Source organism: Scomber japonicus, chromosome 10, assembly GCF_027409825.1.
Source record: "Scomber japonicus isolate fScoJap1 chromosome 10, fScoJap1.pri, whole genome shotgun sequence".
NCBI classification, from domain to species: domain Eukaryota; kingdom Metazoa; phylum Chordata; class Actinopteri; order Scombriformes; family Scombridae; genus Scomber; species Scomber japonicus.
In genome coordinates, this window is record NC_070587.1 from 4,617,426 (window position 1) to 4,687,177 (window position 69,752).

The 69,752-nt window shown below is 39.4% G+C and overlaps 2 protein-coding genes across 3 annotated transcripts; one reads left to right on the plus strand and one right to left on the minus strand.

The window, feature by feature from the left end:
- Positions 1-13,907: 13,907 nt before the first annotated feature.
- On the minus strand, positions 13,908-16,115 carry LOC128366415 (free fatty acid receptor 2). Its single transcript, XM_053327124.1, has 2 exons — positions 16,022-16,115; positions 13,908-15,367 (listed from the first exon to the last, which is right to left on the minus strand). Exon 2 carries the CDS (start codon positions 15,116-15,118, stop codon positions 14,087-14,089), a length of 1,032 nt encoding a protein of 343 aa, XP_053183099.1. The 5' UTR covers positions 15,119-15,367; positions 16,022-16,115; the 3' UTR covers positions 13,908-14,086.
- A 29,783-nt stretch (positions 16,116-45,898) lies between these two features.
- Positions 45,899-52,365, plus strand: si:dkeyp-97a10.2 (uncharacterized). Of its 2 annotated transcripts, none has more exons than XM_053327125.1 (6): positions 45,899-46,157; positions 46,650-46,709; positions 47,406-47,771; positions 49,867-50,106; positions 51,628-51,727; positions 52,040-52,365. In XM_053327125.1, the coding sequence occupies exons 1-6, from the start codon at positions 46,151-46,153 to the stop codon at positions 52,098-52,100; spliced, it is 834 nt and encodes a 277-aa protein (XP_053183100.1). In that variant the 5' UTR covers positions 45,899-46,150; the 3' UTR covers positions 52,101-52,365. The 2 variants fall into 2 exon arrangements, with proteins under 2 accessions (XP_053183100.1, XP_053183101.1); XM_053327126.1 differs by having other exon boundaries at positions 46,653-46,709.
- The last annotated feature ends 17,387 nt before the right edge of the window (positions 52,366-69,752 follow it).

Below are 69,752 nucleotides of genomic sequence, written 5' to 3' on the forward strand. Positions count from 1 at the left end.
CTGACTATACTGCAGCCTTAAAGGGGAGTTCCTCAGTATTGAATCAGTTGTCTGAATGTGTTTTGTTTGATTTTGTTTCAAACCAGCAATAACCCCTAACTCGACTGTGCAAGAGGTATCAGATATGGTTAAAGCTGTGGTGTAATATCTGAAATATTGCCATTAACAAGGTATATCAAATAAGTCTGTTGTTGTACTTTTACTGTGTACAGTACTCTGAAATGATTGTGAAGCTCTGTTTAAATGGCCCTTAATCTAAAACACTACATGTTGTACTCAAAAAGTCTTGCCCTCTGCAATGTAGTCGGGTTGTCTGTGTGACAGAACACACACTGTTTGTGCATGCATCTTGTTGCTCCAAAAATAATGACGGATTCCATTTCAAGCACAAGAGCAGGTCGTTTGGTCAGTGCTTATTTTTTCTGTCTCACTTTTTCATCCTCTCACTGTCGCTGTCTGTCATGTTGGGTTTTTTTCTGTTTCACACTCACATACTGTACACTGTTCCATGTCAGCGTCCCACTGGATTTGTCAGTGGCCTATAACATCTGTATGTACATAATCTGTCCTTGATGAAGAAAAAGAACAAAAAACAGAAGAAAAGATCAAAAAAAAAAAAAAACACGGACAAAAAAAACATTCTGTCATGTTTCTCAATGTGGGTTTGAAAAAAGCACGTTAATGTTCGTGTATGGGTGGATTTTGAAAAAAAAAAAAAAAGCTAACATTGTCTGTTGTGTTTAGGTTTATGGGTAAAGGGTCCAGATGGAGGTGAACTCGGGAAATATCACTTTAAATCATGGGGTGTGGGCATTTATACAAACAAGAAGCAAAAGAACATGTTTTCATGGGTCATGATGTATGTAAATGACTCACGTCTGGTGCCAGAGAGGAGGACAGAAGAGGGTGCAGGCAAGGAGGCAGCAGATCCCCTGAGTACACAATATGAGGGTAGATGAGGATGCTTTTGAGAGAGCAACCGGTCCAGTGGGCCTGTGGGAGGATACCATGACAATGCAAATCCAAAAGCTGAGAGCCAGAGGGAGATGGGATGACACTAACCAGACAGTGAACTCTCCATTTAGGGAAAGAAGACAGACAGGCTCTCATATTGCATTTCCAAACTTGAGCACTATGGTCTTTCCTAGGGGAGGGTGTACCACACGCACTATTTATGGTTGCACTATGTAATATGAATAGCATTAACATAGCCTTGATCACAAACACGGTCTGGCCTACTTCAAGTGTATAAATAACACCCCAACTGTGGTTCGATGAGTTTACAGTGATATAAACGTTTCCTCAGCCCCTAATTACATCCGGCGCACCCTGATGAGAAAGTGTTGATTGGCTCCTGAAGGTTATGATCATCTGTTTACAGATTAGTTGTTAATAAGGTGTCATGAAACTGTTGTTTAGATCTCATAGAACTAGCACATTGTGTCAGTTTACAGTGTGTTGCTTTTTGCACTTTGATAGATATGTTTTTGTTTGTTTGCTTGTTCCTGAGGAGATTAATTAATGGGTTTACATGTGTGATAGCTAGAAACTGAGGTGAATTTATACAGGTGTAAATGAATGGCACTTTTTTATTCTTTATTTTTTAATTGTTAACATATCAGCACGATGGTATGAAATGGATTCCAGGAACAGGGTTTGTAAAATACTGAATACAGTTTCAGAGCATTGTGCCTTTGCTGAGAAGAGTCAGGTAATTAAGCTCTTTAGGGTGTGAGGGCAGATACCGCACATCGTCTCTGAACTGTTGTAGTGAAATAGTAAAATAATTAAGGTGCTTTAAAGCCAAGACTGTGCAAGCCCAGTTTGATTGTACTTTCTTACTGTTCTTTCTTTGTTTTATATATGGCACGCTCTCGCTGGAGCCTTTCCTACAACACCTTTGCTATATAGAACAGGTCCTGGACAGACTTTCAATTCAGAATGCAATGGTTAATCAATACATTCGACTGAATGGCTTTGGAATAGAGCAATTTCTCCCCGGCCTGCCTTACCAGGTCGCCAGAAGCTGCATTGATCAAGTGTCTATAGACCAGCCTTAGAACAGAGAGCATAATTCATCAGGCCTGATACAAGACACCCCTAATTGTGCATCGATTTTAAGCCCTTCTCTGAAACTATTTGGGCAAGCTGTAATATCAGCTCAGTAAACTATGTGTTCAGAGCTGTGGTTCAGACCCAGGGAATGAAGAATTAATCATTTGTTTTCTTTTCAAGTCAATCCAGGCTGGTATTTGTTGCTTGTTTCTCTACATAATATAGTGCTAACCATATACTCACTGGGCTTTTGTACTTTATGTGCAATGTGGAGAGTGCTGTGACATTAGCATTATGTGTTGCTGATGTCAGCAGCTATTGATACTGTGTATCTAGAGGCCTATGTTTGTATGTAATATACACAAAGATAAGGTGTGAAACCACAGTGCAATGGTAATAAATTATATGTTACACATTATAATTTAATAAGAGAAACTGCAGATGTTGCAGCACTAGAGTCAGTATACTGAAAGGATGTGCCACACAGAGTTACGTATGTATGATTATCATTCTTCTAAATCCACGGCTCACATCCTTTACAGCAAAGCACGTCTAATTCCCATATATTATCCTAATTATCCATTGTTTACCAACTATCTACAGGCTCATTCAGCTCTCATGGGTAAACTCAATGTTGCAAGTCTATTAAGGCCCAGTACTTTTCCATTACCAGAGCTAATGAGTGCATTAGTAGCCTATACCGCATGCTAGACAGGGCAGTGACAATAAAAGTCTCCATAACAGCGAGCACAAGCATGCTTCAGGTGTTCAAAATGACATCGCTTTGTAGAGTTAGCATTAGTGTCTAGATAGATAGATAGATAGATAGATAGATAGATAGATAGATAGATAGATAGATAGATAGATAGACAGACAGACACACAGACAGACACACAGACAGACAGACAGACACTTTTTAGTGCAGTGTTTAGTGTTAGTTATTATCTGAGAGCAGTGAAGTAGATTCCGTAAGCATCATTATTCATTCAGGTGTTCTGTACATTCAGACAGACAACAAAGGAAAAACCTGAATAAATGGGTAGAGAAACATAATGAGTGCAAATGTATCCACACAGGTGCGCTGCATGGTACAATTAAGCAATTAACATCCCATCATGCTCTGTGGCATGTATAAATATGCTGAGCAGGCCCAGCTGATTCTGATTTTGAATCAAGATGGCAAAAGATCTAAGTGACTTTGAAAGAGGGTTGATTGTTAGGACAAGAGCTTCAGTCACGAAGACTGCTCAACTGGCTAGCGTTTCAATAGGAACAGGGACAAAACTGACTTCTGCATTTATATCTACGGGAAAGACGTTAGTAAATAGGGATGGAAATTGTGGTCGACAATGCACTTCTGATTACCTTGATGCTTGTGCATTAGTACGACATGTAAGAAAAAACAGAAGATTGTCGATGCAGGAAGTGATCAGGCTGTCAGCAAGAACGCCAATAATTACAAAGAGAGGGACGTTATAGTAGGTTGCAGTGCATAAACCCATGTTACAAAGATGAAAGCACATTTGAGAGTTCAGTGGTGCACAAACCATCAGCACTGGTTTACAGAGATGTGGGAAAAAGTGATATTGTCAGATGAGTCATCTTTCACCTTATTCTGGACGAGTGGGCGATGGCATGTGTGGCACACACCAAGAGAATGCTTGAATACTTGACCCTGGTAGTGAGGGGGTTTGTTGGCTCTGTTGTGCTGTGGAGGGCATTTTCTGAGTGATCACCTTCATCCTATGACGAAACATTTCTATCATGATGGGAGTGGACTCTTCCAGGATGACAATGCCCCCATCGATAGAGCACAAGAGGTCACTGAATTGTTTGATAAGTCTTAACATGATGTGAATCATATGCTATGCTAACCTAAATGAACACCTATGGGATATTATGGACCGACATGTTAGACAGCACTCTCCACCACCATCATCAAAACACCAAATGAAGGAATATCTTTTAGAAGAATGGTGTTCATCCCTCCAGTAGAGATCAGAGACGTGTAGAATCAACACTAAGGTTCATTGAAGCTGATCTGGCTGCATGTGGTGGTCCAACACTTCACGTTCTTCCTTTTATTATATAATATAATGGATAATATATTTAAAAACCTCAGCTTGTAGCAAAGATGTTAGGCCACAAAGCTGCCAGCCTTGCCCTTTTCCTCACTGCGACCACAGATGGTGTCTTGTCAATCACTCACCTCTCTAAGAACAGGAGCGTCTGGCTAATTAACAGCGAGCTGCATTCCACCAGTTGAGCAACAGCAATGCTTGCACAGCCCAGGCAACACAATGGAAGCATCTCGCCCACTACGTCTCCCCTAGTCATTAAGTCGCCTACCTCACATCTCCAACATAGAAAGAGTCCCATTACTTGGCCCCTCTGAATCACCAGCCCACGCCTGGCATTTTCCTTGTCAATCAACTAAGGGGTAAATATTGGTTGTGGTGGTGAGAGCTGACAGGGGGAACTTGGATTTCTTTCACAAGTGACAGCACCAACTGGTGTTTTTGTGCTGATTTATATTGCAGTTATGAGGTGGTAGGGATGCTGGGGATGCTGGGGATGCAGTGAAGTCAGCGATGCACTCTACAAGTGTCTTATTACTGTGTAAGGTGCGCTGGAGGCTGCAATACATGACAGGATGTATGATAGGGACTGGCCATGTGCTGTGTGCCTGAAGAGGGCAATAAAAGTGAACTGACTGCAGGATCCCACACTGCAGAGTAATGGAAAATGTCTCATTTGGAAACTAATAACAAATTTTACCAGAAGAGAACCCACCGTGCATAATTGAGGGAATGAGTTGGCTTAGGTTAGTGTCAAATGTGGAACAAATTTCTCTCGCCTTCTTTCCTTCTTGCTCTCACTCCCTTCTTGCTCTTCACACACACATTTAGTTTCCTTCATCCTTCCTCTTCTTGTCCTCCAATTATTTTTTTATTGTGAGTGTGTGTGTGTGTGTGTGGAGATTATCTGTAAAATTTCTGCCCTCCCACCTCTCAGTACTCTAAATTTGCCCACTCTGGTGTTGCTGATATAAATGGCGTGTTTGTGTGTGTGTAAGTGTGCATTTAGCTCCACAATGAACATACTGTAAGTAATTCAAGGGGTCTCACATGTAAGCATCTAACAGTATGTGTGCATCATCTGATCTGTACAGGGCAGAGATGTTTGGTTCATTCATAAAGTCGACCTGGATTACTGGCGTTACATGTTGCATTTTTCATCAATGTAAACACACAGGACAGAGAAAAAAAATCACCAAAAGGAACAAAACATTCGTCTTCCACCCTGACAGATGTTCAGTGCTGTGAAGCGATGATTGTATTTCTTTTTGATTTGTTTAGTTGCTGAACTTGTCGTCTTTGACTTTTATTTCAGAGTGTGTCTCTCTCTTTTTTTTTTTTTCAAAATCCATGAAGTGAAGTTAAAAATGATATCAAGTGGAGGGAGATAAAAAAAAAATAAAAAATAAAAATCAGTTTTGTTTTTAACAGAACTCAGTGTGTGTGGTTTGTTGCTGGAAGCGTGGCTCTTTGTTGGCCCCTGTGGTTAGAAAGGAGGTGAGGTCAGGACAATTGCTTCAGCTTGCTTTTTCCTTCCTGCTGTGTAAAGAGACACTGTTTGCAGAATTGTCTCGGAGATTTTTATTAAAATGCCTGCATGCTCAGTTTGAAGAGACGCTGTCAGAATACTTCCCCACTGCTTTCCAAGTTACAAAAGATATAAATGTTATTACAATAGGTAATCATCCAGGATATAATTGATTAAATTAAGAAATAATTAGTTGTTAAGTAGTTTGTCATGGTCTGTTTTGATTCAAACTGGCTGTCATTATGTTGTCAGCATTTTTTTCTAGTTACAGGGGTCTAGTTAGAAATAAGAGGCGGTACACACTGGAGGCTCTCCACTCCACTTGTTCTCCTCTTGTCTATAACAAACATCTGTGTCTCCTTATCCTCGGCTTCAACACAGTTATTCAGACATTAATTGTCAAACTAGTCGATAATGGTTTTTTGGAGCTAATCTACTTTAATTAATTGTAATGAGATAATTTAAGCAGCATTCCCGTTGTTTAAATTTGTCCAGGGAGGATGACTTTGTTTAGTATCAACAGGAAAAACTATCAACTTGTATTGTATTCTAATTTGTGTGGAATAACATAGAAATAATAGTTTCTGTATGGTTGTTGAAAAATGATTTGTGAAAAGAGATAAAAGTAGAATAAAATAAGAGAGAGTATTTAAAAGTACATACTCACTAAAGACACTTCAGGTGTCCTGCAGCTTCAGACAAGATTTTGCGTGAGCCCAGGTGCTTTAAATGTGCTATTTGATAAGTATAAGGCTGGTATACAGTAGAAAGTGAATTTTCCAGGTATGATTTGAAAAGGTAACACTGCCTTTAACTTATATTTTGACCAAAAATGAAGAAGCGTTGTCATTTTTAGAGACAATTTGAGACTGAAAAGTAAAAGTTTCTTCAGAAATTCCAGTAATGTAACTATGACGTCACAGAGTTTGTACATTTTCAGCTGTCAAGCTCATTTTCTGACTTGTGCTCTCTTATTAATGTTTTAAAATATTAAAAAACGCCACATACTCAGCGGACCCTGGTCCAAATCCTGGCCAGAGGACCTTTGCTGTATGTCACACACCCCTCTCCCGTGATTTCCTGTCTCTCTACTGCTAATAAAGGTATGTATGACAGAGAAAATCTTTAAAAAAAATATGACCTTATTGCTGTACAGTGCCAAGTTCCTTGGCTTCAAAAAATAAGGTCTTATGGAGCCTTTTTTCTTTCAGAGAAATTCTTAAAGGTTTTAAACTGCTTTCTTTCTGTGTCTTGCTTTAATGAAGATGATAACACTTCATTCCACAAGTGTGTGTTTCCTCTCATGACACAGATCTGAATTCATTACACTCGCTCATTAAGCAAGTCAGCAAAATATTTCATACATATTTACGAAAACAAGAGTTGAATATATAAACAGACTGAGTAATATGCTGCGAATCTGATAAACAAGAAGAAGGAATTTGTTATTTGAAAAACTCAAACTGAGTCTTTTTAAAATATTCTAGTTTACTTTTCATTGTCTAAAGGTTTTAACTAGAGATGTGATTATTTTCTAGTAAATATTTCTCAGATAACAGGCTGTAAATACAAATCAGAGGCTTTTTGCTGAAATTTTACCATTGTTTCGTTTCAACAGTAAAATATAATTTTATAAAACTGAATGATCAAAGAGGTTCTGCGGAAACCTGTAGAAAAACCCGTGGAATAATGGCAGCAGCAGTTGTTCGCTGTGGTTTCTGTCAGCATGCAGATAGAGTACCGTCCTAGACAGTCTCCGGTTTCTGTTGAAGCATGACCTATTAATGAACCATCACCTTCAAACATAGAGTACAAACAAACAAAAAAAAGCTGACACCATCACATTTTAAGCACAGTGAGCTTCAAACTTAAGCTTGCATTAGAAATTATTTCATCACTCAAAGTAGGGGTGAGGAACAACAGCAGCATGGCACATCTGGCCAAGCTGTGTTTACTTCTTTTGTTGTCATGCCAAGTACAAGGTCAGTCTGAATACTGTCATTATAATAGTAAAAAAAATACTTTTAAAAATTGGCTTTATAAAAACTAATTTGTTAGTTTTGTACAATCTCTGGTAAAATTGTATTTTCTTCAAAATATTTAAATGCTTGTTATCTAAGTTTGGAGAGAACATGATCAAATTAACAATAGGCCTCAATGATGTTGATGCAATGAATCACAGTTATATTTTATAGATACGTAATCTGCTTTTTTTAAGTTGGCAGGTCGGCTTTGTCGCCTCTGTCGCCTGCACTCCAATTGTGTTTTGCTTATCTTATCTGCAGTATTTCATCACCGCACCTAATCATCACTTCATCACACTTAGGTAGACAAGCAGTCAATGCAATCAAACAGCTATTACAAGGCTGCTAAAAATGTGTTGTACTTAAGTATGTCTGCATTAGTCTTTGTTAAAACATCTTTTTTTTAAATAACATACATTGTTAGGTGAAGTTTATCACATTGTGAGCCATTCAATAAGTGTTCAGTGTAAAATTATACTAAATTGACAGCCAATTTAATTCTTTTTGTTGTTTGAGGTGTCTGTGTGATTGTCTTTGTCTGGTGAGCCTCACAACCAGCTGTTACCCAGGCATACTAAACACACATTTAGAGTATTTGTAGTTGACCCACAGGTCTGGGCTATACTTTTTAAAAGTTCCTTGTATGACATGTTGTATTAATGGCTCTGTCTTTAGCCCTGACAGTGACCCCAGAGGGACTGAGAGTTAGACAGTACCCTCCTTCTCTGAGTGTGATGCGGGGTGAGACGGCAACCCTGTCCTGTCATTTCAAAGTTGAATCCCTCAAGTACGGGGTCCAGTGGTTCAAAATGAAGTCGGAAAAGCAGCTCATCCCAAAGTCATCCAGGCAGAGCTTCGTGCAGAAGTATCAAACCTCGTCCCTGGTGATCAAAGAGGTATCACTGGAGGATTCTGGGTGGTATTACTGTGAGGTCAACGTCCTGCAGAAAGACCCAGAGTGGGGCAACGGCACTAAGCTGGTCGTCTTGGGTGAGAAATAAATAGCTTGTTTCAGAAATGGACATGCTGGTAATTCATTAGGGTTGCTGTGCTTGGGTGATGTTGCCACGTTGGTAATTTTGTCTCATTTGTATCTTTTGTGCACCAGAGTTACAGCGTTTAGAGTGAGGTAGTTCGATACAAGTACCAGCTTGGACCATGCATCACCATAAAAGGAACGGCCAGGCTCAATCTATAAAAATTCAAGTCATGTGTAATTCCCTCAGAGTTCATCTTTTTGCCTGAGCAGTTTCATGACAGATCTAGAAATAATCACCCCGGCACCATGCGCAGTGCCTTGTATCGATCTTGCCCAGGGAATTGAAACTCACCAGAAAACAAGGCAAGGAGGGATAGCCAAATTATTATGTGGAAATCCTTCATGCGGAAGAAAAGCTTCCTTTTGATTTTCTCTGGATGCAATGTTGCCGCCACCAAATAGCAATAGATTTTGCACGTTTTTAGCCATTTTATCCTTGGGTAATTGTTTTAGTCCACCTTTATTATGTTTTATAGCCATTTTACTTTATGTACTTTGAGCTTTTTATATTTTTCATGAACTTTTTATGACTTTTTAAATAAATGGCTGCATGATGACTAACACCACCACATTTGCTCTTATGGTATGTTTGTCCTATTTTCCCTTCCTGTATGTGATTTTCTGCAGCTGCAATGACCCAATTTTACACTGTGAATTATCTCATCTAATGTGTTTTTCTCACCCTTCATTTCCACGGAAAGCACCACCTTCTGCTCCCAAAATATACCTCAAGGTTCCCGCAAACCCGGAGGCTGGTCAGTGGGCTCTCCTTTGTCTCACTGGGGGATTCCACCCCAGTCAGCTCACCCTCACCTGGACCTACCAGAGCACAGAAGCCGATATCGATCACCTGTCATTCACCAATTGCACCCTACCTGCCATCAACCCTCACAGTAACCTATCTGATAGTTCAGCCAACAGATCCCTGCTGTCCTCAGGTTGGTTGGTGAGCTCCACACCTCCACGCCAGCCACAGTGTTTCCAGATGATGAACAACTACAGCGGGGAACTGTATCTCTTTAGTGTGTTTTTCCTCCCGCAGAAACAGTCCCTTGACACAGGGATCACCTTCACCTGTAGGGTGCACGACCATCCTGCCATAAACACTTCTCTGACTGCCTCCTTCACTTGGGGTAAAATAAATCTGGAGGATCACCAGATATTCTGATAACAATAAATTTCATGCATTAATGTATAGAGTTGTACACTGGGAAGATTCCCTAGTTGATTATTATCCTCTCTAAGAATTATATTCTAACATAAAAAATGACGACAGTATGTTTAGAAATTATGTTTTTTCTGTCCGTTTGCCACGACAGATGGTTTTAAATATTCCCACCATTTGATATGCAGACAAGGCCTGTCAGAGGTGTGAATTACTGCAATAGCAAATTTAGAGCACTTGTCATTGCAATTTACAGAGAAAAAAAAACGACACGTAGTTGCTGAAATCATCTAACATTGACCCAGAATCTGAATGTGAACCGATTTAAGCTGCTGAATGTCTTATCTGGTTTTTACAAATCATAACCTTTATCTTCAGCCTGCCCTTCACAGCTCGCGCAACAAAATTAAGCTCTTTGATTTGACATTTCTTACCGATCTCCTTAAACCTGCAGTAACTAATGATTTGGCCTCCTGGGGCAACACAACAAGCTGTTACATTGATGTATTATTACTTTATAAAGTGACTGTGGCAAATGTGTTAGCAAGCAGCTCCCTAGTTATACATCTAGCAGATACAGAGCAACATTACTATTCATTTGGAGTTATGTTTCTATCCAAAATTTAAGTCCAATATTATATATTAACTCCTGCTTTTGGACTCCACCAGCTCCTGAGGGAAATATCTGGCTTTTTAGCTGCCAAATCCTCTATTACAGTATATTCACAAGTTTGTCACTAAACCGTAAGAGTAAAGTTGCAGCCCAGAACACCAAAAAATGAGCTGAAAGACAATAAAATGCTCTGTAGGTCATGCTCTGTTACAGTTTGAATTCAATATCAAAACAAATAAATGTTTTCTGATGCTGTTGCTTCTCATTAATGCTAAAAAAAACAAAACAACCAGAGGAGTTTCATGTTTAACGTTGCCAATTCAGAAAATGAGCAAGACTCTCACACCCAAAACACTTTGCTAGTCTTCAGGCAACTTCCTTCCAAACAACTCAGTCCATACTGACACAGAGTTCAGGGACAACAGGGCTTCATACAGCACAAGACGCTTGCTCAGTGTTTGTCCTACTTGACTGTTAATTTGGGTCAGACATCGATCATTCCAAGGCAACAGATTGCCTGCAATGCTGCATACTTGAACAAATTAATGATTTTTCCAATCAATGTTTAAACACCTCTCTTCCTAGGGAGGGAGGAGGCAAATGTCCATAAACCAAAGCCAGTTCAACCTTCCTGATTTAATTCTGTCGTGCTCAATAACATGATAAGCCCGTGCTAATCAGTCCTGGCCTCTTTACCCCCCCCCCCCACCACCACCACCACCTCTTCTCTCTCTACTTTCCAGATGCCTCCCCTAATGAGTTGATTGTACACTTGAATATTCTCAAGATGTGTTTTCTCTCTGCAATGACTATGCTGTTTTTATTGGAAGGTGAGTGAGTAAACCTCTTAGCAAGAATTACAGGAAGTCGTTAATAACAATATTTAATTTATGTGATCTTGCTCTCAACAGCAGTCAAACATTTCTGCATGCAGAGAAAATGATATCTGCCATGTGAGTGCAATATTCTCCTCTGCCTTTGGCAAACAAATCATGTACACACACACACATGCATACACGCTCTCACACAGGGCTGTTTTTCTTATTGCCTTATCCCTGTGACCTATCACACATTGTTAGGAAAAAGTCAACACTGACGCAGCAACCAATTATTGTCTTTCAGGAAACACAAAATGAAATGGAAGAGAAAACAACAAAAGGACTGCCGGGAGTCCGGTGTGGCTCATCTCACCAGACTAACCATTGACAAACAACATCATATGAATTCAAATCCAAGATACATCACAGAAAAATGAGCATTAATCCTGAATTACCAGATAATTCTGAATGAGTTGCGTATGAATTCATCTCTCTTTCTCTCACAATTGTCATTTGAAAGTTCCTTTTTTGATTCTCTGACGTTTTTTCTTTTTTTATCCTCTAAACATTGATGCAACGTTGATTCCTTCCTGCACATCAAAGCTGTTTATCTCCGTAACTCTTTATCGCTGTGGCATGCTGACTAGCGTGTTTTTTGGATTTGCTCATTGTGTCAGTGGCTGGTAGACTGTGCATTCACTCGGGTCTGTGTGTCAAAATGAATGCTTCATGCATGATCCACCTGTCAAACAGATACAGTGATTAGCTCAACCTCCGCACAGGCCCTAATCCTCACAAAACAGGATCACAGATGATGCCAGAGCTTGCGTGTATGATAGCATTGTTTATGTTTGCTGTGTGTGGGGTGAGATCTTGATTCATGTTGGAGAAAGTTCTTTTTCAATTCTGGCCTGCTTATACCGCCAAGAGTACCAAATAATACCAGTCATTTTAAGGTTCTGCTACTGGCCTACAAATCACAGAATGGTTCAGGTCCAGAATATATTAATGAAATGTTAATAGAATATAAACCCAGCTCTGAGATCTACTGACTCAGGGCAGATAGTTGAGCTTAAAGTTCAAACTAATCATGGTGAAGCAGCATTTAGACGTTACGCTGAACACAACCGGAAGAAGCTACCAACAGAACTGAAATCAGCCCCAAATATGAATACTTTTAAATCCAGATTAAAAACATATGATTGAGCTCATTTAAAGAACTTTAAATTTTAATCTTTCATTAGCACTGTATGTTCTATTAATAATTTTAATGCAAATCTTTCTTTTTTTATGCTGCACTCTCAAATTGTACGCTCTATTTTAGTCCAGCTTTTTGTTTTCTTTCTCTCTTTCTATTTTTCTGTACTTTGTTTTATTTTTTTATTATAATTGGGTTCATTTTTTATTATGAATTACTTTAATTAATTTTTAATGTTTAAAATTTTTTACTATAATTGGGTTTTATTTATTTATTTTGTTAATTGTATGTTAATGCTTCCAATTCTTACTGTTAAATGTTTTTATGTAAAGCACATTGAGCTGCTCCTGTATATGAAATGTGCTGTATAAATAAAGCAGCCTTGCCTAGTAATAATGACCATTACATTTTGAGCATCAGTATAACCACATAATTGATGTTAAAAAATATTCCGTTCAATAAACTTGAAAATATACACACTTTATCCTTTTTTCATATTTTACACTGCTTACATGAATGTTGTCATATATATATATATATATATATATATATATATTTTAAAACGAATCATTATATGTGTCTCCCCACCCATGCAAATACACAGGCACACATGTACACATACACATAATGACCTCTTACAGTACCAACTGCTGCCATGCAAAATAATCCATTAGTCAAATATTAGATAAATATAATATTACATACTTTGTTTATGAATCAGTGATAGTCTAATAGTCTTGTCTTTATCTCTCGTCACTCCGTTTCCCTCATTTCTCATGCATACAGTATATAAACACATAAACAGAACAAACTCTTATCTGACTCCTGAAGGTAAAGTAGCTCATGAGTCATCATTTATGCAAAATATATATTAAAAGAATTTGGGTATGACAAATAATGCTTCTTTGGCTTATCATATGTTATTACAACCTCTTAGATAAGATATATAGGCTATATAAATATAAAAACACACAAAATATTTCTAATCAAAATATAGCATAAATATAATTACAAAATACACAAATACATTTTCTGACAAAAGTAAAACAAACTCAGATGTGCAGATGTTTAACTAAAAGTGTAAAAGTATCTTCTTTCAGACCTCATATTTACAATTACAAAATTAATTACAACATTTTGTTTTGTTTTTGGGGATCATATTACAAACACCATATACGTGTTTGTGGTTAAAGCTATTAGGAAAGCTTTATCTCTTATTGCTAAGTGATGACGTCTGACACTGTTGCTTAGATATTCGCTTTTGCTTGCGTCTCTATCTACCACAACATTTGACTACACTGATGAAGCTCTTGGGAAATCCTGTTATGTAAGAAACAGTCTTTATTTGAATGTGACAGTTCACAGTAGCTCTATGGCTTTACACATCTTATTTCCAGATAGAGAGTTTACAAGAAGACAGTCAAACAGAGACACGCTGCGCTGTATACAGTGTGCCAAGCCCCTTTTTCACGTGTAAAAATATAAACATGGTATTAATTTCCTGCTTCCAGGGATGAGGAAATAACAAATTAGTAAAGGCTGCTGCCTACAGCTCCCCTTCAGTCAGTTCAGATAGCATTGATCTCCTCTTGTTTGTGTTCCTTATCTTTTGCAGTCTTGCTAATTCCCCCCCGCAAGGCCTCGAACATGTGACAGGACATGCACCTGTGTAGGCGACTTTTAACCCCTTCCATCACATTCCCCACATTCCCTCTTACAGCAGAGGAGGAGAAGTAGAAAATAAGAGGGTCTAGACAGGCGTTGAACGTACTGCAAAGCAGGGCTTTGTCTCTCCAGACAGGGCTTTTCCATGTAATAAAACCTATAATGTGTGAGACGTTATAGGGGCCAAAACATACAGCAAACACTACCAGTGTTCCTAGAGCCATGCCAATGGCCCGGAGTCGCCTACGTCGGTCAATATGCTGCAGGTTGGACAGGATCCTGATGAAGTTTATGTAGCAGAAACTGCAAATCAGGAAAGGAATGAGAAAGAGTACCACACAGAGCTCCAGGCGCACAGGCAGAAGGACATTGAGCTGAGCCTTTGTGAAGTTCTCATAACACACCTCCTTACTGTTCTTATTTAAGTTAAAGCTAGCTGAGGCATTGTGGTCTGAGGTGTTATTCAGCGAGTCTTCAGAACTTTCAGTGCCAATGAGGGGAATGATGAACACAATGCTCAGGTGGAGAAAAGTGAAAATCCAGAAGAAGATGCTTGCAGCAACAGCATACACTGGTCGTCGCTTCAGGCTATGCTGGATGGGGAAAGCCACACCCAGGTAGCGCTCCACACTGACAGCGGTGAGGAAGAAAGTGCTGTTGTAGATGGTCATGTAAAAGATGAAGCCTGACAGTGGGCATAGTGCGTAGGGCATCTCCCAGAGCATATTGTTCATCACTTCCTGCATCTTGAAAGGCAGGAACAGGAGAAAAAGGAGGTCAGAGATGGTCAGGTTGAGGAGCAGGATGTCAATCGGTGTGGGTCTCTGCCTGACTTTCTTCCAAAAAGTGTAGAAGGCGAGGACATTGGCCGGGAAGCCCAACACAAAGGTAATGATATAAACGGACAGACAGAGCCCTGTGTGGCACTGCTGCATGGTGGCTTCGGTGTAAGTCAGACAGTCACCCAGGGATCAAGATGTCTCACATTATGTCCTTGACTCTCGGGGATGGAGGAGGGTACACTGCAGCGCAGGGAGGTTTGATCTGTCACACAGTCAGAACCACAAGAGGCGAAGGTTTCTTACTGGGTCAGCGGCCTGGAACAGACCCAGTGAGACAGCGTGGTTTTCCTGTCCCCGCTGATAAACCAACACTCATCGTTTCCTTCAGGGCTTTGAGCTCTGCTGATGAGCGAGAATGAAAAGAGATTAGCACACTGCACAGCAACAGCATTTCAACCTATTGTTCATTTGACATTTTGAGTGCACTGCTACACTTTTTTTATAAGTGAAATGTTAGTCTGTACACTGAAAGAGAAGGAAGCCAGAGATAATCTGTTAATCTATAATGTCTTTTTTTCTTTTCAACTTCCTCATTTTATTTATTATTTTATATCCCTGCTCCATGGTTTATTGTAGGCCTGAATTTTCTCTTAATAAAGAGGCTGTGTTTTGGTCTGCCACATGGGTTTGCAAACAAACTGTACTTCTGTATATTGCTTCCCCGATGTCATAAATAGATTACAATGATGCCTTTATCATTAACACCCAGGCTCTGCTCTCACAAAAAGCACAAATACTGGACATGTTATGAAAATAATGACCCTCATAAACATAATGACTTAACTACACAAAGGGAAATGAGTGTCTTAAAGCAGCTGGCACAACTTTACAACATGGTCTGGTAATCTAAACAATGTCTGTATTTAATCGCTGCATTTTTATAAAAAAACAAAAAAACAAAATAAGCAATGAAGCAAAGAAATTCTTAAAATCTAAGACAACAAATGCAAATAATTTTTAAAGATTTTAATGTAATAAGAAAAGCAAGTTTCTTACCTTTTATGTAAAGAGCTGTATTACAATATTTGGCAGAAGCTCAACTCTTATAGTCCAGATACAAAGCAATGAGGGAATTTTTTTTACGTAGCACACAAAATAAGTCTGACGCAACCAAAGAAGTGCCGCAAATATCAGCAAGTTGTAGTTCCTCTTAGTCAGCAACGGTTTCTCAGAATACAGTCTGCTTCCTCAAACGTACTATCTTTGAAAACTAAGACTACCTCAAAAGGAGCAACTGTGGCTTACCTTATTCCACTGTGTGTTTCTTGGCACACGGGCATGTGGTGATTGCTCAACTGTTTTATTTAATCTCTATTCACCAGCTCTCCAGCTCCTACCTGCTGTCGACTGGCACGTCCCCCTATTTACATGATAATCTAAACATCCAGCATGGGATCATACAAATTATTATTAGGGAGATACTGCTGCAATTTTTCTCCCACGCTCGCCAAACATGGTTTCCGTGGTAACAGCTGGCCCTTTTTCTGCAATACGAGTAGCGTGGATGGTCTGTGCAAGCCTGTCTGATCGAGGTTATTAAATAATAATTAGTTATTCAGGCCCACTCTACACGCCTCTTTATTACAAGGAGGGAAAAGGGCATTTGACAAACAGATGACCTGTTGTCAGGATGGTCCCTCCCTTCAAACATGTGAGGGCAGCAGTTCCAGCTATATGGTTATCCAAACAGAAACCTGATGTTTGGATAAGCATATATCTACCCTGCACACAATAATAAAAAGCGTGACCAGTGATCTCAGAGGAGGCTGATGAGGCTTCCTGTTGAGAGATATTTCTGTATGCTGCTGCAAAACCGCTGCACCTAAAGATGTAAAAGAGTGGTGGTCTTTTTTGTATTTGCCGCCTAATATCACAACAGCTGGGTCAACTTTCTCTTGAACAGGTGAAGCATGAAGCATGGGTAGTCATGGTTAATTTCATAAAGTGAGAGAAAGAAGCTTTTGAAGTAATAACAACTCAGAGGTGTACAAAGAGTCCTTTTGATGTTGCTTAATGTATGTAAATCACTCTGAGGCATTTTCAGTTGAGCTTAGTCTTTAAACACTTGAGTCCCATGTGTGAGTTTGGGATATTTTGTCACTGCCTGCCCTAACTCCTTATTAGATATTTGTTCCTTTTACCATATCTGTCTCGCCCCTGTTATTGATCTTTTTTAAATACCTTCTTTCAACTTCCTACATGCGTCTGCACTCCAGTTAAACGTTTTTCAATGTGCTGAGTTTCAGACACCATGCTCCTGTCTGAAATCTCCTCTACTGGTTTTTCCCATTTCTATTCCACACATAAATTTGGATAATCACATTGTGTTATGCAAGCTGGTGTATTCCAAGTCAAGGTAAGGCAAGTTTATTTATATAGCACATTTCGGCAACAAGGCAATTCAGCGTGCTCCACAGACAGAGCTGGTTTTACAGTATGTCATAAGGGATTTTCTAAGATGTTGTGTGAGCACAACTTTCACTGCAACATGTGGTGATATTTCATCACTGAAGGACAATCTGCTTCTGCTAGAGACAATTAACCCTCCTGGCAAGAGACAGAAGAGCAAATCAAAGAAAAGAAATGTAGACGGGATCCCTTTTTACACTTTCACATCCCTTATTTTACTTATCATTATCTTCTAAAATGATATTGGAGGCAGAATATGATTTTTCACATGAATCGAATAAATTTGTCTCCACTACCAAAGGAAAATCTTATACATAAGTTTGACTGCGTGCTATAAAGCATGCAAGGTTGGATCACTGAGCATTTCCTCAATTGCTTAATAGCTTTAACTGTAAGAATGTGTTATCATTATGAGCAGTAGGTGGAGCAGGGATATCCCAACACCTCCAAACCAAGACCGCATGGGAATTTTTCATATTGTTCAATTACTCTTTTATGACAATATAACAGTTCAGTTACATTTTCTGCAATTAATATTGTCGGGAATAGGTGAGGAGATACTAAATACTTCATTCATGCTGGCCTAAATCAATTTGAAAACTGTCAGATTTAAGATAAGAAACCAGCCTGTAAGAAAATCCAATATTTGTTGTAGTTTATATTTTAGTTTGTGTTAAGTAGAATATATTGAACATATTACAATAACTGCAGCCTTGAGGAAAAGTAAAATGTATATTTTAGTAGAAAGAGTATTTGCAGCATATTAGCAATAGTTGTACTGCAGTGGGAAACAATAGGGGGCACTGATGAAGCTTCTGGCAATAAACATGGTAGAGTCATTCTTCCCGGTGTGTTTTGTGTGCTTCTGAATGCACAAAATAAACACAGATATAGGTTCCAGGCACGTGTTAAAGGTGCATTGAAAGACATATGAGTGAGGAGGGATTTTCCCAGCAGCCTCAGGCAGGTAGTGTGAAAACAGGTCTTAAAGAGCAGCAGCAGCCCCTCAACCCTGAGGTGTTTTTCAGAGCTGAGGGACACTGGGAACGGAGTCAGACAAAGCTGATGCAACCGGACGATATTTGTGAAAGAGTGCACAAAACAACAAGGATTCAGACACACGGTTGTGTTGGAGTACAACAACTGTCTGTGTGTTTATAGAGAAAGCAGGAATGGGATCATACCTTATATAAGCTGGAGATAAAAAGATCTAAAGGTGCGCCAGTGTATCATACTGAAATATCAGAAATCAAATGATTGAGCATCAAACAACAATCTTTAAAAAATCATTAAAACATAATTTTGTAAATGAATTCCCTACTTTAACAAATTAGATATTGTTTATTGCCCTCACAACAAGTTAAGTTTTTTCCCCTCTTAAGTATCCCTGATGTTTAAATAGTGAGCGTGAGCATTAATGATTAATGGAGCTGCTAATTAGAAATGAAATGCATTAGTGAGGATTTTAAAGGACTGCTTTAGTGTCCCACGGTGTATAAAAATGTAGATAATATAGATAAAAAGAAAGATAAGATTTTTTTTTAAAGTAATTACAGGAAACAGCTAATTACCCTTGTATTAATCAATATCAGACTAATAGAAATTATTAATTTAATAAGGGTTAGTATCCAAACACATGAGCCACTACTGCATGATATTACCCAAAGAAATAAACTGGCTGTCAACGACTCCATCCTCATGGTGCTCACCAGGAAGGGCCACTTTGAAGTTCAATTGACATGGCTGTTATGAACAAAGTGTCATGGTGCTTGTGTTGTTTAAGAGCACAAACATGGGCAGCACAGCCAAGAGCTGCTCTGTATGATGTCAACAGCCTTTTGAAGAGCTGATAGAGGAGAAAGAGGAGGTTGGAGATGATCAAGTGGCTGAGGAAAGTGGACGCAACTGTGTGCTTCACGTCTTGATTTACTGTAAATGGTTTGAATGCGAATAAATGCTACGAGAAAAGAGGAAGGAACTGACACCTCAACTTTTCCACCACACTTTGAGCTTTGCCACATATGCAACGCCTTTGTCAAAAGTGACAAAGACGTTAATTTTTCTATCATCAGCTACACAGTTGTGCTGCTGTATCATAAAAAAATATTCAGTGTTTTATAGAATGGTTCATTATTTTATTTATAGGCTGTTGCAGTTGTAGTTTCATTAGTTGATTGTGGTAGAAATAGCCATCCCTGCTGGCTCATACAGTTAATTTGTCCAATTTTACATCTTATCTGTCCAGCGTCCTGCAGTGATAGACTCAGCTGCCTCTTATCAGCAAATTTGTTTTGGTCCAGATCAAACAACACCAATCACTCTCTCTCATGGTCACTGTGCACAAACACACAAAGTTAGATGCAATATATAAAGAATGATTGCTACTGAAATCTGTTTGCATCTTGCCTCTATAAGACCACAGTACATTGGAAATAAATAGTTAATTGTGTTACATCAAGTAGATATCTCTGAAGAGATTGTAGCTCTGTGCTTCACGGACTGGAGCGTCCCAGAAGCCTCCTTGCTAATCCCTCTGTTAATACCCAGAGCATGAACCTATAAGCTTTCTTATATTTGTGGCAGGGGGAAAAAATAACAACATAATTCTCCGGTCCGGACAGAAGAGTTCAGTGGCTGCTAAGCCACCATATTGCTATTTGAAGACTGACTTTTCTTCCAACATAGCTGGACTTATTTTATTCCCAGTGACACATTCTTAAAATAAAGCCAGCTATGTTGAGAAGATAATCTTGTACATTTGGCTGGTAGCCTTATCACGTATGACCTGACTCCAAAGAACAACTGCTGGGGGACAGAAATCTGCAAGGAAGAATAGACGACGGTATAAAAACCACAGAGGAGAAATAGATTTTCAGCCTTTGGCACTCCGCCCATACCAACTAATCAGTTTTATAATGATCACATCAATTCCTTTTATACAGAAATACCAAAAAGGAAACTCTCCTGTAGTCCCATTTCAAAGTGCTCTGCAGTCTGCTCTCACTGCCAACACGTGCAATTAATATTTCAGCCAACATGTGGTGATACACTCCTTTACGCAGTCTCATAAACAAACTAAGTTTCAGTGTAACTTTGCTAAAGCTTGTGATCAACTTCTCCCTCTACTGGGAACAAGGCCAAGTCACACACCTGTACAATGGACTGGTTGTGGGCGTTTATTGGGTTATCTGTTGTTGCCGGGAACAAAGTGGTTGTAAAAGCAAAGCTGATATTGAAGCTGCTGGATGTATGGGTGCTTTGAAAGTGGTCAGAGATCACGGTCGCATACAAGGTTAATGTTTGAGGTTCCTAAACAATATTGCTCTCACGTCATCAGCACTTCATTATGAGCCTGAAAATGATAAATATGCATAACAGGAAACGGCTTGTTGATTATTTACAAGGCTTGTTGAACTGTGCTTTGTGCTCGCCCATCTATTATACAGCCTTTATTCGAAAACTGGCCTCCATTATTTGTCTGCTTTTTATCTACAGTACAATTAGATACTTGATTACCATTTTTTAGTTGTGGCTTTCATACAAAATCTGTCTCAATTAATCAGCCATTGTTCAAGGTCTTGAATACAAAATGCTTTTAGCCAATTCAGTGCCAATAAAGAGAGTTTCGTGTTTATGGTACCACTGCAGAAAGTGGTGAATAATCTACTGTACATGGAACCGAGCTGATGGAAGTACTAGATGTTGAAAAGCTGCTGATACTCAGACCAGGAGCTTGGATGGTGGAGATAAAAATGTCTTGAGAGATCAAAAAAGCGTAGCACTTAAAATGAATCTCATTATGAGAGGAAAAGAGAATCGAATCAATGACTTTGTCAAACATCGGGTGATTGGCGAGATAAAAGGAGCCCCCGATTGGACCAGAGCCATGCGACGGAGACAGCAGACTCATTCTCGGAGGTCAATGAAACTTGAAAGTCGCTACTTGTCTGATTAGAGTTTGAAATTGCTCAATAGATGTACAGAATACACATCTTTTTAATTTCTTCATGGTGTAAAAGGGAAGAGTGGCAAAACAACTGCACTCCTATGTTAAGGTGATAATTTTAATGATGGGAACTTTTGCTAACATTTGGTAGCATTTAGATGAGTCAGCAGCTTATGACCTCACACCGTCACTGTAAAATAAGTGACTCTAATATCAATAATAACTCTTCTTGATTTCCTTTCTTACAAGACATTACCAACAGGTGAGTGGACTGTTTCATTCAGGAAAGATGTTTTTGTATATAGCTAGTTGAGGAATGCCTTCTTTATTGTATTGGCTCCACATTTCCGATACAAAAAACTACACAAATTTACACATAAAAATAACTTCAATTGTACATTCAAAAGGTCCAGGGGGAGAAAATAGAGCGGTAGTGTAATGTGCGTCTTACTGATGAAGTAAACCAGGTCAATTTTCACATACACACAATGTTGCAAATACTGTTCCCCTTTCTGTTGTTTTGAGCTTGTTGTTTTAGCTAAGCTGTGCAAGCATGTGTTGTCTTGTGAAACTTGTTCAGTATCAAAGTGCTGAGAAAACAGCAAGCCATTTTTTCACTTGTTGTTTATTAATCTTTAAACCTACAATGACGTGGGGCGGGGGCGGGGGTGGGGAGCAGCACAACAAGCTGCACACATTGTCCCAATTTGAATCCAGTGCATGTGTTAATAGTCCGTTTATCTATTGTTATGTGCCAAATAAGTGTCAAAAAGTCACATCTTTGAGTAGGAGTATTGATGAGTATTTATTATATCAAAGTTCATGTTTTTTTTTTCTCTTCCAGTAAAACAGTTATAGATTTTTGATGACTCATCCTGTAATCAGATGTGTACAAAAGTTCATCTGATTAAATGTGGCTTTGAGGAAGAGTAGGAAGCCACACCGGCCATATCAAACCTCACATCTCTGTTTGTGGGTCATAATGACTAACACAATAATATGGAGAGAAAGATAGCAAGAGATGTGTGTTTGGATATTAGTCAGCAAAACCAAACCAATGTGGCTAAGTCATTTATCTCTCCCTTATCCTCCTTTCTGAACTAACAACCACTTTTTAGCCATCCAGTCAAATGTGAAGAAAGCACACCCATCAAATATTCAATATCACTGGCAAATACAAGATGTTCAAACATCTGTTTCACAGGGCCTTTAAAGTTGATCTGACAAATGTGCTAGCAAACATTTGCCAGTAGACACAGAGCAACATTAGTATTCATTTAAGAATTGTGTTTTAGGTAATGCAGCTGATGAATGTAAATTCAGTATTCTTTTTTGTTTTTGCTTTGTTTAGCACCATGAACCCTATCTCGGCCTTCAGCTAAATGCTTCACTTTCTTCATCAGCTAATCACTACTGTTGTGTTGTGCAGTTAGCATACGCTGCAGTGGGTTTTTCCCAGCAACTTTCCTTTTTTGTCTAAAAATAAGGTTGATGAGAGCAGTGAGAGTGAACCAAAACCAAAAATGTGTCAGGCCGTAACCAAACCAATGTATTTCACAGATTTGATCAACAGTGCCAACATTAGCAAACGAGCCCACATCTGTCAACACATTTTGAATGTGTCTAAACTCTGATTGGTGCAAAGACATTTTTGACCTTTTTGTAGCTGAGCCCCGGCCCCTTCAAACCACTGAGAAGAGCACAGAGAATAACCCAAACACAGAAATCACTCATGTGAAGTAATTAAACTGTTATTTAAAAGAAAATGGTTTGCAAGACCCCAATTTCAAAAAGCTGACTGAGAAAATAGGTTTTCAGTGCCTCTTATAAAAAAGATATTGATCAAAGCAGCTTTAAATAACATTAAAATTAGTATGGAAACATTAGTAACCAACTGTATTTGCAATTTCATCCATAACAGAAATTGCATAATACTTAGTAAAGATTCAGACTTGTAGGAATTAAATCCTTGCCAATGCAAAATAATGTATATTAAAGTGTTTCCAGCTTTAAAGCAGTTTTGCTTATTCTTTGAAGATATGTAACAGGCTGATAGGATAAACAGAACTTTTTAGGTCAGCAAAAATGACATTTCCTGAAGACCTTTAAGATCCTGTAAAAAAAAAAAAAAAAATTATCAAAAACTGCTCAAAAATATATCATAGAGCAATTTTATATAAGTGAACCTTGCCAAAAAATGTTGTAAATGTCATTGTTAACTCCCCCAAAGGCCTGCTTAACATGAGGTCACGCAGCCCAGTGGTGACATTTTTTAAGGGCAGAGATATTCAAGGGCTCTCTGGGCCACATTTTGCAACTCAAATTAAGAGCAAATAAGCACGAACATGATGTTATATACTCACATGGTCTGACACCAATGATTGTTTTTCATTATCAGTTTATTTTTCTGATGACTCATTTAGTCTTAAATGCCAAAAGTAATAACGAAAGCCCATAATGAATTAGCAGAGCCTAAGTGCATGTTTAAAAAAAAACAAAAAAACAATTAATTAATAATATTACAAATGAAAATGAAAGCAGCAAATGATTTGGTAGTTTATTTTATTTGTGACTGAAGCAATTAATGGTTTCTCAAAATTAAGTTTTTCATCTTTCAGTTGATCAGCTAATCATTTTAACATTATTAACCTACACTTAATTCCTGATTTATAAAATTACCATTCAGTTGTAAGCAGATCTAAGAGCATTTTCAAGTGATTCATAAGGTATTTATGAAATGAAGCATCACCTCTGAAGCATCTATAATTGTAGCATTAACAGTTAATAAACAATAAAGTATGAAGTGGCTGAAATATTGTATGATATTTGATTACACATGAACAAATCTTTATCACATGTGAACATCATTCACATTTATAGGCAGATTTATATATATACATGTTCAAAATTCATGAAGACGTGTGGAGCTTGAAGTTCGAGTTTAGCTTGACAAAAATAACCTTTCACCTCTCATGGCCTCCATCTGCAGATGGGGTTTGCTCGGTTGTTATGGACAGTGAAGATATATTTATAAATGCGTCATACAGTGTATTCAACACAACCTTCAAATTATGAAGATGTACTTAAATGTTTATTAACGCTGAATGAAGTGGTTAAAATAAAGTTTTAATGTCATCTTTCATTTTGATTATTTTTTGTCTATCTGGCTAACTCTGGCTATGCTAATAAATTTGACTTAACTTGATACCGCACTCAGAAATGTTTGATGAATTGCTAAAACGAGGATAACTTCATTACAGTTGACTCATCTGTCGATCAAAACCATTCTCAATTCCCCCTGTGGGTGTGAAAAATAAACTTAGTATTTCAAAGAAGCCAGGCTGAAACCAAATAAGTAGGGCAACACATCTACATCAAATATCACACACACACACACACACACACACACACACACACACACACACACACACACACACACACACACACACACACACACACACACACACATCGGGGCCACAACCTGTATTTAACAAAAATGCAGAACGTAGACCAGATCTGGATCATTGCTATCAAATAGCTGATATCTGTATTTGCATGGTTGATGGACAAGAACCATGAATCTGTGAAATTATATTATAAAAGGGATGTTTAAATTCAAAATCACCTCATTTAGAGATACATGGTTTGCTTTGGACATTTGACACGATAGTCCATAGTGCAGAAAAAGAACTTGAGGTTATTTAGAAACAGTGGTGTCAATTACATAGTGTGTTCACGGACAAAGTACTCTGCAGCATGTCAGCTGGCAGAGCAGCATATTGTGTGCAGACATTGCTGCACTTTCACAGTAGTTCGTTGTTCAGCAGCAAAGCTCCTCCCATCAGCAGGCTACATGCATACAGTGCACCTCTGGCTCAACTGAGGTAAATCTGAGGGATTCCTGCTGTTTTTGCATCAGTCTGGATTCAATACACACCTACAGAATAAAAGGTAATCAATAGTATTTTTAGTTGTGTGTGCTCTGCAACTCAGTCATAACAATGTAGGCCAGAAGTTTCCGTAAACCAGGAGGGAGTCTATGGAGCTGGTGTCATGTAAATATAAGTCAAGTTCCAGGCAGAGTATAGCTCATGTCCAGCAGGGTATTAAAAGCTCCAGTGACAGACTGATGATAAAAAGGTATGTGGGGCTTCCCTGCAGACATGCCACGTTGGAAGAGAGCTGCCTGTTTTCATCAGGCTTTTACTACTACATGCAGCACCCTACCTCACCCTTACTCACTGAACTGATATTTACAATCCTCTCTTTTTCTTCATCATCTGCCGTAATAACACACACACAGAAAGACAGATTTTTGCATCTGAGAAATTTGGCCAACACCGTGGCTGCACAACTGCTCCTGGAATAATCCTCTGATCTCTGACACAGCTGGTTGGCATGTTGGGATATTTGAATCTCCCCTTCGACTTAAAAGGTGCGTGCGTTGTTTAAATAGCCTTAAGTGATATTTGGTGTAATGCAGAACCTGCACAGGGCCATACAGGGCTGTGCAGAAAGTGGTTGTGTGCATTCATTTCCTGGCCTCTTCTTAGAAATGTAACGTTGAATTTGTCAGCAATTAAACAAATGCTTGCTCAAGCGAATACACTCAGGGGTTTTGCTGATATAGCCTTTAGCTGCATTCAGACCAAAATCAGCGCTGTGTGAAAACACTGTAAGGGACTGCAGTGGTGGGGGCATGTTGTTTACAGCACCAATGAGACAATGAAATACCATCCAGGAAGTCCAGTTGAAGCAAATTAATGCACTGAAAGGCTTATCAGACACCAAAAAACACTGAACAGCTACAAAATAACAACTTGATCTCCGAGGAATGTCCACATAACCTATCTTATTGGCCAATGCAATGCCTATAGGCTGAAGCCAGTGCTGAAGTACATGTATGGGCAATGCCATCAACCTCTATGAGATGCTGGTTCCAAAACATCCCTGATCCTAATTTGACTCTTATTGAAAAAGCCAACTTCTCTCAGAAAATATTGAGTCAACAGAGTCTTTCAATGAGTCATTATGGCCTCAATTCCATATTAGTGTGAAAGGCGACACCCTGAACTGGTTATCTGAGGTGCTGGCTCCATGGTAGCTCTGATACAAACCCACGGATGACGTCACACCTCGCTACGTGCATCTTTATATACAGTCTATGGTTGCAACAAAAGTTGGACCTGGTTCAACGTATTTGTCTGGCACCACCACTGCGTCAATACACTGCTCTCATTCATATGAATAAGACAGCTGCATTTTTTCACACAGAGCTAATGTTGGTCTGAATGCAACCTTTGTAGCTAAAATTAGCAAACGTTTGGATAGGTATTACTGTATATTGGACATTATGACTCACTTAATGACACTTCTCTAATTGTGCTGCTGTTACATTATGTTTCTGGTATTTGCCATCATCTTGTAAATGTCACTTGTGACCACAGTGGCAGTTGTTCAGTAAACGTTACTTTAAATGATGATCTAATAGTATTGTAACACCCATCAGCTTGTTTTTCCTGCCTAATCTTCTCTGTCACAGCCCTAATTCCTTCTAGAAATGTTATATGTCTATGTTAAGCCTTCGTAAGAGTCATAAAATAATCTATTCATGTCATTAGAAGCAAGTACAAGTTTGACATAGCTGCAGTAGGCAGATAGTGGGCCAGAAAGCACTAAATGAAATCCCCTCTGTAACTGCATGCAACTGTGATGCTGCTGTTTCTTTCTATTCTTGGCTTACATATATTTCTAGTGACGTGCGCATCTGTTCTGTTTTAAACCATCATCTTTCTTTTTTTCTGCTGACGTTCAATTGTTTTTTTCTGCTATACATGGCTTAATTATAAGTATTAACCACAATGCAAGTTCAAAGGAAAGATGCGTATGTGCTGTCTTGTGTGCATCACTGTGGTTTAAGTCTGAGAAATGTCAAGCTGTTTCCTTTAAAAATTCTTGGTAGGTGTGAATATGAGCTAGCTTGTAGGTCGGTGTGGTATTTATTTTGGTCAGGGTCTCACTCTTAGTTGTCTCTCACTGCAGCTCACTGTGCTCATTTCAAATAATTTTATGGTAAAATGTCTGGTTACTTCTCACCAGAAATCTCTGCTTCTTAAGGAAACCATGTGTAACTATCACTTAAAAGTCCAGTATGTATGATGAATTGATGTTTTCAGTCCCATAGATGTTCTATCTTCAAATGTTAATTTTTTTTTTTTTTTTTTTTTACAAGCCCTCCTCCGGTTTGCTTCAGATTTATTTTACTGAAAATCTCAGTTAAAAAAAAAACTGCCTTTATTTGAAAGAGAAAGCATGAAAATATGAAAAACAACATGATACGTTCAATTGAACCAACAAAAGATTACGATGAAACACAAAACTCTTTGATGTTATTGTGTTTGATATGTATCCCTGAAGGCAGCAGTTCACCTTTAAGCATCTATAAATAATCCTGTGACAACTGAGGATTTCCTCATTGCTGCTACACACTACTATAGTTTTTTTTCTCCGTGTTTTGTGTGTGTGTGCGCGTGTGTCTGTGTGTCTGTGTGCTGGACTACAGGCAAGAATAACTTTGCCTATGGCATGTATTTTAATTTCAACACCCACCATCATACTTGCACAGATGGTGAGGGCCCCGAGAGAAAAAATGGTTGAAAGTGATCAATAGATAACCTCAAAAATCCTCTCACATGGCTCCCCCTTGTGGGATGATGAGGCATGGAGTCTGTGGCTTCCACAGTGCAGTCTTGGCTTATGATTTACATTTTAGACACTCCCATCTCGAGCGTTTTTCAGTTAGTGAACTGTTGGGGATTCACTGTCCTGCTCAAGGACACTTTGAATAACTGTGGCACAGAGTAGAGCTATAAATTCAGGGTTATGTTGTCATGCTCTAAAATGTTGAGTTTTTTCTCTTTTTTTGGTCAGTCCAAAGTTTCATCATAAATTTATTTTATTTCATATCCCTCTGAGGCTCATATTCTTATGCTATTTCACTGAAGCGGGTCAGTGCCCAGAGTGAGACATGTGTCATCTCACCTATAGCGCTTACAGCAGGGGTTCAGTGTCTCGCTCAAGGACACCTTGACACGGATGGACACATGGATCTCAAAGGACATTGCAGTTCATTTCAGTGATGATGTGGTCTCATGAGGGCTATCATGCCTGACCCCTTTCTTTTCTCTGGTAGTGGAGAAGTAGTGTCATCACTGCAGTAAGTAAGAGAACAGCACCATCATAAATTTGTATTCACTTGGGAGATGTTAATTAATTGGACTAAACTCTGTCAGTACCGTATGGCATCGTCTATGTCATTTCAAACTGTGAAATGCCATCAGATCTACAAAAAATATGTATGGCTGCTGAGCCAGGCTGAATTTAAATTAAAATTGGATTAGGATTATATTGGCCATCTTGTGGTATTAACTCTTACTGTGCAAATCTACCGCAGTCTCCTGAGTAAAATCAACACAGGCTCCATCCACATTTAAGTGAAAAAAGCTCACTGCTGCAGTTTGACACACACACACACACACACACACACACACCAAAACGAGCACTCATCAATACAAAAAAATGCCCTATTTGCACCCAGCACACTTGAGTTATGTTTGCCTTTAATTTATGAGCCCCAAAGGGATGCGTAAACAATTACAATTACTTGCAGCGGTCACAGTAAATCATGGTAAATTAAACAACACGAGCAGATTTACATGCAAATTGGCCAAGGGAAGGTGGCCACATCAGTATTTGAGGTTTACTGTGTGTGTTTCAAGACTACCAAGCGTCTTGTAATTTCAGCCATTTATACCATAAACAAAACACTTCACTCCAAAGACAGCAGACACAATATAGTATAAAAAATATTGTGTTTGTGAAATGTTAGACAATGCTGTAACCTTTTCTAGTGCCAGGTACTCAAATGCACTCCATCTCCACTCATTACAGTGCTAGACTACCGTGAAGTGTCTTCAATAGTGAGCAGCAGGACTGTTCATCAGAGGTGACGTACAAGTGGGAGCAAGGGATTGGGAGACTGATGGAGCTGTGATCCATGGAGCTGTGATCCAAACACACGCTCTGCACCTCCACAACAAGCCGAAGGAACAGATTTATCTGAAGAGAATCAACAACGGCGCCCGGTGTACACAGGCACCATGCATAATTAGCACTACAGACAGTGAGCAGAAATATGCTCTGACTGCAGACAGTTATGTGATTCAGAGGAACACCAGAATAAATAGGTGTTTTTGTGGTCTGATTCACTATCAACGTGTGTGAGGACATATTGTACTGATAAATCGAAAGATCGTCCTTTTGGAGGCCTGCGATCATTTTGAAGTAGAGGTTTAATGAAATCCTTATTGTGCATTCTGCTGTGAATAATCAATCTACACTGTGATGAAAATAGGAAAGCCGATGCACTGAATCTGTTCACCAGTAGACTCCATATGCAAAGACATATAAGAGTAACCATTCTTTATTGTTTTTAATAACATAAACATCTTTCAATAATTCATAGATCCCAAAAAATGTGTGATACAAAGATTAATACTGTACTTGTACAATCTCATTTGAATATTCAATTTACAAGCATGAATTTTCCAAAAGCAGTAAAGTAACTCTTGCTCCAGATGTCTGGTTGGAGCCAGCAGAGGAGGAGTGTGTTTTTCATATTTGTTTTCAACTTTGGATATTGAGTTTATACAAAGCTGGTGATTTTATTCTCAATGTATTAAAAAACATGGCAGTGTGTCTCCTAATACTTCATACATCACTCTACCCAAGTCCATTTGTTCCCACCGAAGCCATGAGTCTTTGGTAAAGGTCACAAATAAATATTTTTAATTCAATATATTTTAGACTCAAAATAAATGTAAGTGCTGATATTCATCATAATAAGGGAACATGTCATCCAGTTCAACGGTGTGGCTCATTAATGAGATCAGGCTTTGGCTGCACAGACATCTGTTTTAAAGATTAATTCCTTGTTGGTTTTGGTTTACTGTATGTGTTGACAATAAGAATACAGAATATCAGTGGGTGGTGATTTTTTAGTAAACTTGAAAAATAGTATAAATAGTAAAGTAATAAAATAGTATAGATATCAATCAGTACAACCTAAATAATCAATTTTACAAGAACATCCCTGAGTTTAAAAACATAATAAATCAATAAATACATAATATGTTAATGTAGTAATGACATCCCATCATTTTTAATGTGCTACCCATGACCCAGTGTGCAGACAGTAAATTGTCACACTGTGCTTTTTCAGCAGAAAGCTTCGCTGCTCAAGTCTTTGTGCTGACCTCATTCATGCACAGATGTGATTATTTTCCAACTCATTTAAGTCATATAAAAGCATTTAATTAATAAGTGCCCATCCATTCGTGGGGTCCCCTTCATAGTTAGTTGAGCATTACTTTCGAGCTCCGCTGAGGCGAATCCCCTTAATTGAGAAGTGTCATGAGAGGCATCTGTAAACAGAAGGCTCAAAATAAATAGTTCCATGTACATCAAGACCACCCCTACAGCTAATTTCTCCTTTCCTAATTGTTATCGTTCCCAGGGGCCAAGTCCGTCTTGTGCAAGGTCTCTTCTCATTTACCATCTGTCATTGTTAGATCTCCTCAAGTGTCAAATATATTCATACAAACACCTCAAGCGCATTTGGCCAAGGTAGTGTTGTTTAGTTTTGATGATGAATGGATGAGGGGATGTAAGGTTGGTCAGGAGCTATGGATCACTGAACATGTCTGCTTTGAGGAGGCTCTCGGCAAAGTTTGATGCATGACCAGTGCTTCCAAATATCAAAATGCTACAATACATGAGGGTCTGGGATACAGAGTGTGGGTGTTTGGAGAGGAGGGCTGATGGGGGAACATTTTGTATGAAAACCCTTTAGTATATTTCACTTAATTTAATACATTTCTCATAACAGAGGCTTAAAAGGGGTAAATTAGGCCTTGTACTTGAAGAAAATGTGTCATTTGTTTCTAAGAAAATAGGACCTTACTTCAATAAAGTTAGGTTCTATGATTCCTGTGGGACATGCGTTCGCTTCTTTTATTAAAGAAAATGACTTTAGAACTGAGATACCAGGTTGTGACAGCTCTTTTGAGTGCAGAACCTTGTGCAGTCAGTCTTGCTTGGTGGTTTATTGGATCACGTCTGTCAGCTGTTTGTTTGTGTCAGTGGATGCGGGACAGTTGTAGAGTGTAGTCTGCTGACATCTGTCATCATCTTGGTCTCCCTCTGTGAGCCTGTTGCTGGAGAGACACAACAAGCCCTTCATCGCCAACATGTCATGAAGAAGAAGCAGCAAAACCTCTGACATACAATGCTACTTTTAAAAACTGCCACTGTGTCACAAAGACTCAAGACTACATACATTTTTATGGCATTGGGATTGTCAATCGTAAAAAAGCAACATCCACTTAAAGCTGCTGTCAAAGCTTCCTTCAAGAACAGACACAACCACAAACTGTCAAGTCGACAGTGCAGGTAGAAGTGAGCCTATACTGCTGCACACATGCAAGTACAGCATGGAAGTATGATATGATGAGACAGCTCTAAATATAATCCAAGACAGCCATGTGCTGCAAATGTACACCATCAATAAACATACGCTATCTGTTGGCTGCAGTTTCAAACTATCATGCTGTGTCTCACTCACCTGGTGGCTGGAGTGGCCAGGGTTCCCGTGGCCTCTGCCATGGGTTTGCCGCTGTGCAGTGGCATGCACATGATCATTACCAGGATGACGATGATGGTTGGCGGGCGTCGTGGCAGGATGTCGCTGTGTATTAGGCCGCTGTTTTGCTTGTGGGTGTCGTTGAGCCACAGGTATGTTAACAGGCGGTCTTGGGGGTTGAGGGCCCCTAGTTGGGGATTTGTGCTTGGTGTGCCCCTTGGGGAGAGTTCGGAACTGTGAAAGGGGGATAACAGGGGGAGGAACTGGTGGGTGCTCAGCTCCAGCAGCAGGAGCTCGAACTTGGTGTCCAGGGTGAAGCAGGGCAGCCTGGGTTTGTTGTTTCCGGTTCTCAAATGTTTGAGCCCTTTCTGTGTGTGCTTTAAGTGCAGCCTGGGTTAAGTTACTGGGATTAGGCTGGGCAGAAGGGTGCGGGACTGGAGGAGTGCCTCCTTGGCGAAGTTGATTGGCACCATGTATGACAGGCTGTGTCTGTGTGCCCAGACCTTGTGGTGTTTTTTGGATCGGTGCTGCTCTGTTTTGCTGGGACATGTGTGCCTGTGGAAGGTGATTAGGATCAGCCAAAGCTCTTGTATCTGCACCCTGAGGGGCAGTCAGTCCCTGTTGTGTTGTGGGTCCTTGTGACACAGCAGAGCGGCCAACAGAGGCCTGCCCGTTCATGAGAGGCAGCGCCTGAGGGCTACTGCTGTGTGTGGCTTCATGCCTGTGGGCAGTCTGGCTACCAGGCAGACCTCTGATGTCTTGCTGAGCTCTCTCTCTTTGTGTGCGGGGGCTTCTATGTGTGTGGTTATCAGGCTCTAGCTGCGGCACTCTAAGAGTGTGTGGGCTTTGAACATCGGCTGAGCGGCTCCTTGTGTGTCGGTCCACTGATGGTGCATCTTGTCTGGCTGGAGGTCTGCTTCGGGAAGTTGTTTGGCTTTGAGGTTGAGGCTGAGATCTGTTTGGCATTCTAGTCTGATGAACAGCAGGAGAGTAAGTGTAGTCTGTCGTCGAAGAGGTGAACTCAGGTGATGTCTGTCCTCTTTGAAGAGTCTCGTTGGGATATGCTGGTGTCCCTCTGAGGCGATCCCATGGCACCTGTTGACGGGAGGAGCTGGCAGCTGAGTTTCGATCAGGCCTGTGATGAGGCTCTGGATTCTGCTGGTAGGTCTGTGTGTTTGCATTTCGTTGAGCGGTGTTGTTGCTGTTATAGTGTGTGTATCCAGTCGGGATTGGTTCAGGCTGAGCTTGATGACTTGTGCCTGTGTGTTCATTCTGCCGGGTATCACTCGGATAGGACTGCCTACTTTGCATTCTGAGATTTGATTGCCCAGTTTGTATCTGGTTTTGCTGGGTTTGTGAAGCATTATTATTGGCTGTATTGGTAGACGGAAATGAGCTATCCTGATGAGCCTGTTGGCCATTGGTTGGGTATGAGTTAAGATTCACATGAATGGTGGGCATTTGTGCATTGTTGTTTTGCTGGGCAGTCTGTGGCAGCGTGTTAAGGCTGACGTGGACCGCTGGTGGCTGGGCACCGCCCTGGGCAGTGCCAGCCTGTATGAGAATGTTAGGATTTTGCTGCTGTGTGTTTGGGAGTGTGTTTGCATTCTGAGCATCAGTGTGTGTGAACGCCAGGTTGTCAATGCCATTGTGTGGGTTTGAATTTGTGTTCTGAATGGCATTGTGTAGGAGTCTATTTGTGTGGGTACGACCATTGTGTTGTTGTGTGTCAGAGTTATGCATGCCGTTCATCAGCAGTGTCGGTGGGTTGCCAGGGCTTTCACGCGCGCCTGTGTATAAGTGGTCAGGGTGGTGTGTGTGTGTGTTATGGTGATAGAGAGGGGGATGGGGACCTTGGCCCAAATCCCTTGCACCATTAGGCTGTGGATCAGAAGGCTTAATGGGAGCAGATGAAAAATGAAGGGAGGGAGAGAAGAGACAGAAAAAGAGAGATGGAATAAGAAGGTTAATTTGTGAAAAGCCATTTAGCATCATCACATGGACAAACTAAAGCCAAAATTAATACTGAATCATATGTAAACCTTATGGTGGCTTACTATAGGCCTGGGATTTGCATCAGTCTTCAACACTAGCACAGTGTCACTTTGTCTGTGCTGGTCTGAAATAATGGAAATAAAGAAGTACCACTTAAGTGCAAGAAAACACACCAGAGCTCTTATGTAAAATGTAGACTGTGAGCATCAAAAAGCATTTTATAAAGTTTGTGTCACAGCAAAAATACAATCATGCCAACAAAAGCTAAGAAATAAATGAAAAAATGGACAAACAAAAATGTCCACAATTGCACACACAGACTTACCCCTCCTCCTCCGCACAAGAAACAAGATGAGCAGCACGATGATTATGATCAGCAGCAAACAGCCAATCACAATCCCCGCCACTTCTCCTGCATTGAGACATGTGTCTGAAATAGAAAGAATGTTGACAAATGAGGAGAATTAATAAACATAATGAGTCGTGAGCTTAGACAGATTTGAGGAGTAAAGAGGAAAAAAAAGAAAGAGGAGAGGAGGAGAAGATTCTGTACAAGGATGATAAAGTAATAGTAGAGAGAGAGAGAGAGAGAGAGAGAGAGAGAGAGAGAGAGAGAGAGAGAGAGAGAGAGAGAGAGAGAGAGAGAGAGAGAGAGAGAGAGAGAGAGAGAGAGAGAGAGAGAGAGAGATTGTGTGTGTGTGTATGTGTGTGAAAGTCACTGAATGACTTTGACCACATTCTCACCAGATCAATCTCCCAGGACACATTCAGCCCCTCTCCTGTCGCTAAGACAGATACAGGGACGGAGTCCAAAACCTACCGTCATCATTATCAGTCACAGAGAGGTCAGCATCTACCATAACTCACCTACGATGGCCAAGTCTGTCCCTTGCTCCGACGTGCCTCCTGTGATGCCGTTTCTGGCCATGCAGACGTATCGGCCGCTCTCAGTAGTCGAGACAGTCGGAAGGCTGAGCACCCCGCTGTCGGGCTGGCCAGATGCGACTGGCTGCCCATCACGTTGCCATGAGAAGAGGGCAGGGGGCAGCGAGTCAGACAGACAGGTGAGACGCACCGTCTGTCCCACCAAAACATCCCCTCCTCCTACACAATCTTTTGGGGTCTCCTTGGTAAGTACAGGGGTGTCAGGGCCATCTGGTCATCAGAGGAAAATTGTTAACAGCATCACAAACATTTGGTTCACAAGAGCAACAAAGAAAATGTGTATATTAACTTTGGGTTTCAATTCAGCAAATCAAAGGCATGAAAGGTCTGGCTAAAACTCACTCAGCTAATGAGGAAGTGCACAGAGGACTTTCTGCTGGGATGCTGATCTAAAATCATAATAGCTGCCACCTCTTCAAATGAACATGTGTCTTAATAAGTCATGGTTACAGGTGAATGAAGGGCATTATGCATTCAATATCTTGCACAGAGGCTGAAGAAAATACTGCATAATGAGGAGACACTTCCCAGACAAATTACTGCAGCATGCTATTCAACATAGTTTGTTAGTCAGACTAGAATTTGCATACTAACCTTTAAAGCTTAGCTTGACTTTGAATTCAAGTTATATATAGCAACAAAAAAAATTACAACAGGTTTCTGAAGTGCTGAAGCAATAAATTGTTAAACTGATTAGTAGATTTTAAAAAATCAAACAACAGCACTTGATATTTGATTAATTCGTAAAGGGGCACAGATGGTGATCAATTTGATTAAAAATGCTACCTTTTTAAATGTGAGGGCATGCCGCTTTTTCTTTTTTCATCACTATAAATTAAATGTTTTTGGGTTTTGGATTGGTTTTAGATTGGACAAATTTAAAGAAAGTAGGAAAGTGCTGTTTTGTTGTTTTATAGTTTGGTCTTTGTTTCTGGTGTAATCAGTGCTCCTTAAGCTTGTGATGGAATGGGACTTGTATACCCGTTGTGGAGTGTATCTGATATGAAGGAATCCATATTAAGTAGGCCTATAATTCAAAAGAAAGGTGGAAAGGTTTGAGGGGAATTTTCCAATGCCCATTTCATAAACTTTAATTGGAAAGCATGGACGGCAAAATCCCCTTTGAATTTGATATTGCATTGTATATTCACTCTACATGACTACATTCAGTCTGCAGTCTGGTGCCTTACATGTCCATTAATGCATATATTTGTGGCATGCATAGTCTCAATGGATTTTACCATCACTCATAAGTTGATGTGTGTTTCATTTGAGCAAAGAAGTCTGTGTTAGATAGCAGAAGATAGGGATGCTGTGGATATTTCAGTGGGCCACCGGGGTGATGTTGGCAGTGTCGGGATAATACTGTGAGACTGTCAGACTAGAATTAGGGGTATGATCAAGACAAATCAAGAAGCTTATGGAAGAATGTCCTGTATCTGAGTGCAATTCAGCACACTATACTCAGTGCAATGTGGATAAGTAGATAAGCTACTGCTATTTGCAGTGGCTACAGCAGATTAGCTACAACTTCGATCAGTGCATACTCACAGTAGACAGTGAGGCTCTGTGTGGCAGTGCGGGCGCTGACAAGATTGCTGACAGTACATGTGTAGTCCCCGGCATCACTCCGCCTGGCTGGGTTGATGACCAGCGAGCCACCTGAGATGGTGATCCTGGAGTCAGCTGTGATGGTTGCGCCTCCTTTGCCCCACTGGACTGTAATTTCTGTCCCAGACGTCCATGTACAGCTCAGAGTGACATTATTTCCCTCCACGGCCACTGACGGCACAACCAGACTCACACCGGCCACTGCATCTACACAAAGAGTAAAACATAAAAGATCTCTCCAAAGAGCTGCAAAAGCAGAATTACCCCCCAAAAAATAAAGATTTCTAAAAGGCACCATTAGCTGTTGATCATCAGACTGTGAGAAAGCTTTCTTCAAAGGTTGAACTGACAGAACAATGGAGTACAGTTTTATGTTTCTGTTGAGAATAATTTGTAATCAAAGCAAGTGAGAGCCGAGAAGGGACAGGATTCAGATAGAGGCACAGATGTTGAAAAAGGGGGCAGACGGAATGAGAGTTAGCTGAGATGCCTCTTGGCGGGCAGCCTAAGTTAAATAATTGGAGAGGGAGAAGAGGGGGCGTATGGACGGAGAAGGCTGTGACTAAGAGAGAACCGCAGCAGCAACAGCAAACAAACAAAAACATTCAGGCAACTACCAAATTGCTCTAATCACTTGCATTTTTGTTTCCGCTCGCCTGTGACTCAGCTGTAGCATTTTGTATTTTAGGATTTCAGCTGGCTCGCCTTTCCAGAGTGACTTATAAGTGAGTATGTAGGAGGTTGAGAGGCATGCTCAAGAACACAGCTGCCGCATGACATGAACTCGCTGTTGTGCATTTGGTGGATGTGACCTTTCAGCAATAATAGACTAATGCTTTTAACAATTTGGTCACCCTGCCACCCCATTAGCGCCGGGGATGACAGGGATGAGAGAGACTGCACGTCATCCCTCCAGTGTGGGCTTATGACTCAAAATAAAGAGACACTCAGCTGTTCAGGCTCCATTACAATACTGTATGTTAATGAATGCAAATACTGTATGTACTGTATGTAAATGTAACGCTACATTTAAACTGCTACCATATCAAACATCTCAGAGCATGAGCACTGCATATCAAATGAGTTTTAATTAGCATAAAGCCCTGAGCCAGTAGCTTCATCCCCTCCTCATTTTTCATTAATTTTACCTCGCCTACTATGGGTCACTAATTTCATTATACCTCCCAGACTAATTCTCTTACTCCCCAAATCCTCCAGATTCTCTCTTTACTCCCTTCAGTTCCTCCTTAACATTATCGCTTCCCTGAAAATCTCCTTCTCTCACACACTCCAGTACCCTTCCTACTTTCCTTTCCTTTACCTCCCCTCCCACTCCTCTTAAGTGAACTTAAAGGCAAACTTTTTTATTTCTTACCAAACACCCTCAGCTGTACCGATCTGGAGTTAGCAGCCAGGCCTGTGGTAGCAGAAGGGATCACCTCCACTGTGTAGTTTCCTGCATCTCTGAGCTGGGTGCTTCCGATTCGCAGCTGGGTGGCGGTGATGGTGACCCTGCCCTCGAACTGGGCCACTGGGTTAACCACCGAATTTCCTCCGGCCCACAAACCAAGGGTGATTCCTCCTTGGTACTGCCATGTCATGGATAGGACATTAGGCACTGTCAGCACTGTGAACGCTGCATCAGTACCAGTTTGAATCAGCAACGGGTCTGTCTGGAACTGGATTTGTACAGGATCCTGCGCCAGCACATTGGCAGAGAGTACTAAAAAGACAATAAAAGAGAGAGACCCAGTGGTGCAAAATAATTATGAACATTTTCTCAAGATTTATACTTGGGTAAAATTCTGAGCATCTTGTACTTAAAGAATTATTTTGCATTTCCTTTCAAAGCAACTTTATATTTCTCCTCTACTACATTACAGAAGGAAATATTGTACATTTTACTCTAATTTACCACATTCACTATAGTTGCAGAATATTTTGTATGGCTTCGAGTAACAATTATTTTCATTATTGATTAATCTGTCAGCTATTTTGTCCACTAATCAATCAGTTGTTTGAGCTATAAAATGTCAGAAAATAGTGATGATCACAAACTCCCAAAGCCCAAGGTACAACCTAAATGGTCTAGTTTTATCCCAACAAGCCCAAAGACATAAAGTTCACTGTTATAAAAGACTAAAGAAACCAGGAAATATTCATATTTAAGAATCTGGAACCAGAAAATTTGAACATTTTTCTTTTTAAAAAATGGTTCAAAGGAATCATCCATCATGACAATAGTAACATTTTTGTCAGCTAACTAATAAAAGGAATCCATTCATTGTTGCAGCTCTAATACTTTGCATAAAAAGTATTTGATGAGCTTATAAAATATAGTGTATTGTTAAAACTCAAATGAGTGGTTCCCAATCTTTTTGTCTGTTACAAAAAAGTGTTGTTGCAAATGTTTCTAGCAGAGTTTTTAGCTTAGAGCTTTTTAGCTTTAGAGTATTTTCCCTTTCTAAATTCCTCAAATGATTGTAACTGTTCTTACCCAAAGAGGTCAAATAATCTAATATTTGACAAGAAAGCAAAGATTTCAGAAATGAATAGAAATATTTTTTCCTGCCACATTTAATATCAAATAATAACAAATACAGAACATCCAGGTTCACGACCCGTCCGATTTATCTTGTAAATTTGTAGCCGCCCAAAACTTGGCTGAAAATCACTGGACTAAATTACATAACCAAATATAAAGTACCAGCTACAATTGTAAGATGCTGCTTCCCCAGTGATGAATTAGAATCTAATAATCTGATAAATAATAATATGCAAATTGCACGATCAACTAAAGTTATGTACATTTTCTTCAGTAATATTTTGAATGCAGGAGTATTTTTATGTCAATGTAATGGTACTTGTACTGAAGAGAGGGATCTGAATACTTCCTTTTACCACTGCAGAGAACAAAATCTATATATGCACACAGACTTGGCTCAGGGGGTAAAAACCCATTAGTAAGGTACACACTCCTTTGTCCCTTGTAGATTTCACACCATGTTTTTTTGGATTGCGAGTGATCCAAAGCTAAACATCTATTTTGTGTTTTTGTTGGCTTGTCTTAACGTAAGCCATGCTGAAATATTTGCTGTCTCTCTTCTCAAGAATCAGTGGTGCATAGGCAATTTCTCAAAAACACTTATGTAAAGAATCACTGATTTTACACATTCAGGCATGTAACTCTTGCATGCTGTTTGTTTATTTGTACTCTGTATGTGAGTGGAGATGGAAAGAGATGGAAAGAAATGGTTCTCGAACTCTGTGTTTTTGCATTTGGCTGCCAGTCTTTCTTGTTTGTGTTGATATTACAAATTCAAGCAGGCAAACCCAGTCTGCATTTTCAATGCCCTTTTACTGCCGTATAAAGCTACCACGCAAGAATGCTCTGGCCAATGAATTATAGTGAATCAAATCAATATGGTCCTGATCAGTCTCGCTGGACTGCCTTCACACAATTTTCACAGGGGAGCAGAGTATAAAATGACAAGCGCCAACAGCAAGATGGATTGCATTCAGCATCTCACATTGAGTTGTTAAAGACAACAACAGTGTTTCGGTGCCCGATTAAAAATATCAGCATTGTGCTTTTTTTTTTTTTCAACAGAGACAGAAAGATAAAGAGTCATGAATCAAAAGGGAGGAAACACCCATGGGTGACGCAGAACAGTACTGATGTGTTCATGAGCAGTTGGATTGTTTTTACAAGGCCACAAAAGCAATTCAAATAGCTCCAACTATGATAGTAAGAGTAAGACTTTATTGTGTTACAGTCAATTATTACTATATAACTACTATATAACTATGTGATTGATTTAGTTGCAGACATTCTTAGAATGAGATACATCAGAGAGTCAAGAAGTCATGTCAATGACTGTTGTAAATCTGGACTGAATCCAAAACCACAGAGATTACAACCTGTTCTCACTCCCAACTCATCGCGAAATGAAGCTTCGTCAGGACCCCTTTGCATCACTTTTTAATTGACTGGGTACCCCTTTAGCACAATTTTTCAACATGCGGGGTTATCTGAATCCCCATAACATCTGAAATAGACAACATGAGACTGAGCTGATCTGTATGAGCTGACAAATTTCCATTTTCAGCGGTGCCAGGTTGGATGGAAGGCTTAATAAATAGATGGCATAAACCGGACTTTGCTGCAGGAGACGAGACAGTTTTTAGCCCAAACTCATCTTTCCTCATTTCCCTCAACCACAGTGTTCTTATGCCATAAAACATAATCATTTTTTAACAGTCATTGCTGTAACGCTTCGAGGCGTGTAGAACCTATGGTGGCAACGCGAAATGACCTATTTCACACATTAGAATCCGATCCATTCAGTCCAATAATTTAATCGTTTTATCCCCATTCGAGTTAGCCAGAGGGCTAGGTTTTCATCTGCGTAATTTCTTTACAGCAGGAAGTGGCTTTTTTGGCTTCAAGCACCACTAAACAACAACTCGGCCCACCTCCGACATTGTTACCAGGTCTCTTTATACATTTGTGCCGCTGTAAAGGACCCACTCCCTATATCGATATAAAGGGCTCATTCTAAAGTAACAAAAACACAATTCTTATTTTCAAGTGATTATACACTAATTAAAACAAACGTATGAATATTATATTCAATATCTGCCAAGTCTGTTCTGCAGGACGCCACTAAATTTTACACACTGCTCCTTTATCTGGCAGCCGGAAAGTTTTTACTTGGATCTGTTGTTAGACTTACATTTTTGTTGGTTGGTCTAATGTGTATAACTGTTTATTCTAACAGCTTATTCTCTCTGTTTATTCCAAACCAATCTCTATTTCTGCAATTGTAAAACAAATCTTACGCACCAAAGGACGATTTCCAGAATCATATCCACCAAACACGTGTTTAGAATAGAAAAAGCTAAAGCTTTCATGAACTGTGTAGGCTGAGTTACAATTTCGCAATATCATTTTCCAATACACAGCAGCGAAATGAATATTTAATTATATGAACATGTTGCTGATTATTACTTTAATTATTATCTTTCATGCATGAACAACAAGCCTTAGTTAATGAACAAATTAAAATATCATTTACATTCCCCGTGCTAATTTTCTTTGCTCATCTTGCTGAATATAACAAAAGTGGATCTTTGATGCTTGATCTTTTTTGTTTTTATTCACTCAGCACTGGGTGAAATTTTAAATCTGAAATTCTGGACGGGAAAATTTGATACCACAATAATAGATACCCTTACTACATTCACAACCAATATGCAAGATCTTCAAAGACACTTTGACAATAAGGCTGGCATTCTCCTAGACTTTTGTAGGATGTCAACAAATCCAATGAAAAGACCATCTCTCAACACTTAATTTAGATCTCTTTCAGCTAAAGGCAAAACTCTCAAGAGTCCGTCATCAAATCACATCTGTGTGTGATGTTGATGTCATTGGATTGATGCGATGTTCCCACTTTACATATGTGTGAAATTTAGCCTCAAGCCCACTGTCTCCTAATGAAGTCGTCATTAAATGCAAGTCACAAACACATAGTTTTTTTTCTTCTTCTTTTTTTAAAGAAAGCCTGTGTAATTTTCTTAAACAGCTGGGTAGTTTTATAGCAAATGGTACTCAAACAGAAGTAAGCTGCATTTGTTAGGGACTATTTTTAGCTGTGGATTAATACAGTTTCTCCATTATAGTGAGTATTTACAGTAGCAGATAAGTAGATGTAGGATTGATTTAAAATAAACTACAGTGGCTGGTAAAAAGGAAAAATATCACCCAGTGCGACGATGTGAATCATGGATGTGGGTTTTTTTTTATGATTTTGGGGAAACAAAGGAGGTCTATGACACACATAAGCTATATCAAGCTTTGGCCACACAGAAAATACTTAGTAGGATCAATTCATTGTTAGATTTAGTGTTTTCATAGGATTTGATGATCCTGAGAAAAATACAACATGTCAACAGATTTATGCTTTAAATTGTGCATACGCCAATAACCAGACCCCAATGACACAAGAATATCTTACACCCACATTACAGGCTGTCTCCCTCAGTTTATCTTCCTAAAGCTTTTGGTTAAGAAGGGATGAAAGAAGCTTTGTTAATTATATTTATGTTGCCTGTGACAGATTTTTAAGCATCTTTTGAAATTGTACAGTCTATGATCTTCTGTTTTTATTTAAACACATTCATATTGAATGTTTTGTGACAAATGCAAGCCAGGTTGGCCCACATGTATTTTCCAACATATTAGTGAAGTATCAGTATCGGTAGTAGACCTATTGTTCATGCACTAACAACAGCCACGCATCCTATTATTATAATTGTTTTTTTGGGGGGGGGGTTTAAACAGTGTAGTCATCCATCCCCATCTACCAAAAAAAACATCAAATGACATGCTTGAATATAAAACAATAGCCCCTAAGTCACTCTGAATAAGCATGAGAGCTCAGATTTAGGAGCCTGGGAGGGGGCCGTGAAGGCATCACGTCACTCAGCAGTCAGTGCACAGACGGGAATGCAGCCTCTCAGGTTTAAGGGCGGTTAAGACGAGCCTTCTGCTTGAAATGCAATTGTTTTATAAACGTGCTTTGAATACCTCAGCTTCTCCTCAGACCTGTATCCCCCCCCCTCCCTCCCTCAGTTCAGACTCCACCGATACTCTTTAGAGGCTTTTGTGAGCTGTTTGAACCGTTTGAAGCTGTACTGTCGGAGCAGGAGGAGAGGAGACTGTCAGTGCAAATTGTTTTACCTGCCAGTGACAGACTGATAAGCAGCAAAGGTTGTCTCATGTCGTCAGTCAGGCCGCTCTGCAGAGAGATTAAACTCTTTTAATAGACAAAATTACTTTTGCTATGAAGTCTGATTATTCTTACACAGGTTTTTAGCAGTTTTTAAAGCAGAATGTCTCCAACTCAAATGGGAGCGCCTGCTATTATTATATAGCATGCCATTCAATTTAATACGTGATAATAAAAAATAACAGAAACACTTTCTCCTGAGTAGTGATAAATAGTTAGTTGTATAAAACTCACCAAAGTACTTCCCCTCCACCTTCGTGATCATTTTTATACTGAATTAAGCCTCTGTACTGGTTTGTTTTTGCTAACTAATGTGTCTACTTCCTGTTTCTCCACTTTTACCTGTAAAGACGCACCTGTTCTCTTAAAGGGCCAGCAGCCAAGTATTTGCGAAAGAGTGACACCCTGTGGTAAATCATTATACTGTAGATAGTTAGCTTAATGATACAAATTCAGATTTTTTTTTATTCCATGATGCATTTTTTTTACATGAGCATGAACACACACACACACACACACACACACACACACACACACACACAGACACACACACACACACACACACACACACACACACACACACACACACACACACACATTTTAACTATTCTATATACTACTGCAGATTTATTTATAACAATACATCACATTTTATGCTAATTATATTGTTTGTATTTAAAATGTTGATTTGTAGAGTAGCCATTAACTAGTACTACTACTACTCACTTCTGTAACAGATGTCTACATCTTCATGAATTTGGGTTGATAAAGGTCTGAGAGACAAAATGTTATAATAAAGTGAGAGCAAGCGATGGATGGATTGTTTTCTATTTAAGATCTTTTGATCCTACACACCTGTCACTAAGACTTGATGGTGTGCAATAACTTGCTGATATTGCAACATAAATTTATTGGAATAAAAAGTACAATTTCCCCTGTTGCAGTGACGTATGTGTTTTAAGTCGCATGAATTGGAAATGCTTGAGTTAAGTACAAGCACCTCATTTTTCCCATTTAAGTACAATACTTAGTTTCGATCACTGGTGGATTTAAACTATGCTACATTTTTCCTTGTGAAAGTGTTTTCTTTTCACAGTTATGAAACTCATAAACAAACTGACAGCAGTTATGCAGAGATATCACTTTTTCAGAGAATAACATATTTTCATTTTCTCTTACATGGCAGTAATGAGCCAATGAAGCAGTTGATAAAATGATATGGAGGTAATAATGTATTTATGCAATCTACTCTTTGCTCACTCTGTTAACATATGCACTCATGTGGATTAAAAACCAGCACACATAAATGATTTAGCATTATGGAAGAAGAAGCATTTGATAAAGGCTGCAGAAGAAACAGAAGCTGAAGCAGAAAGCAAAGTGTTGATACTCTTCAGTTGGTATATTAGTGCCACCCGCTGGTTAATTCCAGCTAATAGCACTCCTCTGCAGACAAAGAACTCAGTGCGAGCCACAGCTGTGAATCCCCTGATTATTCATAAACTCTCCGAAAATACAAATGGATTTGTAATCAGTTTTGAATTACTCGTTACATCAGTGCCCCGGGATGTTTTTCCTGAAGAGAAGAACTGCAGAGCTAGCCCCTAAATAAGTGATGTCATTAAGTTTCACTTCTGGTACGATGAAAGAGGTGTCTGGTTAACAAAACAATTTCATCTCAGGGTCCATTTGGCAGCGGCTCTGGAGCTTTTGACCATATCATGTCATCTTGTTTAAGCAACAAGAAGAACTAACTGAGGTTTAAATTTAGCGTTTCAGATGTTAGAAAAGACTTGAATATGAACTTAATTTATGTCATTGTCTATGTAGCAGACTGTGAGGTTTTCTGTTCAATTTCACAGAACTTTCCCTTGGGAATGGGAATTAAATGGCTGGTTTTCCCCTTTACGTGCTTGAACGTTTTGCATGCAGGAGACAATTATTGGGGGGGGTGGGGGTGTAAGAATAGAGTAATTCATGTATTACCCCTTTTTTACAGTCCAGAGCCAAGACAATATATTGTATCTGCAGGGCAAATAGTGTTTGTGCTGGATAAGAAGCCTGCAGTACAAAGCCTGTTTCATAAGACAGAATTTCAACATTGTCACTGGCTTCCCCTTAAAAGAATACCATTGCATTTTATCTCTGCTTACCAACAGTGCAACAACAGTGGTGTGAAAATCCAAATCGAACATGCTGTATTGTTGTGGGAGCATGTGTGTTTGGACACAGGTCAGGGAAAGGCAGTGTGTATGTGTGTTGGCTGGTTGGTGGGGGATAAAGAAAACTGATCTAACAATGGAAAGTTCATTTATTTAAAGCACAAAGCAGGAAAAAAAACCCTTTACTGTAGAGGAAAAGGGGAAGCCGGGGGGGGGGGGGGGGGGGGGGGGGAGGAAATTGAACGGCTAGAAAACAAGGTGACGCCTACATGACTCACTGACTGGACCTGATGAGAAGAGAAAAGGGCCAGACAGAAGCGAAAGTCCTCACACACATTGAGCTTTCCTCCTGTTCCATGTCAGTCTAGTGCTGCAGTAACAGCTGTAGATCTAGTACTGCCATTATTAACTAGATTATTTCTTGTAATGCAATGGCAAGCACTTATATTGTTTTATTTTGGGCCATAAATCAGCTTGCAGAGTGAAGCGTGCTGCACCTTAACCTCTGGGACAGTGACAGGAGTGGAAGAGCTCTCTCTCGACTTCATTCTTTGCGTCAACTTTATGAAAGGTAGGTGAATTGCGCTCTGGGGTTTATTTTGATGTGGACAACTTCAAGGTAAACTGCAAAGGGGAATTCCAGGTTATATTTAATGCATGCAGGTTGGGTTGTGTTCCTGCATTGCTATCAGCATTTCCTCTGTGTTTTGTTGTAGCAGCTGTGCTTGAGGGGGTTCAGTTTAGTTTTGGCAGCAGACCCTGTCCCCATTTTGTTCCAAGTATGGATTCTAGTGCAGTCTGCACTGCCAATACTGTTGTTCTTTGGATACTTCACAAATAAATTAAGAAAAAACAGAATACCCTAAACATTTGGATTACATTTTTTTTAGGAGGGACATGCTGGTTTAATTGGTTTTGCTCTCATTTTAATTTCACATTTTCTCTTGAGGTACTGTTATTATTCCTGCTGTAGTGGCACCCCCACTGCATGAGTACAGAGGAAATAGTGTGTTGTTGCTAAGGTCATGGACAAATTCCTCTCTCTGTTCTCTGTCTATATCAGCAGGTGTTATGGATCTACAGTATTTCCTGTGCTGGAGAGTTGCCCCACTTCTGCTCTTGAGTAAGGATTTTTTGTTGGAACCACAGTCTTAATGATTTCTGGTTAAAAACCTGCTTGAAAATATACAGGAAGTAAACAAAGATTCAATACAGAAAAACACCCCCACTTCCTTTTTTTGTGTGTTTTCCTGTTTGCAGGATAAGACTGTTGCATATTTGTATTCTCTGAGGACACAAAAATACCAATGTAAAAGAATTGTCTTTCCCTTGAAGTACTTTTTGCATTAATTACCACACTTGTATCATTTACATCACCTCGGTCCTTTGCCTATCAAGCCACAGCACAGTGAAGACACATGATTAATACTCCTTGTGGTAAATGCACAGAGGCCTACCAGGTCCACTGCAGTTTTGACACAGATTTTAGGATATTGATGTGGTTTGATGGATATCACATTAGGCATGGCTGTCATGCGCTATAAATCATCTGTTGACATTGTTTGATGGAAAGTGGTCATACATATTCATAAACTACATGCTGAGGATGGAGATGAAGTATTACGCCATTGTTTGTTTTATTAGCTTCCCATTCTGCCCAAACAATGAAAACCCTCCAAATGCCAGAAGGTCAAAACTGATGAATATGAAACGCTCCAAGTCATCCTGTCCAGCTGAATAGAAATATGTACTGTAAGAGGAATGAAAGCATCAAACACTGATGAGCATCCAGTAAAAATGTCTCTGTCTCTGTTCTCAGTGCCATGTGGGCTCCAGTGTATGTCAGTGCGCATCCTCAATGAGGAGCCTATCTATGTAATCCCCGGTTCGAGTCTGGATCTCCAGGCCCAGATTGAGCACGGACCCCAGGAAGAGGTCTCCATGGTAACCTGGGAACGGATGCCTGAAACTGGAAGGAATCCTCTGAGAGAGACACTTGCCACGTGCCCTGGCAAAAGCCTCAAGTGTGCTGGTACCAGGCCAGGCGTCCGTGTGAACGTGGAGCAGCAGGAGACGACACTTCAGATCAGTGAATACAGCAGAGCAGACAGCAGCGTCTTCACTGTGACTGTGACGGACGGCAAAGGAGCCAAAACCACTGCACAGTGCATTGTCAGGGAATATGGTGGGTCTATGATATGTAGCATGTGAAGGAATGCTGAGTTCATTAGTCCACATTATAGCAGAAATGAAACAATTTATCAATTGACAAAATGAGTCAGCAGTTTTATTAATCAATCAGAGTAGATTAACTGAACAGTAAATCCACTCTTTTGAATTAGTACATTATATTCACAGTTGCACTATCAGTTGATTCTGAACCATTATTATACAGTATGTACATTATAGCTTATACAAAAGAAGTAGCTTTCCAGTGGATGTTTGTCTTCTAGATCAATGGTTCTCAAACTGGGGACCCCCAGGGGACCTTGAGGGGGTTGAAATAATATATTTCACTGTAAATCCATCCATAAGTAATACACCGCAGTAATGCTGGTTTCTGGCACAACTTATTTCTAAGGTGCATGGAGAAGGGAAAAAGTCTAAAAATAAAAGTCAAAGCTCCAGCAATACCAGTAGAATAAAACAACTTTATTAATAGACCAACATGTTTCACCTTGCAGCCTTCATCAGACCATCAGGGTGGATGGCCCTGATGAATGCTGCAAGTTGTTCTGTACTACAAGTATGACCGGGGCATTGACTTTTTTCATACACTTTCTGTAATAAAACATCTGAAAAGCAAAATAACTTATCAGATGGGGTACCATGATCTAATTTGAGTCAGTTTAGGAGTATCTGAAATGAAAAAGTTTGCTCTAGATGCCCCAGGACATTCATTCCTCGCCCCCAAAGTGTGAGGTAATATCATGCTGAATGCATGTTTAAAATTATTTGTTGAATTTAAAACAAAATGCTAAATTGTTCTTTAAGCAAATTCAAATGCCAACATTTGAAAGTACTATATTATCCAGTGTGACATTTTGTAGTTTTCAGAACTTTAAGGTCTTCCCCACTATGTTAAAAGTTCAGATTTAAAAATGTACTTTGTTTGCTTGTTTGTTTGTTTGTGTGGGTGTTTGTGTGTGTGTTTGTTTGTTTGTTTGTTTTGCTTGGAAACAGCAATCCCTTTTGAATCCCTTTGGTTTCTTTAAACAATTTTTCATACAAGAATTAAATACAGTATGGTAAAATAACAATTTGGGCTATGTGACACTAGAATTACCATTTGTCCTCATTTCTTGGCATTTTATAGTGTAAACAATCATTAATTGCAAAAATAAGGCAAAAGTTTTAAAATGTCAGCAGACTTAGTGTCCCTTAAGACCTCAGGCATATACTGTTGGAGAGTTTTGGGGGAGTAATTAATGAAGGCCACCTCTCCATACCTTTTCATTCTGACCTCAAGAACAGTCTAGAGGTTTGAGCCGCACACCAACTGTACATGGTTCTGTCCTCCACAATCTGTATAGGCAAGGAAAAAGTCATGCATTAGAAAGGTCAGTGGATGTTGGGGATGTTAGAGGCAGCCAAGAGTAACAGAGTGTAAATACTGTTTTCCTGCAACATTTTGAAAATCTCACAGGCCATTTATATAGACATGTGGTCTTCTATAAATTTCAGAGTAATCATACAAAAGCAGAAATATTTCAAATTCTCATCAACTGACTTTGTCCTTTGGATTAACTCCAACAATTACCAACAGTATAATATGCTTTAATTTCACACCACCAGGCATTGTTTCTTTCTGATGGTGGATGTCTCATTTAATAAGGAAACCCATGAAATGAAATGTGCCTATAGGCTTTGTTTCTGTGCTTCTAGATTACTCCAGTCTAGTCGTAGTTGGGCTTTAACTCTCATCTGTCTGCTCCAACACTATCAATTCATCAGCTCCACTCTTCTCTACATCTGCTCTCTCAGCTTCCAGGGTTTTCCATCATCCAATATTCCGACATTATGCCTCTCCGCTTTCATTATTGTCTCTGAAACTGAGCCAGTTTCTCTTGACAGCGTTAAACGTCCCTCATGATTCTTTGTCTTAGACCATCTTGGACAGCCGTGTGCCATTATTCTTATTTTATAGCAGATAAATGCCCACGGCTGAGCACTTCACATCTCACCATCATCTCCTGGTTCTACTCAGCTCTGAGTTTTTATCTCCGTCCTTATCTCCACTTTTCACTCATATCCTCACCTCTGTTCGTCTGTCTTTCCAGAGGAAGTGCACCACGTCTCAGTCAGCATCAACGTGTCTCACTCTGTGCTGGTTTGCGGCGAGTCCTGGGGGACTGACCCCCACTTCAGCTGGTTCCACGAGAGAGACGCCATCACCAAGGCTGTGGGCAAGGTCTCCACTGATGGAACAACATTGTTTGTAACCATGGCTCCCATGTGTGGCCACTTCACCTGCATGGTTAGCAACAAAAGGAGCCACAGTTCTGCCACCTATACTGCAGGTTCGAGTTGACTCTTAATTGTTTATTTGTGCCTTTGCATGAAGCTGTTAACATTGTTCTCTTCAGTACACCTCCCTTAAAGTTGCAATAATCCATATTTCTATGGATAATCACCCAATTTTAAAGTTCCCCTCAACTCCACAGAGCATTTTGGCACCTTTCAGCTCATTGTTTTGGTTTCAGGTCAGCAACTTCACCTTTCGATTCATTCACTGCATTATTTCCAGATGTAGGCAGCTGTTTACAAACAAAAAATCTTTAACACTTCAACCCACTACAAAAAAATGCAGACAGACAAAGGTAGCGCCTACCAGGTGACATAGCGGAGCCTGACATCTTGATTAGTTGATTAATAGACTAGCCAATGTACTGCTAATTTGATAGTCAATTAATGGTTTTAAGTATTTTTTTTAAGAATGAAAATGCTCAGATGTTCTATTTCTGAATATCTTTGGGTTGTGGACTGTTGCCTGACACAAAAAGAAGACATCTGAGGATGTCATTTTGGCCTTTGGGAAACAATTTTTCATCATTTTCTTTTCTTCTTCATTCTATAGACCAAACAACTAATCTGTTAACTGAGAAAATAATTTACAGATTGATCAATAATGAAAATAATTGTTTGCAGCCCTAATTGATGGAGACCAAAAATTAGCTAAAAGAAAAAGGTGACCAAAAACACATATCATGTCAGTGTTGTGTGTACAGCTTACCACAATTCCCCTTAGTGGCTATTTCTATTTACTTTATTTGTTACTTCTAAGCCAACATTTTACTTACATTTATAATTAACTCCATCATGCACACCTAAAAAAGTAAGAATGCTGATTACACCTTAATGCATCCCTCATATTCATCCAAATAGACGTATGTAATATAACACTCTGACATTGGACATTCTGCATAATAATTACTTCAAATTTTGATTTTTAAGAACATTTTTATAGTATTTATGTACAATTGTGAGTATTTACTTGCATTTATCTAAGTAAAATTTGTTCATGCAGCACTTTTATTTATAATGAAGTATTTTTCGATTGTAGTGCTGCTGCTTTTATATATTAAAATTGTTTACAGTCTCTGTCCTCCATTGATCTGAGCTCATTGACATCTTATTTAAAGTCAGTTCACAGCTCAGACTATGTTTTAGCATGCTTTGCGTCGATCCGAGCCGTGTCCTGATTGCACTTTGTTCTGTGTATTGTATCACTGGTGGTGTTTCAGTGATAAGGGATTTTCCACAGTGCAATCAATAAATCACTACCGCCACTACTCCTACTGCTGCTCCCACTGCAGCTAAACAGGCGAGACAAATGCAATTCTCTGTATCTGCCATGAGACGTGATGATCCAAAGACAGTCTGCGTATTTTAGGAAACATCCTGTTGGCTGCTGATGCTCTACTCTTACTGTACAGACTTGTTGCAGTCAACCGTTCCTCTACTGCCAAGTCAGCAATGTCAGATGACCTTTGTTTTGTTTTGTTTTTCCCCTCTTCGGGCGTCTTTGTCCTGCTTGACAGCACCTTGTGAGACAGAGGGCAGAGGGACAACGGCAGCTATAGTATGTCTGGTCCTCCTGGTCCTGCTGTTAGGAGGAGCGGTGGCATTTCTACTGTGGAGGTACAGTAAAGCACACAGACACTGGCAGGCAACGACACAAATCTCATTTTAGGCTATTCTCTGATGATAAAGCCATATGCTGAGAGAAAATAAGACATTGTTAGCAGCTGCTTTAAAGAGGCCAGAAAAAAAATCTGTGGATACAAAATGACAACAAAATGCAACCCAGCGTCCTCCCACATGAAAAGTGACACACATGAGGCATGACAGGCCGGGCTGCGTCTGCTGACAAAACAATTGTCATGTTTACTCGAGCCAGTGTATGGTTTGTCACTGCTGTTTGAGCTAAATTGGACACTTGTTTCTTTTCAGGAGACACAGGCACAATAACAGAGGAGAGAGGCTGCACGAACATTTGGATGACACCGAATGAAAAAAAGACCCAAATACTAAAACAAACAACTTCTGTTACTCAAAAGATTTCAGAGAGGAGAACAGGAAATGTAGAGGACTGTGAGGGAGGAACTTCCTGTCCTGTGAGCAGTATGACCTTACACTGCATTGGAACAATGTGAAGAGTGAGCTGCTTGCTGGCTAGTGGAAGCATATCTTAAAACTGATATTCAGCTTGAAGTGCCAGCGATGTCTTTACACTGCCTCCTGCTGGATTGTGTATTTAATAAAATAAACATTTTGTAAGCTTTTATCTTTCTCTCTCTGTCTGTCTGAATATCTTTGGGCTGTGGACTGTTGCCTGACACAAAAAGAAGATATCTGAGGATGTCATTTTGGCCTTTGGGAAACGATTTTTCATCATTTTCTGACATTTTATAGACCAAACAACTAATCTGTTAACTGAGGAAATAATTTACAGATTGATCAATAATGAAAATGAGAAAAGTTTGCAGCCCTAATTGATGGAGACCAAAAATGTGCTAAAAGAAAAAGGTGACCAAAAACACATATCATGTCAGTGTTGCGTGTACAGCTTACCACAATTCCCCTTAGTGGCCAAAGTACAATCTTGAGTATTTCTATTTACTTTATTTGTTACTTCTAAGCCAACATTTTACTTACATATATTATAATTAACTCCATCATGCACACCTAAAAAAGTAAAAATGCTGATTACACCTTAATGCATCCCTCATATTCATCCAAATAGACATTATGTAATATAACACTCTGACATTGGACATTCTGCATAATAATCTGTCTGTATTGTATTGAAGTGAATTTCCTCAATGACAAAATCCCTGCACATAATGTGACAAAAACACTGAACTAAATTCACTATTTGCCTTCAGTCCATGATATGAATTCACCATTAAAACACATTTATTGAATATTCCTCAGTTAGTGAGAAAAAAAATGTTATTGAAATGTGGCTTAACTTTATGTAGAAAGGCTAAATTACAAATATTGGTTCACTTATCAGGAGAAAAAACATGCAGAACTTTCCCCTACATTTTTTTAGTCTCTTTTAGAATATAAGTGAATCTAAGTCTGTACTCTTTGTTCAAAAATGCACATGGAAATATGCAAAACACCTGCAATAACTGATATATAATCAGGAAATTCAGTTATTTATCAATCATTTTTCTTTCTAGCATTATACTGTAGTAATCTTGGTAAATTCAACTCTAGTTTACTACTTTCTAGTTTGCTGATTTGGTTTTTAACACAGTTTCAGTTTGCTGTGTCCTACAGATGATCCAACTTGTGTGTCTTCAAAGGAACCCCCCCTTCTTTCTTTTTAAATCACCTACACTGGCAACATTAACTTTCACAGTACACCCATTACATCACATAAGAAATGAACCCTCTAACCTCCAACAGTGTTATTGCTGTGCTCAGTGGAGCTATGTTGGACCACATGGAGGAAACTACACCAGAAAGCTAGAGGTCAAATGGAGGACAAGTTAGATCTGATGTGAGAGGAAAAAGCAATCGAACATCTGCTACGAAAGTTTAGGTGTGCCTTCGGGAGTTTAGCCAAAGATAATTTCTGCTTTCTGTGCTGTTTTGAAATATATCATAAAGGGAAGACGCCCTATTATTTATCCTCATTATTGCCAAAACTTTCAAACTGATACAAAAATAGTAGAAACAAGAATAGCTACTTGTGGCTATATCCCAAGGTTGGGAAGACAATGATGAAATATTATGGCTGTCCTCTAAATGCACCTGTCCTACATGAAACAAAGTCTCATGCAAGTCTACTGAAGTTGCACATGTAGGCAATATGTGAAACATATATCAAAGACTGGACTGTGTGCATTTTCCTTCTAGTATAAGCTTTAAAAAAGAGCAGAGAATGGCTCCCTCACCCAGATTTGTGCCAAAACTCCTCCATCACAGGCTCATTAGTACTGCTTGCATTGTCATGTTAGTCTACCCTGTGGTCTCATGTGGCTCCACACTACAAAGGAGATCCAGGTGCATGAGAAGCACATCCATCATATGAGGTTGGACCTGCAAGCCAGAGAGCTTCCTCTGAAGTCAGACCAAGCGGGATGTACAAAAGGTGAATGAATTGCAACATTTATTTTGAAGGAAAATCATACTGCCTAAGCAAAGCAGAACCCTAACAACAGTCAAATATATGTGTGTACAGTTATATTAGCTTTAAAAAAGGCAGGGGATGTGATCGTGAAGAGCTTTGATTGTTCATTTGTGTGAGATTGAAGATTAAGTTAATTTCATGTTTTATTGTGATAATGCAAAAAAAAAAAAAAAGGTGCCTTGTGTCATTTCTGACCTCTAGTAGCAGTATTTTTTTTTAAGGGAGGGTCCTCATTTTGTTTGTCTCATATACTATTCCAATGACTTTGCCAAGAAATGCAGCTATATGCTAACAAAGGCAGGGGAGAAAAAGAAGGCTGCAAGCATGTATACATATAAACAACACAGGATTAAAAACATTAAGGAAGGAAATGCAATCAGCAGTTTTGTAAGACCTTACATGAAATCTACACACGGCATAAGAACTACTCTTATCATTAAAATTGCACTTCCTCTTTTATAGCAGTTGTAGCAGCCAACATGTCTGCGTTTGACCAATCAGCCCTACAAACCACGCCCTCAAAGTTCCTGTACTTTTATAAAGTACTGAAACCCAACCGTTCCAATCTCAATGGAACTTTAAAGCCTGGTTCCTCTAGAGGAAATACAGGTAGAGGAAATGAGTTCCTCAAAAGGTTCTTGGTCCCCAGGGAAAGTTCCTGCAATAGAAACGCAGCTTTAGCGAAATGTCCTTTATTTCTGATAAGGTGTTCTACATACCTGATTATGAAAAGCTTGAGTTAGGTTTAAGGATGGGAGTCTTTCTGTGGCAGATTTTATTTGTAAAGTTTGGGACAGAAATTCAATATATGTGAGAAGTTAAGTTTTCATCTGCACCTCTGCAACAGTGTTTTTGTTGTCTTATGGTTTAGCATGAGTACTGCACGCTCATGATACAGTTTAGTTATCTCATTTATTGTATGCGCATTAGTCAAAAGATTTAAAATGATAAATGAAAAACTTGACAAAATGTTAAATATTAAGGATGTGTTGGCTTTTACTAAAACTTTGTCAGAAGCTTCACAAAAGTACCATCATCTTCTTTTTGTCCAACTGAAGCCGGTGGTCTAGAAAGAAGGTCAAATATATTAACCCAGCAGTTACTCCACAAAGCCGTTATTGTTCAAAACTAAATAAATACATAATAATCATAATAATGTGATATTAGTAAACTGTCATGGTTTAGACTGGAGTGGGTACTTTTTCATTAATTTTGCAGCAATATATATCCATCAAAAATTGCTGTAAATAATGAAACTCATTATAGATGCATTGCCAGACTCTGAGTACTGACAAGTGTACAATAACTGAATAATGACTGTTAGAGCAGTCCGTCATAATTCACACACTCCATAAAATAGAAATGATTGTCTGCTGATCCCTGACAGCTCAATATTATCTTATCACCATCTCTTCAGTAATGTGACATGTACACACAAACACACACACACATACACACACAAAATAGTGGACTCGTAAATTCAGATTGTTTGTGGGCTGTAAAGAACAGAGCGCTGATCCATGACACATCCATAAGAAACATTAGGGACCACTTTTCACTGCTGTTGACCCCAATTATTCAACATGGTTTTTTTTTGCATGCACTCCAGAAGTGTTGTTCTTATCACAGCTGGATTTCCTTGCCAAAGTTATTCACACTCATACGACCAGAAGGGCCAACAAAGGGGAAATGGCTGTTCCAGTAGCCAAGGACCAGCTTTTTATAGAGAATGTAAATTTCATAATCAAACTATATTGTTATTATTAATGTCTTGAGCTCTGAAGCAGTAGTTCAACACATAATCAACCAATTAGATTAACTTTTCTTAGCATAAAGGTTGCAATCAGCTAACCTACCTCTGTGCATAACTCCATGTAAAGCCATAACCTGTCATTTTTGTATTTTGTCTTAGTGCAGATTAAATAAACAAGATGTAATGTATTAAAAAGCAAGTTTTAGAGGTGCTATTAGGTGGATTTTGTCTTTATACTAAGTTAACTACCTTCTGGCTGAAACCTTATATTTACCAGACACACGTAGATAAGCATGGTTTGTTTTTTAAATGTCAAACTAATCCTTTAAAGTGACTGTCATCTTGGCTAAATAATAAATGAAGAAAAGTTCAGGAAAAGCAATCAAAGTTCATAAAAAAAATAGATTGCAGAAACTTCCAGAGAGCTAAACACATATTCAGCAAACAGTCAATCACAAAGTATGCTTACATATGCAAAGACTATACTATGGAGATATTAAGATCAATATTTGTTACTGATGGTGCTCAGCAGATGCCAAAGCACAGCGCTGGGATTGCCCGCTACTGCTGCTGGTGGTGGATCCTCTTTTGCAGGTTGACATCTGTGATAATTCCCTATGCTACCAGATAATTTGTCATCTGTGGGACAGAGGAGAGAAAGGCATGAAGCCTGTGTGTCACGTTTGTGTATCACACCACTATCCTGACAGAAGCAAAGGTGAAGGTCAGCGATAAAAATGAAAACAGCACTGACAAAATAGATTCATAATAACATCCTGTGATGTAAAAACAAAAAAATATTTAGGTACTTTTGGAATTGTGCCATCAAGCTTCATCTTCTCCTTATGTCTCCCAACACGTATCCACACATACATGTTGTCCAGTTCAGTCATAACCCTGACCTCCTCTGGCTTCACCTCCCAAAACACAGACCCACCCTTTACATCCTATTGAACACACTGTTTGTGAGCCCCTGACTGAGGTCGCAGTGCTCCATACATTTCTTATCAAGCCAGACTTTCTGTTGGTGAACTGCTCCCACTGCTGGCGAGAGGTGGAACTGCAGCCAGGGATGAGGATGGTCGTAAAACCAACAGGAAAAAAAAACAACTCATATTAAGTTAATTAAAATACTCAGATGAGTTCAAAGTGAGCAGTCAGATAACACTATTTTAATTGATTGAAATGTTTAAATGTGTAAATAAAAATACCAATAAAAAGTAAATGCATTAGCCACAGTGAAATCAATAAATGAAATCAATAATCCATTAAAATGTCCAACAAGGAGTGGGAAGAAGCAAAAATGTATTTAATCCTACCTCTTCTCCACCCCTTCTATTCATTAATTATTTATGTTTCTCTATTTATGTATTAACTTAATTTTTTTCCAATAAACTTTGACACACACACACAAAATGACTTCCTAATAATTTACTATAGACCCATATATATACATGACTTCTTATCTAATATAGGTTAGTTTTCCTCACGTCACATCGGAGGCAGTAAATGTAGTGACTGCTCTTGTCTTGTCTTGTTGTGATCTTAACTACGTGCAACTTGTTCTCAGGTCTCGTTGCATGTCGTAAAAAAAGAATAAGACATCTTGACATGATTGAGACTTCCTGTAATCTTTCTCTTAGAGCCCCTCTCATGAAAAACCTCTTCACTGAATTTTCAACTCCCCAAGTCTGTGGTTGTTACTCAACAACTTGGATGATATGATCAGTGTGTTTTAAAGTCCACAGTGACTGCATTTCATCAGTGTAGGTTTCTCATTTTATACAGAAAACACTTTATAAGGTATTTTGTGTGAAATGTCTATTTTTACAGTACGCTGCCCTTTTTTTGGCACAAGATGCATGCATATATTTAAATACATTAGATTTCTTTTTCATAAACCACATCCTTTATTTCTTTTAAACTAAACCAAGAAGACAACCAGAGACCTTCAGCCTAACTTTTAAAACAACAAACTCACAGTAACAACAACACAAGAAACACAGTATTGAATAAAGAGCTCCCCACTCTTCTCCAATTCTTCCTCTTATAGCTGCGAGGTCAAGGTGTTACAGATGCAGCTCATCAAGGAAACCTGCTGAAGTGACATCGTGACAAAAACAACAAAGACGGGGAGCAAATGAAAAGTAGAAAAACAAGAAAAGTGTCAAAGCAGCATTTTATAACCAGACAGAACAAACAATAGATGGAAATGATTTACAAGGCTTCACCTAATCAGCTATATGAGAGACACCTGTGCAGCTCAGTCAGAGGCTGTCAGACCAGTTTGGATGTTCAGCTGGGTCGCAAACTCATTTATTAACATAGTGATTCAGACCTGTATTAAAGCTGACACATATTTTCAGTTGGTATTTATTCTAATTATACTGCTCCTTTGGTAATTATGATGAAGTGTTAGCCGGCTGAATTGCTGATGCATCAATACATGGTAAAATGATGTAATGTACTCACAAGGGAAATTCTTATTAAAAAAAAACAAAAAACTAGATAGACTCTTAAAGAGATGCCTGCTGAATAATTCACTAAACTGCATCCTCAGAAAGGACTGAATTAACATATCTGATGGTCTGTCCAAAAAGTAGCAAGCAGACTTGGCTGTGATCTTTATTTTCATCCTTTAGTAACACTTGTGTTAGTCAAATACAACCAAATATTTACCAGCATTTCATAAAATCACTGATATTATATTATAGCAGTGATTTTGTTAAAGCTAAAAAGTAATCAATATCATCATCCGACGGTGATTTGGGGAGCATTGTCTTTTAGCTTCTGTTTTCCGCCCCCACAACTTTAAAGTTTTGGTAAAGTTTCAGCACTCTCATCATCATCATCATCATCATTTCCAAATGCAGGAGGCAGCAGTTTTTATGTGACCTGATCTCTGTGACCTGCGCAGTACAAAAGGACAATCTGACAATGTAAGCAATTAGCAGGTGAACACAGTTGATCATACAGTCAGATATCTACTTCAGGGGCTGCTGTAAATTATTCTGATTCAGTGACACAGACGCAAAGAGAAAAGTCTTTAAAGTATTTTTTTTTTTTACCTGCTATCTGTGTCTTCAGAGAGGTTTACTATGCTTTGGTATGAACATACAAATTCTGCCCGCCAGGCAAATATTTTATCGCTGCTGGCAGACAGTACACATCTGTAAGATAACAAAAATGTCTTTGAAGATACAACCCACTGCTGCATTAAAGGTAAGTTTTGACTTTTCCCTTTAGCTTTGCATGTAACGAGTGTAATGCGACCAAATGATGGAGTAATATATGGAGTGCTGAGATTTTTTTTTAAAAGGGGGAAAAAAAGAGGGTCAGTGGAGACTAAAGTGGAGCTAAAAGGAGACTGAATATTGGGCTTATATTTATCTGATGGAAAGAAACCCAACTGCAACTGTATACTGTGAAAACTGTGTCTGGAGTGTGCTGAAATTGGAAACTGTTAGCTTAAACATTCACTATTTCAGCTTTTAAATGACCAGTGCGTGAGATTTAGTGGCATCTAGTGGTACAGATTTTGCAGAAATAGAATAAAAAATATTCATAAGCATGTTTTAATTAGTGTAAAATCCCTGGACAGGTGTTTTCATTGCCTTAGAATGAGCTCTTTATATCTACATAGGGACCAGGTCCTCTTCCACGGAGCATGACATGTTGCACCACCATGTTTCTACTGTAGTCTAGAAAGGAGAAACCAAACATTGGCTCTAGAGAGGGTGTTTCAGGGTTTTTTCAAGTTTCATAGACAAAGCAGGTTCTTCTACATGCTTGGAAAGGGGAAAGTGAGGGAACAGTATACAGCTTGTTCTACTGCCATCAAGTGGCCAAAGAAACCATGACAGTGCTGTAACAGAGTCTAACCCTGAAATAAGAATAAAGAAAACTAAAAATGCCTCACCTTTCTTCTCAAATGGCAATGCTTGTTGCAAGTGTAACTGTTTACTGTTATTCATAGGACAAAAATCTGTTTTGACATTACTGATTACCCAGAGGACAACATGCTTAGAAACAGAACAGTGCTTTTTTGTCTTTTGTCTCTTTTTGTTTTGTTTTTTTAGTTTTTAACCTTCAAACCGGTCACAGTGTTATTTTACCATCATGAATGTAGTGTGAGAGAAATTGTAGCAGCTGCATTTACACCCACACGCTTGTTTGACTAAATAGCGACTCTGCTTTATTTAAATTATGTGCAGAAATTAACACCATCATTTTGTCAGTTGGATATAGCTGGGCGCAGTGGGACCTTGCTGTTTATGACAGTTGGATGTGAACATAATCAGTGTTATACCAGGCTGCAGAGCGTCTGTTTCCTCGCAGAGCATCCATCTCACCTTGTTTTTAATGAGGGGAAGTGATCATTTGCTGTTGGTTATTGTTCTCTCATTATGCTGTGCTGCAGTGTAATGCGCCCCCAGCTCCTTAGCAAATTCTCCTAAAGTGAAGAAATAAACATTTTTACAAAACCAATTCTGATACAAGAGTAAAAGTGATAACACTCCTACAGTACATGTTTTGGTAACACTCAAATATCATTAAGTCCAACTGCCATAAAGAGAAAAGTAGTTATGAGTCCAACAGTAAGTCACAATTCCACATTTGAATACTGTTATAAATGGTAAATGGACTGCACTTATATAGCGCCTTTCTAGTCTTTGCGACCACTCAAAGCGCTTTACATGATATATCATTCACCCATTCACACACATTCATACACTGATGGCAGGAGCTACCACGCAGGGTGCCAACCTGCTCATCAGGGGAATCTAACCATTCATACACATTCATACACCGTTGGCACAACGGGAGCAATTTGGGGTTAAGTGTCTTGCCCAAGAACACATCGACATGTGGACTGGAGGAGCCGGGAATTGAACCACCAATTGGAGGATGACCGCTCTGCCTCCTGAGCCACAGCCACTAAATAAAACTAGTATGTACTGATTTTGACACTGCATTATTTTTATCACTTTGTATGTAACACTAAATCTACTGACACAAAATATGAATTCAAATGCAATATTGTGTTGTTGTATTCATTAATGTTATGTCAGAGCTTTCAACAATACCTCCTTGACTTTATTTTTACGGTTTTCCACTTCAAAACGAGCAACATGGTTAAAATTACTATACACCCATATATACATGTCTTATTATCTTTATTATATATATATATATATATATATATATATATATATAGTGGTGAAAATCCCCCACAGCCTATGGTGATGTCATCAAACTGTTTGGTAGATGTTCTCAAATATTTTCAGTTTACAATTATTTAAAAGAAAGAGACACCTGAAAAGCTTCACATTTGAGAAACTTAAACACAATTTAGAAAATGAATCTATTAATGGTCTACTTGTTTCATTTCTAGTTAGTTAGTAATCAGGTTACAGTGCAGCACATTGGTCATTTGAATTCTTTGGAAGAAGTTTCTTCTTTTTCTTCCCAGTTTGCTGAGCATGCGGTGAACTGTGTGAACCGCAGCGTGTTGCTAAGTAAGAGTGTGAGTGCGTGGAAAAAACTGATAGATGACCTATAAAACAGAGGAGTGATCCTTCCTCTGGATGAATCGGCACAATATTCTTCCATCTTGATGAGAAGTGTTCTGTGAAATGAGGGTAGGAGCTACTTTATATGATCCTCATGATAATACTGCAGGTCTACATTGTCTGCAGCCTATAAATGATCCGGGTCATGCTAAAAACATCCTCCTCCTCAGCCTTTTGAGCCTAATAAATTTGACATATTGCTAATAAAACCTGTGCCCTATTAAAAAAGAAGAAGAAAAAAGATTTTAGGGGTTTCAATTATTTAAAGACCCATATAATATATACATATTTTAAGACCCATACAGGTGTTTTCAGTTATTTGTTTGACATTGTGGGGAACTATGTTGGGAATTATGTAAAATCAAACTTTATGTACTGGTAAAGGTGAATTTTATCCTCCACTAAGAGGTGCAAAAAATATCAGGAGAGGTAGATGTCGATCAATAAGAGTACACGCCAGCGCCGACCAAAGATGAATAAGCGAAAACACCTGTGTGTGTTTGCCATGGCGATGGAGAGAGGCTTGATATTACTTTTTAGAGAAGAGTCCCCCTCTTTTACTGCCGGAGCTGCTTCCATCAGTTACCCCCACCTCACGCCACTGACGCAGGTATCACACCTGCAAACACTTCAACTCATTAGTGGGAACAGCAAGCGTGTCAGTTTGGTTGTTGTTGGTTGGTGTTGATGAACATTTACTGACTATTCTCACTGGGTGCCTGCTGGGATGTGGATTTATGCAAGCAGCAGTATGTGTGTGTGGTCTGCCATAGGCTACTTGTGGGGACAAATTTCATACTTAGGATTGGGCTTGTCCAATTGGAGACAAAAGCTGTGTCCCAATTAGGAAAAAGTACATTTTTCAGGTCTTTAGTAAAGGTTAAGGTTAGGTTAAGTCTCCAGGAAATTCATCTAAATCTATTTCCCCAAAACTGACTGAGTTTATGTATGTATGTATGTATGTGTGTGTGTGTGTGTGTGTGTGTGTGTGTGTGGTCCAGGTATTCCTCATGTTCTGGAGACTCACCTCCTTTATGGGGACATGAAGAAAGTCTCCTTAACGTAAATCTATAATTTTAGGGTGAAGACTTAGTTTAAAGGTAAATATAGGGTTATATAAAAGTTAGAGTTAGACAAGTTAGTGATTGTGCTTCAGGTGCATGGTTAGGATAAGTCTTCAGGAGATTAATGTAAGTCAAATAATGTCCTCTGAAGTGAAGGAAACACGACTGTGAGTGTTTTGTGTGTGTGTGTGTGTGTGTGTGTGTGTGTGTGAGAGAGAGAGAGAGATTAGAGGTTGGAGTGTGTAGTGAGTCTCTAGACTCCAATCTAAAGTAAACCTGTGGGATTTTACTAAAGCCTTCAGCATTTCTCTTCCAGGACTGTATTCCCAGCAGTGTGGGGCAGGTTTTGAAATAGCCTTTAGCCCTTTATGTTTGGAAACAGAAATTACAGAAACTGTAACTGGGCACTTAATTAAAAACATAAAATATGGAAAGTCTGAATAATAAACCAAAATTAAGGTAAATTTCGGACCTTGTGATTTCTAAAATCTTGGCTAATCCTGGCCCTGATTTTGAGCCTTCCTGTTCACGAGTCTTCTGCTCCAAGTTGATCAAGTGACCATCACCATTTAAAGGTACATCAGGTACGTTTGTGGTAGTTTTTCTCTTCATAAAAATGTAAACAAAGATTTGAATTGATTTGATTTCTTTAGTGGTACATATTTCACTTCAACTGGGGTGAACTTACAGAAAAACACCAACACAGTCTCTGATTATTTAACTTTTGCAGAACTGATGCTTGATTGATGTCATGGTGCATTTATATTGTAGAAATCAGTATGATCAGTATAACAAAACTAATCAGTATCCTTACTGTAGCTGCTGTTCAGCTGCTCCTGAGTGCATTCATAATGTATGCTCCTAAATAAATGTGTGGCTATTTTATTTCTCCATTTCACTTTTCACACATGTATGACATCTTACCAAGGTAAAGCAAAGCTTTTTATTGCAAGTATTAGTCAAAGATACACTTCAAACTGAAGCAAAGCAACACTAAAAGGCCAACAACCTATAAAGAGAGTTACAAAAGAAAAAGAGACATTTAAAACTGAAAGGAATAGAGCTGTTGGTACAACAGAGCCTTTGCAACATACAGAGAGACTGAGACATGGATCATCTGGTGGAGAAGATTCACTGTTCAACGTATACATCCGTTTGCTGGTGCCTCACTCAGGAGGTATCAGAGCCCAAGATCTTTAGTTAGAAATACAAGTGATGCTACATTGAAAAAATTACGACAATCTGAACAATCAGTGTACACATAAAATGTTTCAAATCCTTGGCCACGGTCACATATCTGCCTTCAAAACCAGTGTGTATACAAGGGAAAACGGCATCAGAAGCCTAATCTCTTTTGCAATATTTGGTTCCAAGTCGTTATTGGAATGCTAATGGGATGAAAACAGGTTACCATCTAAAAGCCATGGGAGTAAACATTGCAGTAAACTTCGATTAAACCAAAATGATTTGGTTTAAAAAGGACAAAAGGGCTTATTTGCTTTGGAACAGGATTGACAACACTCAAAAGCTCCATGTCTCTGATCCTCAGTTGAGGTGGGGGACAACCAACAGAAATAAAGAAAAAAAAAACAGCAATAACACAACACAATTCATCCTTGGTTCATTATACAGGCACAGGTCTCTGTTATCCAGCACACTGGGGAACCTCCTGGTTCCTGTCCGGCCCGGATCAAACTGTACTAAAAAATACTGTTCTTAGATGACAATAAATTGATAACCAATAACAAAGACAGGAAAGTGTATAAAAGTCAAATTAGCACACGTTTCATGTCATTCAGAATGTATACATGATATCTGAACTGGCAGTAAGCACTGCTCATCTGGTGCGCAGGTTCAAACAAACACCAAGAATTGTTTCTAAAATACAGTTTGACCCGGACATGGTTTCTGATCTGACATCAGTACAAACGGGACAGAGCAATTTTTTTGAAAGCTTACACTTATTCGTACATCAGAGTTCACCAAGGTCTGTAGCAATGTCAGTGGTTTACATGAGAGATAAGAGATGAGGATGCCGGTTGGGGAATCAGGGCAGATCAAGTACGGAGGCTTGTTTTTCTTGGTAGGCCACCCAACACAGGCATTGCAAAAGTCACATATAAATCTGACGATTATGTAAGAACGCACTTAAGGCTGAGGCATGTCTTTTCACCGTGGAATGAGACCTGTTCCTGCTGTAAAATGCTGCTCTGGCACAAGGAAAAAAAAAAGACTTGACAGGAGACACTTTTAAGAGGAAAGATGCAATGCCTACACTAAAAATTTCACCATAATCCTTAAAATTCTGCCTTTCCGATATCTTTCCTTCCTTCCTTCCCCCGCCCTTTTCTTTTTCTTTTATGCTCTCCCACCTGCCCTTTACTGGCTCGGGGAATTTACATGGCTAACGTACCAATTAGCAGCTTGGGATGAAAAAAAGTCAGCTATTCGACACTTGAGTCAGTGTGGTTCAGAAATGGTTCCCTTCGTCAGAGATGAGCTGCAACATGTGGGGGTTGGCATTTTGGCCTTCTCAGGTGGTAAATAGAAGAGTGGAGGGTAAATAATATTAAGAAAAGGAAGAAGAAGGGAGAGTTGACCCGTAAATATCCACCAGAACCTGACTCACGGCTCTGTAACGGGTCAAAATCCACCTCTTCCCTTTTCCTCCACCTCGCACCCCCCTCCATATTGTTGTGCTTGCGTGTAGGAGAATAAGGCGTCAACATGGAGGGGGAGGGGCTAAGGCCTCGTCCTCCTGGCTCCGCCCCCACCATGCTGCAATATGATGCGGAGACTCCAGCCGCTAAAACGCACTCTCAATAAATACACCATAAAATATTCCGCATATATATATTTCATATATATATTTAAAGAACAACACATTTAAATAGGACAACAAAACAAAAGTCGGCTCAAGAACAATTTTTCAAAAATCGGATAAGTGTTAAGACAAAACAGAGAATATTTTTTACAGTTATACTTCTTCTGACTCTAAAATAGTTACTGTATAAGAATATCGCAATCAGGCATTACTCAAGCATTATATGTCATAATAAAAGCAATTTGCAGTTTTCTTTCATGTAGTATAACATATGCAGCATACCAAGGTAAGTGAGGTGCAGTGTTTTTGAGATCTCTTGTAATAGAAAGATTTCACCCCCTGGACTGAAAAGGTACCCACAGAACTACAGACCACCCTTTTAGTTTTTCAGTCGACACCCTACCGGCTCAAGACAGGGATACTGCTGGGCACACGTTCCCTCCATTAGGGACAAGACACATGGCAGGGCATTGCACTAAAGATGAAAGAAATGCCATGGGCTGCTACTAGGGCTGGGCGTCGCGAGGAAAGTTTCAATACTGACACTGGTTCTGTTAATTTCATCTCTATATACCTGCTGGAAAATGACACTTGAATGATAGCATACTTCCCTGTGCAATAGACTTTAATTACATTTCTGCCTTTTTCAAAATTCTACATATGTTGATTTCCTCAGTTAAAATGCCCTTCAAGAAGAAAAACCTTGATTCCTCAGTGCAAGATTATATTGTAAAAAGTTCTGGACCACTTTTTTTCTGCCCTCTTTTTCTCTCTTTCTAAACTTTGGGATGCTTCAAAATTTTGGTGCCAAAAATCTGGGAGGTACTGATATCGTTTTTTTGACACCCAGCCCTAGCTGTAACAAAGTGTCAAGCGGTGGTTTCGGAGGGAAAAAAAAACAAAAAACAAAAAAAAAAAACAACCACCCGAGGCTGACTCAACCGAGCCAACAACAAAGTCACAAGAGCATGAGGCACACTTTTAATGACAGACTGCTTCGTTTGGTAACACACATCCCTTCGACTCCTCGTTTGCGCTGAGGTTTTGATCCTCTCCTCCTCCCGCTCAGGAGGAAGAAGGGGACTGGAGGGACAGAGATTGAAACCTCTTGGCTATGTGTCTGAGTGAGAGTGGCAGTCTCTAAAGTGCTGTGCTATGTTTTGTCATTCGTGGGCTGGGCTGTGTCACACCGCGCTAGTGTCAACTATGACCCCCCCAACCACCCCCAAAAAACCACCCACCCACCCACCTGTCCACACGCACATTCCACTGTACCAACGACACCATTGGTCCAAGACACTAAATGCACTAGTAAGCAAAAAAGCTCAACCACAACCATATACTTGGCATATATTCTATTTCTATGTAGGCTTAATGTCTAAATACATGAAACACGAGTTTGCATTGCCGTCTCTAAAAAACAAACACGTACAGTGAGTGTATGCGTGTGTTTGTGTGTGTGTGTGTGTGTGTGTAAAATGCAGCCGTTCCTGCATCGCAACGTGTTCTTGAAAAGGAGATTCTGTTTCTTTGATTTTACATTTTTATCTTTCAATTAACAGCACCATCAAGAGGAAAGGCACTTTCTGTGGACTTTTTTTCTTACTCCGTTGCTACCTTCCACTGCAAATAGAGAGCAACCAAAATCAGAGATATTGATCGATTACTCAAAATGGAATACACCTTCACATCCATTTAAAAAAACAAAAAAGGCAGACACTGTCCTTTTGAAGATCATTTGGCTATTTTTCTTCATCAGATTGTTTTTAGTTTTGTAGGTAAAATGTTTTCAGCTTCCATCAAAAGACTTATCTCTATCATTAGCGGTGCTAATTGAGTGCCAGAGGCCACAACTTAACTGCAAGCTTTTATTTCAATCAATTCTAACTCTAAGTCATTTTAATAGAACTGGAAAGACAAACAAGGATTTTCTGTTGTCTGTTGAAGAAAAATAGGCAAACCGGATAATGTCATTGTATCCCCTTCAAGTGTTCACTTCCACAGGCCCAAATGGTCTCGCCCATGTTAGGTCACTTCTCTACAAGCTAATATTTGCAAAGCAGAGCTGATGACATTTCAGCTGTAAGCGAGGCAAACACATCTGCTATGTAAACATGTGTTCAACTGCCCTCAAGAGTGTAGTTTACACACAAACTTAACATCCATCACAGACAGCAGAGATAGCGATAGTTAGAAATGGATTCTAATTCTGGCAAACAACCTGCAGACTTGTTCAACCTCCAACATAACCTGCCACATACTCACAAAGCTATCAATTACCAGCCTCGAGTCCTCCCGAAATCACACGTGCTCGAATGAATCGGGGGAACCCACTCTATCTTACTGACCAGACCTCACTATTGTCCTTCAGCTCTAATCTTTCTTACGCCTCCCAGGGGGATCGGATGGGATTGTGCGGCCGTGGAATGTAGTCCTCTGGCACAGGGAGTAAATGGTCGAGAGCGAGAGGAGGAGGAGGGGGGGAGTAACAATAAGATTACAGGCTTTGTCACACCGCAGATTTACCGGGAGGCCAAATCTTTGTATTTGTGAGCGCGCAAAGTGGCTCGGGTAAAGAGAGGAGAAGAAAGCAACAGAGGTTGCAATCCGACGTAAATCCCCCCAACCTTCCCCCCTTTCCCTCCTCAGGCTTAAACACAAAGGAATGGAGAACTACTACCACTTGTTATGTTATACTTGGATCACACGTGTCCTTGAAATGGATCAACAACACTTTAAAAACCACTTGCCCACTTCCTTTTCACTCTCCCCCTTGATGAGCAGGAGCAGGCATCAGTGACAGTTGAAGAAACACCCAAGAACATTCGAGAGCAGAAACTTTGCTCAATATGTTGATCGACTTCACTTCTACTCGACTATGGGTCATCACAACAGGGATGTAATATCTTAATACAAAGCCTTTTTTGGCATTCGCATACAATCTGTAATATTTTCTCTCTCAAGAGTCTCTCCTCTACGGCAAACCGCAGACTGTATGAACATCTAGAGAGGAAAAAAAAGGAGAGAAATAAGCGTCCAACATCTTGCAACTTTTTTTTTCCAAACATCAAAGCAAGAGGCGGTTTAAGTCCACATTCCTATCAATAACAGTATGACAGTCCAAACACACATCACTAGTTTCAACAACCCCACCACTGTTCACACATACACTATACGTTATACAGTGACAGTCTATTGCAATAATAAAACTTCGTTATACCTTTTTAAACCGTTACTTAACATGATACATTTATTACTAAGATTAATAATTAGACTACTTTTTTTTCTGTTAGCAAAAATAAGTGGTGTGCATTACATAATTTAAAATGTACAAATATACTTTTGATCTGGCTTTTAAAAAGGCTTTCAGACACTAGTGAAATCATGAGGCTTCCACACAGGAAGGCTAGTCTATGACAGGTAGTCAAACAGCCGGTGCAGGACCCTACACGTTATACCTCGCTGTCCAAGAGGCAGCCCCTGCCTTCAAAACATCCGCCACTGTACCGTTTACTGGTTCTCAATGGTGACCACAACTACCCAATGAAATCCTTAATCTAGAGCTCCCGCGCCAACCGTAGCAGTGGGACCCTCCCGTGTCCCTCAGTGAGTGAGGTTTACCGTTTTTTTCTAACCTACCACCAACTCCTAAAAAGTCTCAGAGAAATTCAGCTTCAGATTCTAATTCAGACAGAGTAGCACCACGCCTGTGTTCAGTCCCGAAACACATGCTTCTTTTAGTGCAGATAACTTTTAATAACCCCCCCACCCCCACCCCCGCCCCCCAGACGAGCTTCAGATCATCAGCAGCACAGAGGAACGAAGTGGTGACCGTAATCCAGACGCACGTTTCATAGTACTAATAAACAGTCAGCTGTAGCTCTGGTTGTTGTGTCGGTCATCCACCAGACTCCTCAGCTTTGTTCTGAAGCTGGTCTCGACTTTTTCTTTGGGCTGGTTACATGGACAGGAATTAGACTAGTCCCCGACTTAGGAGTTCCACTGAAAGGAACGGTTTTATTAAAAGAATTACTTTATGATTAGGCTGATCCCGTGCCCATGAACCTGGCCCATTAGGTACACACACTGTAGCAGCTGGATCCATGTACGGTGAAGATTAAGCAAAACGACGACCTGCTTTGCTTGATTGCTGCTCCTAAGCAACACTGCTGTGCAGGCAAACATAATAAATACATTGATCTTAGGATGATTTCAATGAGATGTATAGAAAAGTCAGTAGACAGGTGTTGAGAGGAATAAGAGGCATCGGGTGAAACTTTCTTGCTTTAAAACTATCTTATGCTG

What these genes read in the sequence shown, in the direction of transcription:
- LOC128366415 (XM_053327124.1), bottom strand. Translation starts at nt 15,118, where the DNA reads ATGCAGCAGTGCCACACAGGGCTCTGTCTGTCCGTTTATATCATTACC.
- si:dkeyp-97a10.2 (XM_053327125.1), top strand. An exon ending in TTCTGCCACCTATACTGCAG is followed by an intron (nt 50,107 to 51,627) that starts GTTCGAGTTGAC and finishes CCTGCTTGACAG; the next exon opens with CACCTTGTGAGACAGAGGGC. An exon ending in GTGGCATTTCTACTGTGGAG is followed by an intron (nt 51,728 to 52,039) that starts GTACAGTAAAGC and finishes GTTTCTTTTCAG; the next exon opens with GAGACACAGGCACAATAACA.